This window comes from Rhipicephalus sanguineus, chromosome 7 (genome assembly GCF_013339695.2).
Source record: "Rhipicephalus sanguineus isolate Rsan-2018 chromosome 7, BIME_Rsan_1.4, whole genome shotgun sequence".
NCBI classification, from domain to species: domain Eukaryota; kingdom Metazoa; phylum Arthropoda; class Arachnida; order Ixodida; family Ixodidae; genus Rhipicephalus; species Rhipicephalus sanguineus.
The window spans coordinates 153153269-153225357 of NC_051182.1; the positions used below are offsets into that span (position 1 = coordinate 153153269).

A 72089-nucleotide genomic window follows, 5' to 3' on the forward strand; every position below is an offset into this window, starting at 1 on the left:
AATCATCCTTAAGTCTTATATCGTAACCGTCCTCATCATAATCATCAGCCTATTTAATGTCAACTGTTGGACAAAAGCTTGCCGTAAAATCTTACGGGGCCACTTACGCATTGCTCTTCTCAGTAGATGTAATCAGTCTAGATAATTCTCACATCCCGGGCGCAACACGGGCCCGTCGTATTCTGAGCATATCTTCTTTCGGTTCTGCACAGCTCTAAACACAGTAAAATGACCATTAAAAAGGCAATTTGATGAAATGGTAGCGCGATACTACCAGAGACGCAGAAAGAACAGTCAAGGACAAACGCATGTACAGTCAGCCACAAAAGTTCGCGGACCACGCGAGCTCGTGGCTAAGAGCCTCTTCGCGACATTTCCCCTACTTCAAGGGCGACCGACAGCAGGGCCACACCCAAGACGCATCCATCCCTTAATCAATGGCCTGGCTGTTTTCCTACTGGGCACGAATGTTTTCCAGCGCAGAACACGCAGAAAGGACAGCGCAGAACAAGGACTCATTCGTGTCACGTACAGCCACCCTTTTTTTTAACCTGAACGTGCGAGAATCGAGCCGCGGAGTTCATAAGCGCCATCCAACGGAACGCAGCGGCAAAATGAACACGAATACGCGCATGCGCAATATGAGCAGTCCTGGGCAGCTGTCATCTGCTAGGCTTTTCCGGGAACCGGGCACCACACCCGCTAATTTCGAGCACCGCTCTCGTGATCCTCGTTTTCTTTTCTGAACGCTGCCATCAAGTTCTAAACAAAAGGTAAAGTGGTTGCACTTGAGATGCATGGAGTGTCATTAAGCACGTTTATTATACCACGTGCGTATCAGCATTCTAAGAGCAGTGCTGTTAAAGGCGACCTACAAAACTTTTTCAGCGTGGTCAGAAAGCACTGCCTACCGGTAGTCGAGGCCCCTGCGAACACGCGAGCCAAACATTGAAGCGGAGCACGGGGCCTGCAATTTACAATTAATTCTCGAAGTCAGCTAGAAATCCGGTCCGTCCTTTTTCTACAGATACGTATAACCAAATGACCGCGCCGTATACTCCAATTCATAGCAATTGGCTGATTTGAGCATCGTGCGCTGCATAGTTACTGTAGCCGCCGCTGGAAGCGTCCACGTGCCCGCTCGCGCGCTCGCGATCACACTGGAAGTAAGCCGAGCGTTCGAAGAAAAAAGAAAGAAAAAGTTGGCCGCGTATCTGCGTGCTTCGCTGCAAATGTCGTCTAAAGACGATAGAAGAAGCGCTGCGTAGTCCCGGCGCAGCAGCAGGCGAAGACCGGCGGTGACGAACACGACCGGCGGGGACGCCAGCCAGCCCGAACACGCGGTTTGGCGCGAAGCGCTGAAGCATAAGAAACGTCCGCACTCAACGAGTACTCTCCACACGCACTTTTATTTACACGTCGCCTGGGTGAAAGGAATGCCAGAGCGGCGCCCCATGGCGTTCATACAGTGCAATACAGAACCGAAACCGAAACACAGCAATGAGCTCGTGCAGAGGGTACGGAGGAAGTCAAGTTTAACGCGCAGTCGCATTTTCAGCGCAGCTTAAGAAACTAGGTTTTTTAGAATTACGTATGTATGCATTTTCTATTAAAGGAACACACCACCTAATACTTGCCTAGTGATGTTTCTCCAGGTCGTGACGAGCGCGTGACGCAACCTCTTTCCACCGTGCCACCCCTCTCTGCTTAGCTTCCAGCGCACTCGTCGGGACGAGGGAAGAGAGAGAGTAACTACAGCGTGCTACAAATCTGTAACTCCGCTCGTACGTGATGGATTCGAACATTTTTGTGGCAGTCAATTCGTGAGGCAATAAACTGATCTAATGAAGCTATTCGATGATTAGCGTACATAGAAAAGTGTTGCAGGGCCCCTTTAAGCTTTTCTTTGTGCCGTGCGGAGTCGACAAGAAACGTCATCATTGGCCAGTGTTCCTTTGGCTCTCCGTTTTCTTCTTCATGTTCCTATTCTTCACGCTCAGTCAAGCCAGTGAAGCCAAGCTATGCTAAGATCAAGCTAATTAAGGCACGCTTGTCATAATCACGCTATTTAAAGCCATGATAATTAAGACTTTTATCATTCGGACTTTGTTAATTAAGCCCTTGTTTATTATACCCTTGCTAATCAATATCCTACTAATTAAGCCCTTTCTAGTAAGGAGCATGCACTGTAAGAACTAATTATGTTATGCTAATTAAGTCCTTCCAAATAAGCGATGCCTAATTTTCAGGTCTAGCTTCGCACGATCCTAATTAGCAACGTTTTATTTAGTAAGCTCTTAAAAATAGATAATTAGCATGACCTTACTTGTTATGCCCCTAATTAACATGATTTTATTCATGATGATCTTCATTAGCAAAAGTTTTGTTAGCATACCCTTAGTTAGCAAAGTCGTGATTACAATCACCTGAATTAGCGTTGTCTTAATTAGCTTAATTTTAGCATGGCATGGCTTAATTAGCTTTATCTTTGCATAGCTTGGCTTAGTTTGCTTGACTAGGAATGAGCACTAAGACTATGGAGAGGACGAAGAGAGCCAGAGTGCACGCCCCCCGCTGATGATGACGAAAAGCTTTACAGCTCCGCTGTAAAATTGCTGATACGCACGTAGCAGATGTAATCACATCCCATCCATCTCAAGCACGACCACTTGACCTTTTCTTTATAACTTGATGGCAGTGTTCAGGCACGAAAAGAAAGGATGAGGATAGCGGCGCATGCGTAAGCACTCCAACTTTTTCGCTAAGCAAAGTAGAAATTGAATTCTTAAGTGGCACGTCCCGGCCCTTGCAAAAACGAGCGAGCTGAGGAGCTCTGCGCACATTGCTGTGCGCACCATGTTTGATATCACGTTCGCTACTCTAGTTTGATTTATCACATTTTTAAGTTCACACTTCCACCCCTTCCCTTTTTCTGTGTCCTTCTATCGTGGGGCACGCCCAGGTGGCGCTTCACGAAAGATTTACAGTTGATAGTTTGCGCCCACCTGTTTTAGTTGTGTTTTAAGAGCGGAGCTCCTTATAGCATCACCTGGTCGGTCATCGCTCCGTCCGGCGTGTCCCCGCCGTCGCGTCTCCCGTATCATTCAATAGATGGCGCTGTCCCATAGAGATGCATGCAAACTGCAGTTGGGTGACGATATACTAGATGGCGCTGTCCCATAGAGACAGAAAAAAATAATAAAGATAAAAATAGTATAAAAAATAAAAAAATAAAATAAATAAAAAATAAAAATAAAGAAAAGAAAAGAAAAAAGAAGAAAAAAAAAGGAAAAAAGAAAAATAAACAAAGCGGCGTATCGCTTTGATTACTGCTGGGCGAAACCACTGAACATTTCACAGTGTAACCATGATTGCTTCACGAGCTTCGCACAAGCTCTTGATCATTCACCCGTGAATATGCTGTAATTTTTGTGCCTCCGTTAGTGTCTCCCCTGTTACGCACATGCCGCGCGATATTCCGCAACCTCTATTAAACTTGTACCAACTAACCCAAAGGAGTGCTTTATTGAACGATAGCGGTGCTCATAAGAAGCGGGGGTGGTGTCCGGTTCCCGGAAAAGCCTAGCAGGCGATAGCTATCCAGTACTGCTCATGTATATGGCCGATGCTCACGCGTTCAGGTTAAAAAAAAAATGGGCAGCTGTACCTTCTGCGCGGCCAAAGGAGACGGAAAAGCATTAAACTTTCTAATTGATGAAGCACGAATCAATTGCTGGCTCCGTACGCACCTAATTTGATGGCGACAAACACGACGGAAGCAAGTGTGATGACTGTAAGGATGGCTGATGCTACCATGAGTTCTCTTCTGGCCTCGCGAATTCGCCTGTTCAAAAAAGAAAGGGGTCCACGGTAAGCTAGTATATTGTCACGCCTCATAGTATTGTGTACAGCAAAGCATGTCAGGCCGTTTAAAGGGACACAATAGAGTAAAATCTCAAAAAAGAACTATGGGAAGTTGATGTCTTGTCAAGGCCACAGCGTGTACTGTACACCGAAGCACGCGAAGCTGCTTAAAGTGACAGAAAAGAGCAACACTTGCATGGTTTCCTGCACTTATTCTAATGTAAGGACACTATCGAGAAATACCTTGAGCTGTTTCAGTGAACTGCTATTCTACATCAAAAAAATTCGGCAGATCCCACGAACCGTGGGAGTCGATGTTATGCGAAGCATGCGGGGGGTAGGTGACTGTGGCGTAACTTTTTACTGAGCGACACGTTACAAATTGACGCTAAAGATTTGTATAAATTTGATACGCACACATATATATGTTGAAGAGCCGTATATGTGTTATATAACCAGTTGTTTACGGTTGGGTAACGCTGCCAATGGCAATGTGGGTATTACCAATACCAGAAGCGGTAAGCTGATATGTAGTGCTTATACGTGCCCCGAGAACGCACGCACGTTTCACGAACCCGTGTGCATGTGTGCAAAAAATTCTTGACAGTTCTTGAACAAGGGCATCATCACCGTGATCAGTGAGCACCAGCAGCTGGTCATGACTTGTTATAGGATCCGGTCGTGATCGTGGTGACGAGGGGCCCATGTGTAGCGAAGTATGTTGTATACTAGAGCTGTTGGAATTCGTGGATGCCTCAGTCATTTCGTCGACAAATTCTCTGTCGACATAGCCGGCGACATGTCGGAATCTGTAGCCACCCTTCGCGTTGGTGAGGTATAGGTCGTCGATGCTGGTAGGCCTGGACAGTGCTACGTAGACCAACATCAGTGGATGGCGTTTGTCGTATTTGTAGACTACCTGGGCGTATGTGGCCTACGTAGCCTAGTCTACAAAGCGGCTGTCAATCAATCTGGCATCATCCTCGGTCAGCATGAGGCCATCGCCCAGCCTCGTAAGAAATGAAGAGGACACTGCATCGTTCCGGTGGACGAAGTGCACTTTACGGTGCGGTGATGTGGATATTATATGTAACTTTCGTTAATGTATTCCTCCGGGATCGAGCAATGCTTCAATATAGCTTGCTGAATCATAGGAATACAAACGTGTTTATTAGACTGCTATAAAAGTGGAGCCAACACTGGAACTACAGACGTTAATCTGATATGACGCCTGTGTTGTAGAAGTACACATCGTAGGAGTATCGTGTAGTGTTTATTGCTTTCTTGTAAAATTAGATAGCCAGCACCACAACCACAATGGACGTTGCACCGATATTACGCCTGCGTAGGCTGTTTTTCCAAACCAGGTTATAGACCTGGCGTGGCTCAGTGGTAGAATACCTGATTGCCGCGCAGAATGCTTGGGTTCGATTCCTGTCGAGATCCTAATTTTCATTCTTTCCATTCGTTGAGTCAACGCTGCCGATGTTGGTTTTCCTTAACGCTCTAGCATTTAAATTACCATTGTCGGTTCTCGCCGTTCCTAGGTAGATATAAACTGTCAATCACCTGTGGCGCATACCCGTACACCGCGGCCCGTAGTAAACGGGTATGTGCCACACGTGTCTAGTGGAAAGGGTTTGACGACGTACGCGACAGGATTTTAACGTTATTCATGTCATGACCTGGCAATCATATTCATCAAATCCTCTTACCCTCCCATGCAAATTTTGGTCTACACCATGTTAAGGAGGCGATCATGAGAGCACCCAAACGTAGGCGGCTAGATAGATAGATAGATAGATAGATAGATAGATAGATAGAAACGCTCAAAGTGCCAGAGGTTCGCTAAGAAATGCTTCGCATTTAAAAGCAGCGACTCCCTCTGTGAGCAGTGGCTAAGCACAGTATAGCCCAGTACCACTTAGAAGGCAGTGGCATTGCTACATCAAAGGCGGACGCACACATCTGCGCCAATAAAGGTACACTCGCCAGTCGGGAGCTCCTGCTCCAAACTGGCGAGTGTACCCGCTCCAGACTGGCATCATATTACACATGGCCGGTGAGTCCGCGGTCGCAGAACGCGATAATTGCTGCTATCGCAAGAAAACCTTCGTTGAACCGCGTTCAATCAAATTACCTAGTAATGGCTTTCCAAACAAGGCAATACTAGTGAATGCCGCTACGGAATGCATGACGCACATGAACTTAATACTCACTCTTGGTGGGCCCAGCCTGGAAAGGTGAAAAAAAAGTACTGTAAGACAATAGAAAACACGCAGGAATAAAGTGCATTTATGTGCAGCTTTCACTTGTAATAATGCTTATACACCACAGATATGTTAACCTTTGCAGATAAAGTAATCTCTGTAATATACATGATCTCTTCGAAGCTTGCCTACTTGTTGCTTTATGTACTTTTATGTACTAGGTATTATCTTGAATACTACGTGCAGAAACCGCCATATGATTCTAATGGATGCCGTAGTGGAGGGCTCCTGAAATTTGGACCATCTGTTGTTCTTTAATGTGCAATGACGTAGCACAGTACACGGGCGTCTAGCATTTCGCCTCCATCGAAACGCGACCACCGTGGCCGGCATCGAATCCGCGACTTTCGGGTCATTTGATGTACTAGAAGCGTAGACGTGAGTGCTATTCGATGCATATAAAAAGGTTGAAATGGTTGCGAAACATACGTGGTAGCTGCAGCGAAATTCACGACGCGAGCTCAAGCCTACTAGTGACATCAAAATGAAAGAAACGTATTCGCGTATATCCTGCAAAACCGCTGAGTCAGTTTTACCCTAGGTTGTGATAAAACACAACAGTTACTTCTGAAAAAAAGTCACAGTTTCGCCGCAAGGGCGAAGCAATGAATTCGATAGCAAGAAACTAATGCTATACGAAGTGAGGCTCACCAATGAATACTCTCAGTTTGAACTGCGCTCCTGTTGCAAAGGCGGCCGAAGCAGCGAAGGAAACTAGCGTGCTTCAAGTGTCGAGCTGTGACACTTCATAGTTCGCGCTGATCTTTTGTTTGTTCGCTTAGCGGCGTCCCTTGAGCTCGAATGACCTTCGTACGCTCCGTAACATGAGCGCGGACATCACGGTGAAAGCTTGAAACATCCCTCTTACCCTCACCACGAGAAAACCGCGCGAGCAGACAGCGGAAGGGCAAGGCAGGCTAGGTTCTCCCTGCGCAAATATAAGAAGAAGCGAGCGAGCGAGCTCGCCGACGTGCTCCTCGCGCCATCTCGCCGGTAATGAAGAAACGCTTATAAGCGCCTGCTGTCTCTGAGTCCTGCCATCGGTAAAGGGTGTGCATATAACGCTCGCCGTTAGCTACCTGAAGGATCTGCGCTTTCTGGCGCAGTGGTTAGCGCCACGCGGTGCGGAACGATAGGTCGCTGGTTCGATTCCGCGCTTCGGAAGCATTTTTCTGAATTATTTTTCTTTGGGACTTTGATATATATATTGTTACGGTGAGAGATGTTTATTTTACAAGGCGGGATGATGGATGGTCGCGGAAGACTTAGCCCAGAATCCAACTCCACTTCTTCCTTCTTCTCTTTCACCCTTCGTCGAAAGTCCAGTATCAGTTCCCCCGTTGCAGACGATGCCCACAGGGCGAGTCAATCAGTGTCGCGCGTGATATGGCTTCAAACGGGCGACATGCACGACGTCAGTTCTTCTGGAGCGACGGCCGGTTGATGTGAGCCGTGAGACGACGTACGTAACGTCGCTAAGGCGCGACAAAACCACGAAGGGACCTGTGTAGCGGGCCAGAAACTTTTGATACAAGCCACGCTTGCGGTATGGAGTCCACAGCCACACCATATCTCCTTCACTGTAAGAGACATATCGATGTCGCTTATCGTAGCGGGCCTTCGAACGGTCTTGGGATGCGAAAGTCCGGAGACGTGCGATGCGCCTTGCTTCCTCTGCGTGACAGAGGGTCTCTGCAAGAGGTGGCGTTTCCTGATCCGAAAACGGGAAAATGGTGTCAAGAGTAGTGCGTGGCGGGCGGATGTAGAGAAGGTAAAACGGGCTAAAACCGGTGGTCTCATGCAGCGCAGTGTTGTAAGCGTAAGTCATAAAAGGTAAAATAGCGTCCCAGTTCTTGTGCTTGGAGTCAACGTACATAGCAAGCATGTTAACGAGCGTCCTGTTGACGCGCTCAGTCAGTCCGTTGGTCTGGGGATGGTACGAAGTGGCGTGACGAAACTGGGAAGCAGAGCGGCGGAGGAGCTCTTCTACGACGTCGGCGACGAACTGACGGCCACGGTCACTGATAATTGCGCGAGGCGACCCATGCCGGAGGATGATGTAGCGTAGCATAAAGTCCGAAACGTGATCGGCCGTTGCGGCAGAGATGGCTGCGGTTTCAGCATAACGAGTGAGGTGGTCAACACAGATTATAATCCAGCGGTTCCCAGTGATCGATCGCGGAAAAGGGCCCATCAAGTCAATACCTACGACCTCAAAGGGGAAACACGGAGGCGGTATGGGATGGAAAAGTCCCGGCGGAGCACTAGTTGGACGTTTGTATCGTTGGCAATGCTCACAACTCGCGACGTATTTAGCTGTATCTTGACGCATGCGTGGCCAGTAAAAACGTTCCAGTGTGCGGCGATAGGTCCTGGCAAATCCCATATGTCCGGATGTTGGGTCGTCGTGCATAGCTTGCAGCACGTTGGGTCGCAAATCCTTTGGGACAACCAAAAGTAGGCGGGCCCCCTGTGCAGCAAAATTTCGCTTGTAAAGAATGTCATCCCGTAGAACGAAAGGGGACTGATGTGGCTTATTGGTGGCAGATGAGAGAAAAGGAGCCAGACTATGGTCTTTGCGTTGTTCAGCATGGAAGGTGGCCAAATTTGGAAACGGCGAGTCAAGAGCTGCCAGACAGTCGTCTAAATTGTCGGCGTCACATTCAGTCGTGGGAAGGGGAAGTCGCGACAGGCAGTCAGCGTCCGCGTGACGGCGGCCACTCTTGAAGCACACATCAAAGTCATATTCTTGCAAACGTAAGGCCCAACGTGCAAGACGGCCGGAAGGATCACGGAGATCAGTGAGCCAACAGAGTGAGTGGTGGTCTGTGACGATAGCGAATCGGCGGCCATAGATGTACGGGCGAAACTTGTGCACGGCAAAGACGACCGCCAGACATTCTTGCTCTATAACGGTGTAATTGCGCTCAGCTTTACTCAAACAACGGCTTGCGTAGGCAATGACATGTTCGACAGCTCCGTGACGCTGAATTAAGCCTGCGCCGATACCAATTCCACTGGCGTCACTGTGCACCTCAGTTGGGGCTGATGCGTCAAAATGGCGAAGAATAGGCCCGGAAGTGAGTAGAAACTTCAGCTGAGAAAACGATGACTCGCATTCTTTCGTCCACTGGTAAGGCACGGCTTTGTTGAGCAGATGAGTAAGGGGTTGAGCGACATCAGCGAAGTTAGGAACAAAGCGCCGGAAATATGAACACAGGCCCAAGAAGCTTCGAAGTTCTCGTAGCGAGCGTGGTTGATGGAAGCTGCTGACTGCGGTGACTTTATGGGGATCAGGTCGAACTCCGTGCTTGTCTACGAGATGTCCAAGAACTATAGTCTCACGATCACCAAAATGGCATTTCTTTGAATTCAAGGTAAGTGCTGCTTTCTCAAGGCACGTGAGAACAACGTCAAGTCGACGATTGTGTTCCTCAAACGTGCGGCCAAAAATTACGACATCATCAAGATAACAAAGGCATATTTCCCATTTTAAGCCACGGAGAACTGTGTCCATAAAGCGCTCAAATGTGGCAGGAGCATTACATAAACCAAATGGCATGACATTAAACTCAAATAGACCGTCTGGAGTTGTAAACGCTGTTTTTTCCTTGTCGGCAGAGTGCATGGGAATTTGCCAATATCCAGATCTCAGGTCTACAGAAGAAAAATACGAAGCAGAGTGCAGACAATCGATAACATCGTCAATTCGGGGAAGCGGATATACGTCTTTTTTTGTGACAGAGTTCAGCCGCCGGTAATTACACAAAATCTCCAGGAACCATCCTTCTTCTTTACAAGTATAACAGGCGCCGCCCAGGGGCTAGATGACTCCTGAATCACTTTCTTTGCTAACATTTCTTCCACCTGCTCAGCAATAATTTTACGCTCAGACGGAGATACCCTGTACGGTCTCTGGCGGATGGGATGGGCGGAACCAGTATCAATCACATGGCGAGTGCGTCAAGGTGGTGCAGAAACTCCGTGGCCATTCAGCGCGAAATCAAAGACGGATGCATGGTTGGAGAGAATTCTAACTAACGCTTGTCTCTTCTCTGGCGATAGCGACTTGTTCACCATGCCCATAAATATGTCATCACTGGGGCGGGCCACATGGGATGCATCTTTGTTGTCGTCGCTAATGACCGCGATGTTGACGTTACTTCTTGGGTCTACTTCAAACACAGCCAGCCGCATTCCACTAGGCAGTACAACCGGCTCGAAAGAGGAGTTGATCACCCATAGCGCGGATTTTCCACTGCTCGCAGAAATCACGCAACGCGGTACCAACACATCCTTCTTTGCACAGCTCAGCTGGATCGGTTCAACAACAACATCAATTTTATCCGCTGCGACACCACAAACGTCAACAGGCACTCCAACTATGGACTGCGCCGGCAGAATTATGTCATCAACGACAGCAATTGTCCGTTGGCCGCGCGTGGCCTCCTCAGAAAAAGCAGACAGTAAAACTTCGCCGGCAGCGCAGTCCACGGTGGCTCCGCATTCTTTCAGGAAGTCGATCCCCAGGATAACGTCATGAGTAGAATTCCCAAGAACTGCGAACTCTGCCTGGAACAATTTTGCGCCAAAAGTAACAGTTGCAGTGCACACTCCCACTGGGCGCAATGGTTCCCCACTCACTGCACGAAACGTTGTGTTGGTTCCCCAAGAGAACATCACTTTCTGACCGAGTCGAGTCTTAAAACCGCTGCTCATAACGGAAACAGTTGCTCTCGTGTCGACTAAAGCTGAAGTGGGAACACCATCTATAAGAACACGGACCATATTCTGCAACATGGAAACTGGCGGAGGCATATCTTCGTGCAGTGAAAAATGTCCGGCGACCTCACCTCCATCGGCCGCGGCGCCTAGTTTCCCGGCGGAGGAGAGGTGAGACGCCGACGACCTGGTGATGGTGATCGACGCTGGCGGGAGGTTGGCGGCGTCACACTCCGCACAGAAGCAGGCGAATCGCTGCGGTAGCTCTGTTGGATGCCGTTTCGGTAGTAGCTGTTCGGTGGCCAGCGATAGTCACCACGTGTGCTTGTGCGACGTGAGGATGCAGGGGGTCGTTCATACTGCGGTAGAGGCGCCCGACGTCGCTCCGGGCAGAAGCGGGCTATATGTCCACGAACGCCACAGTGGAAACACACAGGCGCTTCACGCACCACACGCTGCTGAAGGCAGTCAGCGGGATGATCTTGCCACGCTGTGATGTCGGTGGGCGACCTCCTGATGCCGTCGTTTGGCGGCTCATAAATATGAGTATGACGACGCGACTGTACCGGCGTCCTTGCATCGTCGAAGCCCGCAGCATTGATGGATACAGGCAGGGGCCGCACGGCGTGAAAGCACCGCGGACATGTGCTGTCGAAGTAGCAGTAGCGTCCCGTTGATCGAGTTCTTCGCGTACTATTTGTCGTATAGTTGACGCCAGATCACTGGACGGAGGGCCCACGTCGATGCTCGCGACAGTGGTGACGTTGGGGAGTCGACCGAACTTTGCCGAAATACGCCGAGCTTTAAGGGCCTCGAACGTCCGACAGTGTCGGATGATGTCATTCGCCGACTGCAAGTCATCCTTGCCGATGAGGTAGTGATAGATATCCTCAGCAATTCCCTTGAGGAGATGCCCCACCTTATCCTCATCAGTCATGACTGGGTCCACACTTTTGCATAACTTGAGGACTTCCTCTATGTACATGGTACACGTCTCGCCTGGTACATACTTATACATACTTATGCATATACGGCGCATGACGGCGGCGACGGCGACGGCAAAATCCAGCCGAGAATGTCCATATAATTGCTATCGCAATAAAAAAAATCAACAACAATGAACAAGGTTACAGCTTGACGATAAATAAGGAACGGATAACCTTGTTCCTTAATGCTTTTTAGTCGATGCAATGCTCATCATTCATTAACACTATCTATGAGAAATTCATTGACGCAGACCTTCTTTCCGGTATGCGCAATTATTTACGCTGTCAGGCTGAGGCATTCTTTCTATTTTATATGCGAGTCAAGCCTCTGTTGTCTGTGTTCTTGCAGCCACCTCATAGGTTTTGGACTACTTCAACCTTTTGTTTCAACGCCAAATGTCTATAGACAAGTAGTTTTGAGTAAACTTCGAATTTCCCAGCAATGTCTGTCTGCATTTGGTCGAAGTGTACAGTACATGTTTTTAGCTCATTTTGGAACAGGCCGGATATCTAAATTCAACGCTTCCTGCCAAAGCACGAAAGTACAGCTTTTTCTCGTGTCTCGTGATCCGTAAACATTAGACGCTGACTGTGCACAATGTAAGTTGGTTTTGAGGCTACGAAAAATCCTAATCATCTCCATAGGCGTGCATTGGTTTCTCCTTTAAAAGCGATGAAGACGGTGCAGTTTACCCGCAGGCCCTCGCCCCACCCCCATCCTAGTGATGTCCTTATAGTGGTCAGGAGGCAGTGCGAAGCAGAGGTCTTGGGAGCAGCCTCTCCCCCCCCCCCTTTTGTAGGCATGCCTGCGACATAGCTTAATAAAATTCGTTGCGGGGATAGTTGGTTCACAGTTTTAAATACTGGATTGATAGAGTGAAGGAAAGAAGATGACTCTTAAGGGCTCGTGATGTCCTTATAGTGGTCAGGAGGCAGTGCGAAGCAGAGGTCTTGGGAGCAGCCTCCCCCCCCCCTTTTGTAGGCATGCCTGCGACATAGCTTAATAAAATTCGTTGCGGGGATAGTTGGTTTCCTTGGCGTTATTGTCTGTTATTTCTCATTTGGATTGATAGAGGTTTGATAGAGGACAAAGAAGAAAGAACAGTGATGCGCTTTTCCTGTGCATCGATATTCTTTCGTCTTTGTCCCGAGTGAAAATCTGCGCTATCCAGAATTTTTAGACGCCTTTGGTAATCTCACCCGTAGTCTTCCTGTTTCCACTGGTCGTTGAAGTCGTGGATGTCGTGGTCCACGTAGTGAGCGGTTTAGTGATCCAGTCCATGACCACGGTGGACGAACGCCTGCGTCTGGAACTAACGCCCGCCTCTGAAGGACTTGTGAAGACATGGTGCCAATAAATGGCTTAGACTACGCGCAAGGCAAGCCCATGAAATATATTTGTGTCGTGATAACCTTAACGAAACACGGAATAAGGGCAGAGCCAACACAAGAAAACAGCCAGGAGGGCGCGCCGCAGCATTTCGTGCAAGGTGTACTGTAGCCTGGTTAGCAGTGGGCGCACGTGCCCCAATCTAGCAGATGTTTGCCTCCAATTCCAACAGCGTCATAGCTGCCTCGAAAGATGCAGTGGATACACTGCATTCGAGCTTAGAAGTAGACACAGCTCACGTACTGCCCACGAGTACACAACAGGCGGTGACACCCCAATGCTTCAGTGTTGGCTAAAACACGTTGGCGGGCTAGTTCTTCAGCACCTATGAGAGAGTGAGTGAGCGCTACTTGACAAATACGTGTGCATAGAAAGAAAATAGACATGGACACAGCGCTGTGCTTATGTCTGTCTTCTTTCCAAATCCTTGTCAAATCGCACTTACTCACTCTTTCATGGCTCTAGTGTTGTAATTGTCTCTCCTGCGTTTTCGTCTACAAGCGCTAAATACGTTTCTCAAGTCCGAATAAAAACACGCCCACATTTATAAAGCTAGTGCTAGAACGAGGTGATCGTAAGTGGCGCTCGCACTTCGGTTTTTGACTCGGCGGCTGGAGTCACCGCGAAGCGGATATCGCGAGTAGCCACGAACGAAGGTGGATTTGCAAGATAGGGCCGTAAACGTAAAGCCTGTCCGGCGAGTAGTTTACGTTCCGTAAAGGTTCGCGCATGCGCAGATTCCATCCGGTATCCGGTAACACGGTAACATAAAGAAGTATACGATCAAGCTAAAAGTCCCTAATGCCGCCACCGAAATCTCTTAACAAGCTTCGCTTGAAGAGTATGTTATCCAAAATTAGTTGCTCAGCAACGATACCGGCAGCACGCCAGTGTACCCATTCCCACAAACAATGCCAAGCAGGTCGTTATTCTCCGGCTTTTATGCGCATGCTTATCATTAAAAGCATACTTACTGATACTTAGTGACAGTGAAATGGCGCTGTGAGACCAGCTTCGAACAGCTCTTATTCTTCTCCTTAACGATTGGCCCAGACCCACTAGGGAGCATTCACTAATGGTGAGGACAGTTGAGATAATGAAGTGTGAAATTGTTTCGTGAATGAGACCAAACGGCAAACAACATTCTTATCTTTGTTATCATTGAATCGTGTAACCAAAATTTCTGAAAAAAAAAAATGTCGTTTTTGTCCTCTGGGCACGGCACATGCGTCTGGGTCTGCCCGAGTAGTGGGGGAATATTTCCAATATTTTCTGTATTGTGTATTTCCTAGATTTTAATTATTCTACTGATTTGAGTTGCCAATTAACTTGAGAGCAGGATGGATGGATGGATGAATAACTTTATAGAGGTCCTTCGGTGCGCGCGATTAGCCCGCAGCGGGCCGCTCCCACGTCGGGACACAGGGGCTGGAGAAAGCAGGAGAAGTGGCACATTTGACTGGTAGAGCTCAAGTATTACCGTCTAAGAAAACAAAGATAAGAAAACAAGTACTGAAGCAAGATAGACAGAGAGAATTAAACTTTATTGTCTGACCAGGTGCGCGTTCTCTTCGCCCAGAGGTGGGTGACTTTCTTATTCCTGGTAGCCATGGCTTGCAGCTGATGCCAGAGCCCTGTCCACCAGTCAGAGCTGAAGCAAGAAAAAATCTTAAAGTTTGAGCAAGATGATCTCATCGTTCAGTAACTAATTGCTCATCAAGCGTATTTCTGCTATAGCACTAAATTTTTCATTGTTTGCTTTTCCCGTAACCTAAACTGCAATTTGAAATCAATATTAATGAGAACGCACTATTGTGCCAAGGAAAGTATAGGGGATTTTTTTTATATTAAATATTTCATAAAGTTATTCTCTCTCTCTCTCTCTCTCAATTATGATATAAATGTGAAGAAATTAAAGTGGACGAAAAGATAACTTGCCGCCAGCAGGGACAGAACCTGCGACCTTCGAATAACGCGTCCGATGCTCTACCACTGAGCTACAGCGGCGGTCATCCCCCCGTCCACTTTATAGGGTATATATGTGCATTTAAACCTAGGAGTGTTAGTCAGCGCCGCTATAGTAGCCATGGCGGCGAGTGTGGAACACTCTTTTTTCTGCCTGTTAGCGTCACGTAGCAAGTGATCTCCTTGAGAGCTGGCAGTTGACCAATAATCCCTCGCATACTACCTGAAGGCATCAAGTCTGCCACAACGAGACAGACCCTCGTTATGAATGAAGGAAGGAAGATGACATTTAAGGGCTCGCTTTTCTTTGTTAGACGCAATATTAATGAGAACTAACAGACAAGAAAGCCAAGGAAAGTATAGGGGATGTTATTTGTAGTAATTATGATATAAATGTGAAGAAAGTAAAGCGGACAAAAAGATAGCTTGCCGCTCAGTGGTAGAGCATCGGACGCTTTACTCGAAGGTAGCAGGTTCGGTCCCTGCCGGCGGCAAGTTATCTTTTCGTCTACTTTGAATTCTTCACATTTATATCATATTTACTACAAATACCATCCTCTATACTTTCCTTGGCTTTCTTGTCTTTTAGTTCTCATTATTATTGCGTCTAACAAAGAAAAACGAGCCCTTAAATGTCATCTTCTTTCCTTGAATTTGTAATCAAGATATAGGCCGACTTATGGTAACACACTCTGTCGGCAAGAATTGATTGGGCCGAATTGATCGGTATAAGGTATAAGGTGCCTAACGTAGACTAGCCGATGGTTCGATTGGTGAATCCACCTTAATCAAAGACGAACTTGTCAACCTTGTCATGTCGCTAAGAAAGTTTAAGAAAGCCAATACGCCAAGTCTGCCCCTGAAAAAATACATCCACTTATCGAAACGCCAGCGAGCATGTAAGACACGCCGCAGCATGGTTCATCAAATCAAAATAGGTTTGTACCGCGATCGAGGTGTAAAATTGTAGACATGGAGCTAAGAAAATTAAGACATCGGGAAAGAAGGGCGTACGTCAGCCAGTCACCTTTCGCAAGGCAATCTTCTGTGCCACTGATGTCTGACCGGAGGCTGAAACTTGACTGGTAACACTTTTCAATCGAATCCCCGTTTTCTGTGAAGAAAGAACTCTTTGGAAGGATGTGGCAATTTCTGTGCCTAATCACACAAAACGAAAAGCAGATGCAATCAAGGGATGTGCTCTCATGCACGCGGTGTGAAACAGTCATTTGCAGTCCCACGCGAAGCGGCGCAGGGTTCACTGACTTCTACTGGCCTGCTCTACCACGCCAGAGTTGCACCACGTGGTCAAGCACCACCACACCTTGCTGCGCAAAAGATAACCTACTTTCCCTTTCGGTTGTAATCCAATCGAAACAGAAGTTCAGGGGAAGATAGCGGCTGTAAGTTGCGATAAGTCGTTGAACATAGAATACCGCTGGAGCCAACGATTGGACTTAGAGGAGGACGCCTTCGTCAGGGCAGCAGTTGCTCTCATTGGCGAAGCCAGGCGGGAAGGGGGGGGGGGGTGTTGAATTTTTTCCTGAGCTTCTTTAAGTTCGCATGTGTATATACGCGCACACATGGAAACGCACGCATGAACAACATAAATGGCGGTTGGGACGACCCCCCCCCCTCTCCCCGCCTCTCCGAAAGTAATATCTGGCTACGCTCCTGGTTGCTGCCCTCTTATTTTGTCGACAAGGAATCCTGTCAGAACGTTGGCTCCTGTGGCAGTCCCTGCTGAACGATTTTTCATCCCTCCAACGTAAAGGTGGCAGCCGACCGACGGAAACACAATTTGCAATAAAGGTCGGATAAACCGAGCTGAAGTGTGTTCCAGTGGCTCGCCGATGCTCACAAGCGCGAAATGAGTTGCTCGCCCCCTTTTAGAGTGTTCCCTTGGAAATGCCAGATACCGTCAATGACACTCCGTGAGGTCATCTACTAACTCTCTAAAAACATCTCGCGAGGATGACGAAACGCCTTCTAAAAGAGATAGGTCGACCTCTCGAAACATCGGTCAGCCATTCGAAGCACCTCGCCTCTGTTTATCCAACTTTAAACACTACAGAGAGGAGGGGGAGAATTCATCGAGGGTTCTTTTTTTGTTAGTTGTTAGACACAACCTACTGAAACCAAAGGACAATGGAGCTAAGGAAGATATGGCAGACATTACTCGAACTTATTATGATTAGTAATATTGACATTGTAATCACAATTGCTATACTACAGGGAACACATTCAAGCAATGTCCCCTATAGCTTGCTTAGCTTCATTGTTGGGTTTGTTAGGTTGTGTTTACGCACTACTAAGTTGTGTGGACGCATAGGCGTGCGCAGGGTTGTCCATTAAGGAGGCCAAGTTTCACGTAGAACACCCCCCCCCCCCCCACCCTCCCGTTGCTGGCCGAGTCCGAAGGAGGAAACAACCTCTGCGATGAATGCAAAAATGTAAATGAATATATGACGTGATTCTCAAAACGTCATGCTATTGGTTCCCGGTTTTCCGGGGGAAATGTGGGAAGTAAGCAGTCATATGAATGCAACGTAAAGGGTTCTCGGCTGCCATTATCGTCAAAAAAAAAAAAAATTGCGCGGCCATAAACTGCATCACGTGATGCTCACGTGATGCGGGGTTACCACGAATCACGTGATGCGTATTGCGGCCATAACTCCGCATCAAGTGCAGCATCATGTGAGAGGTTCAACTGAGTAAAGACGTAGGGCAGAATTGGGACCGCCTGTAAATGACTGGGGAGGGGGCTTTCTCTTCCATGCGCACGCCTATGTACGGACGCTTCTTGTTTCTGCGGGCATCTTGGCTTTCAAGCTGACTCCCAGTTTGCACGGTGGAGAAAGAAATTTTTAATATACTCCTATAAGTTTAATACATCGTCTTGCGAAAGTCCTGCGTTCGCACGCACACGCACACACACCTATGGTGGAAGAAGAATCACCGCGGCAACAGATGAGAGGTAAAAACGCAGGCTCCGGGGCTCGCTCACTCAACACAACTCGCACGCTATCTGTGTGTGCTCCCATTTTTATGTGACCTTCGTTTTTGCCTTCGGCTTCTTGTCTTCGTCTTCGAATGTTGTCTTCGACTTCCACGCGGTTGGCCGACGAACTAAACCCACATAGCTTTTTTTTTTTTTTGGAGTCTCACCAACCGACAGCACTCAACGCAGGAAACAGAAGACAAGAGAAAAAGAGGAAGCACCAAGGGTCAACATGGAGAACCCTGAGGGGGTAGGTGCCAATCATCGCAGGAGCATCATCATCGTCATCATCAACTTCTAGAAGAAAACAAAAACAAGTTGCACAAATCGGCCTACTCATTCCTTTCTAGCCAATAAACCACAGTCTTTTCAACAAAACCGGTTCGTAGGCATTGCGACTGACGGTCACTTGTTGCCAGTACTATCAACAGCTATCAAGATTCTGGCTTAAATATAGCAGTATGTGGGGCTGGGCTAGTTGGTCGTCTTCGCATTGAATTAATAATAAAAAAATACGTTTATTTTGGCATGTGGGCATAACAATAATACATGCAAACAATATGAGGCAAAATGAAACAGACATAACTGTTATTAGGGATAACGTAAAAGGACGTAAAGGAGGACACTATCCTAATTCTAACTTCATGACCTACAGATAGGCAATACCTCCATGTCCTTCTCATTTATGCTTTTTTAGCTGTCTTAAGCTATTAGCCAACAAGCTAGTCCAAATAGTCTTAACCGACTAGCCGGATTGGATTTGCTGGTTGGCTGTGTTAGAGGACCCAAATAGCCAGCCGCACAGACAAGCCAACCTTCAGCATACACATCAATCATATTAATCTGTCTGTTTTTCAGTCAGACAAGACTTTGGCTGAATACTGTTCGCACACGCTAACGCCGCCTCGATCCACATAGGCATATTTTTTCACGTTGATAACGCAGTAAGTTCAGATTTATAGACACGAAGTAAACTGCTTGAATTTACGCTTATAAAATTATTTAAATACTGCGATTAGGTAATATCCCGACCATAGGCACATTGGAAGAAGAGAAAGCGAAATACAAATAAACAAAGTTTTTTGACTTTCGAACCTGGACACCACCCACAGCACGTGTATGCGACGTCATAGACAATTGATGTGTTTTTGAAACTCAGGCAATTGGGCCTTAAGAAAAGTTTTCGAAGCTTCCATGGCTCGATGGCTGTCTTACAATGCAATGCACCACAATTTTTCACCAATAAATGCAGTTTAACCAGGCCCACGGAGACGCTGTGAAAAATCTGTGATGCCACGGCTAAATGATGCTGGAACCTAAAGGTGACGTCACCACAAGCCTATTGTGCTTACGTAGTCCCGGCCTTAGTAAGCCTTCCACGTGATAACAATGGGGCTTCTTTTCTTCATATTGTATCAATTTAGTTGACTAGTACACAGAAGGAGCCATTTTTGCTATTAATGTCCCCATCGTCGCGTTTATAAAGGACGCCAGTGTCAACTAGCATATGGTTAAGCTTCAGGAAGGTAATACATAATCGAAAACCACGTTCTCTGACGTCATCCGAAGGCGAGAAACTTTAACTGAGCACATCGAGAGAGCTTAGCGTTAGGTCGTCCCTCAGCGTGCTATACAGGCAACAAACACGACTTTGCAAGACACTGCCTTTTTTTTTTCTCTATATCACATCTCTCACTACGCTGCACCCCCAAGCCGCGCCCTCTAAAACCACGAAGCAAGCAAGAATAAACATCTTTCCTATATTTCTCTTAAACACACTCCGTTTATATAATCAAAGAAAAATAGACACCGGCGACATATTTTTTTTCTTTGTCTTAACAGACGCAATATACGCGAGAGTCTCGCCCTTTCCTGTCTACCCGAGAAATCTCGAGATTCACTTCTCGAGATAGGAGGATGAGTTGAACGAGAAAAACTGCGCGACGTGAAGCTATACAAGGGTTAATCGTCTGTAACATGCGTGTCTGTCTGTGTTTGTACGTGTCTGTGTTCGTGTAAGTGGATGTGTTTTTTGCGAGAAATAAAAATAAAAAGACATTACGCCTTTTCGCGGTTAAGCAATTTTTTTCAACTGCTATAATCCTATAGAGTACCTAGAAAATATCACATGACCTCTCATACTGTTTCCTTTCTTTGTATTTTTTTTTGTCTCGTCTGGACACAAGGTCATTGGCCTAAGAAGGGTGCCTCAACGTTCTCAACTAGATGGGACCTATTTTTTTTTACGTGTTGGCGACATTAAGCGATTGCCTATTCGATTCCACTTGTCGACTTCAAAGTGTGGCCGTTACAAAGGTCGTGTCGAGCTGGGACTTTTATGCGTTTGACTTCGGCAGCGCGAGTTTTTTGTGGCGAAGCCTAAATGGTAAGACAGAATACCGTCATCATGAAGACGTCTGACGGCTACAAAAAGAAAACGTGACCCTACACGGTCTAAAAAGGTCACAAAAACGCCAATCACCAAAAACGAAACGTGCTTATGTCTGGACAAAAGAGAGCTAATTGTAACATGCGAGCTGTGGTGTAACTATTTCGAGCTACATCGCAGTGTGTTCTACGAGCATCACAAGGAAGCTTGGAAATGGATCTGAGATGCCAGCTAGCCATTGCTGATTTGCCGATTCACAGCTCTCGACCTGGAGTCGGATTCACGGCGCTCTCCTTTCGTAAGGGATGCTCGCCATTGGCCAATAGCTTACGCTAATAATGTGTACAGCATCAGGATTGGCTGAAGCCTTCTCTTACGAGGAATCCTGGCGGGCGCGCCGTCAATGAAGTCGGTACCTGCGTGTTGTCGTGTCGTTTGAAACTTCTTAGGCTGAGAACTCGCATATCTGAGGACCGTGACAACACCTGAATATATATCGGGGAACCTACGTGCAAATTTCTCCACTTACCCTTCCTAAGCTACATTAGACTGCATCATGGGGACGTGTCTAGAGCGTGATCGCTTGTAGAACAAGCTACGTCATTTGCCACGTCAAGCTGGCGAGCATTCCCCCACACAAACTGGGAGCAACGCTCCTATCCACGGATTAAGACGCCAAGTCGAGAGACGTTGTAGTTCGCATGCATGATTAAATGCGTAGCTGAACCACAGCTCCTGTGTTCCAATTAGTTTTGTCCACACCTGCACCTAGTAAAGAATCAAATTAGCCTAAAACGGCTTAGCCATCCAACAAAAAATGCAGCATCATGCCTGTAACTGCACATTCTTTACCGATAGTAACAATTCATGCCTAACTATGGAAGTCGCTACATCGCCCACTTGTTCCTCAACTATCGCCAGCCTTTGGGAAGTCCAGAAATTTCCGAAAGGCGGAAAGGGACCACACCTTCGTAACTTAATTACTACGTCGAGGTTCGGGAAGCCACGAATTTGCTACTGCATGTCCAAGAAATACGTCACCGTAGTACCAAGGTTGGCGAGCGGGAGCTGCGCGGTACTGTTTTCAAATTCTGCTGCGCCATACATACGACCCGTACTGTACACCGAAAACTGAAAAGACCGCACATCACTCAGGAACCTGCGAAATATAGGCAACTAGCCGAATACTATACAAACTACTGCGCCCTCTCCCCCCTTTTTGTGTGTGTGTGGTTACGCGCTTTCAATGTCCCGTGGTGACCAAGTTAGCGAACTCATTCGTCCCTGAACACTGATTGCTGGACGTGGCCTTGCGTAAAACGAAAGTACTACGCTTTGTGTGAGTCATTAACAGCGTGCCTTGTCTATACAAACAACTGCCCCGACGCATGCTTACGTAACATTCAAAGCTCCCCTACACCCATTAGTAGAGCCCGTTGTAAGCAAAACACACCGCACTACAGCTCGGTACAGTACGCAACGCTAGCGCCGCCTACATCTGGCCGACACATATATTATACTTTCTATATTATGGTGATAGAGGAGACGTCTACGAGGCGCGAAGACGTTGCTTGAGTCTGAGCTGGTGTGCTATCTCCGCCCGGGCGTGGTCGCATTGCCCAGAGAAGAAGATTGCGTGTACACCTCAGATCTGCTGGATCCACGTCGGAGTGACTGGCAGGATGGAAGTTTTGAGACGCAACTTTAAAGGTACGCCCACCCTCCGCCAAAAGTTCTCGAGCCAACTAGTTCCCACGCCTATCACATCTTTGTTTGAAGAGGCTGCTCCTGCTTCGTCATCGCGCATTTCGCTCTAATATGGCAGCTTACGTACGTCCGCAAGAATTACGTCCGCAGTGTATCGAAGTCACCAAGTGAAAAAAAAATGGTGGCGACCCTAATCCTGGACTTAGGTGTCTGGCTGTGGTACCAGTACCTTCGGTGTTCGTATGGCCAAGTGTACTCCTCGACTTCACAGCGTTTTCGTCGCGCTGCCGAAGCGGATTTCGGAGGCCATATAGAAAGAGCCGCGTAGTTGAGATAGGCTCCTCCGGGTGCTGCAAAGTTCCTAGGGGCTCAAAAGAAAACCGTCTGCTCTGTCAACAAACCTATTCGTCTAATTTTCATTAATTATCTTGTCAGCTAACTGACCTTTGAGTAAACTGATGCTTCTATATCATATGTACCCAGTATAACTTTTAACTTGAACCACCGATTTGATACCAGCTTTAATTTTTAGAAGATTTTTTTCTGAATATTTGGAAAACCGGAAAGAACTGCTCGACCGCAAGTTCTTGGAAGAGAAACTAGAGTTTCACTGTGCTCTTGCCTTTAGTGATGCTTAGTGGTGTGACATTCACTCTATACAGCGCGACAGAGTGAGGTAATGCGTATTGTTTTCGATCCATTTTGCACTTAAACGACTATTTAGGCACTGGAGCTAATCAGCGAGACGCTACACTGAAAGAAATGGCGTATCAGCAACGAACCTGCTCGCCATCTCATATATAATTTGCATCAAATGACTGCGTTCATGTGCATGTACAGGTTTGTTAACGTGTTAACAAAAGCTTACAGCATATACTAAGCGAATGGTGCGCCGTAAAACCGGCACGCAGGCGTCAATTGACTTCTTGGCACATTGCGTATCAGTGATACAGACCCGCGATTCGGAACATGACTACCCCACTTTTCGGAGTCTGCACCGTTGGAAGTGTGGGCTACCTTGGTTACCTAAGTGCAACGGGCCTAGTTCGGACCTGAAATAACACCGTAGTTGGCTCCGGAACTTTCGGCAGCGAGTGCACTTTTTATTTCTTTTACCCTCCGTAGGAGCTGCTACTCCCTGTTGGCAGGAAGACTCGAAAGCTTTGAAAGGAACTTTGCGAGGTTTGGCGTTTGGGTATATCAGTCACCGCGAAAGAGAGTGCAATTTTTTTGTATATGTGCGCGTTAGCGGCCCGAAAGGATGGCACGAACTGTTTTAAAACCCGTATGCGAGGTTATCGTGGACATGTTGCACTTTTTGTAGCCTCCGTAAAAGAGTTCTTCGAACCCGAAAATTCTGATGAAGTGTGACGGTATGTAAAGAGATTCCTTCTTTGGAACTCAACAGAAGGACCGTAAGATAACGCAAGGCCTCAAAGTGAACGTCTGAATCAATAAGGCGGGGCCGAATGTGATAGAAAAAATAATAAAAAAATGCGCTAAATAACGAAAAATCGGAAACCTCATCGGATAGGAATGGTAACGTGGAGAGACAGTTGGCGGTGTGCTGTCATTCTCTAAAAAGAAAAAAAAATGTATAACCTCTGCGCAATCGACAGTTCTTGAGAAATCTGCCATCGATCGAGCGAAAGACAACAGTGTACACTGAAAGAGCTCAGCGCAAAATCACAACGAAACTCTGCTTCTACTACAACTTTGAATTCTCGTCAGGTCTCAGTGTGTGTGTGTGTCTTTTTCTTGCTGCCCTTCGCGCTAGCGTCACTCCAACAATAACGTCGAGCCCTCCACCACAGAAACAAGGCGTTCGTTTTACTCGACGATAATAATTATTGAAGTCGCGGCGCCAATCATCATTTTACCTCCATTCCGCCATAATCTTGCTTTAAGAATCGAGTGTTTCTCGCTATAATCTTCACCTTCAACAATGTTCCTGTGTTTGCGATCAACAAAGAGTTCACGGTGAAGTTCGAAGCGTCCAGATTATTTGTCTCGCGAAAATTCCGCAGCTGCTTCTCGCTACCGCTGTACGGCGCTGGCATAGCGATCGGGAAAATCTCTTAAGTTGCTTTGAGTTATTCCGCTACGTACGGATCTGTACGGGTGCATTGAACAACTCAGCATACTGATCCTGACCAGGAAACAAGGTCCACCTATCAGTGAACTCTCTATATATGTATATATTCTATAATTCACTTAAAGCTTCTTTCTTCACTGAACCTAGTCGTCCATTATCGATCTATCTCTTATCTCCTTCGTTAGGCAGGCAAATCTAAAAGCGCTCCAAATTCACGTGCAGCGCAATGAAGATAAGAGCCACATTGAAGCACCCTATAAAGCAACAGACAGGAATGAAAAAAAAAAGAAGATAAAAAAATCGAGAACACCACTATAACAGTTTTTGTCACATTTAAGGAGGACATGTCGCCCGCACGCCGTCCTCCTCAACATCGTCATCGTCAACAGCGTCGAAACGCAGTGCCAGCGTCGTCGAAACAAAAACGTCTCGAGTGACGTCACTAGTCCAAACGAACACGTTACGGCACACAGCGGTGGCAGCGAAGAATGGGAAACAGCAGTCTCGATGACCGGAGGATGTGTCCCTGGCTCCTCGTATGGACACTGCCGCCAAGATAGTTCCGGCTGTTTCGTATTCGTGCCTTTGGTTTTTGCCCCCTTTCCTGGCTCTCGCTGGGGTACGTTCTTTCACGGCTGGGTTGGCGTCGTTGTCGGCGTCGTCGGCGGCGGCGGCGACTGCTGCTGAGCCGCCGAAGTCGTTTCCTGGACGTCGTCCATTCGGAGGGACGACCGATCCCAGCTGTCCATCTGCAGGCCCAACTGGGGTAGGAGAGCCTCTGGATCGCTGGCACGGTGGCTCCAGCGCGGAACCTTCAGGGTGCTCGAATCAGCGTCCTCCTCCATCGGTTCCCGAGAACCCCATGAAAACCTGCGCGGGAGACGATAATTTCAGTGTTCGTTCTGTGGAAGTTCTAGCAGAAGTATAACCGTTGGTCGAGTTCGTGCATGGCTTAACGAAAGATTAGGGGCGCAAAATGAGCAAGAGAAAAAAAAACTATAGAAGACAGGGTAGGGCACGACAGGATAGGACAGTAGAAGTTTGGTCACCAACCATCAGCGTTATTAGAAGCTTGTTTCATGCATAAAGTATGTCGAAGGCCTCTCCCACTGTCCCGATGAACCATTTTTTGTGCGAGCTGATTCCACTTTATCCCTGCGAACTTCGTAATTTTGACGCTCCATCCAACTCGCTGCTGTGTTGAGCTGCGTTTCCCATCCCATCCCTTGATAAACATTTCATTGCCCTAACTATTACTATCATTGATTTAGCTGTTACTGACCACCGGTTGTCTGTCCTACAAGTTACGCGGCTGGCCCATGTCTCTTTCTTTCGCTTAATACAACTAGAATCTTCGATGCCGCTGTTTATTTTTCTCTGAACTATTCCAATGTCTTTCCATCTTTTAAGGATAAGCCTATGCTTCTTCAATTCACTTTGATGTTTGGCGACGTTTACTAAACTCGAATGCACAGTACCGCAAATTCAGGGTACAGTGTCAATTTATATCTTTATCTTTAATGATATCCAAGTAGCAGTGATCGAGAATAGAACCTCCGTTGTCATAGCAACAAACAATGTATGTGTATCTACCTTCGGTTATACGCCTTTGTTTCATGGCACTGCTTTTTCAATGAGATAATAAAAGAAATGCATGTTGTCAGCAAAGCTTATGAAGAACTTGTCGATCGTTGAGTGCTGGTGTATGTTTACGAACGTGTTGGACGATCCCATGTGCAGTGATACTTAGACAGCCCACCTCCGTTTCAAAGACCTCCAACACATTAAGCATATGACCGGAGCTTCCATGCGGCCACAGAGTCCATGCTGCTACTGTTTCATACTACCTCTATTCTACTCATGCTCCCGTGCAGTCGACGCAATTCCGGGCCCGTTTCTATGAAGTTTAGCCAAATCCACGATATACAGTCAGTGCATGAGCGTCACTTATGGGGAAGCGGAGCAGGGCTGTTCTCGTTTTCCCCTCCCCGAACATGTCCATGAGGAAGCGAATTCCCCTTTTCGGGCCACAAGGAATAGGCAACCACAATTACAGATTGCATTTTGTTTTGTACACGCGGCGCTTTACGTGCCAAAACCACGGTATGATTATGAGGCCTGTCATTGTGGAGAGCTCCGGAAACTTCGACTATCCGGTGTGCTTTAACCTGGACTGACACCGCATCGTACACGAGCACCTAGCATTTCGCCTCCATCGAAATGCGACCGCCACGGCTGGAATCGAACCCGCGACCTTCGGAACTGCTGTTTGAGCCCTGTAACCGCTGTGCCACGGCGGCGGACCTTCTGGACATGTAGTACACGGCTGCAAGTAAGCACGCGTAATTAATCTTCCAAATTTTGATTAGCACAATGAACTCTATGTGCGTCCTACGATGGCCTGTTAGTGCGGTTAACGAAAAAGCTTAGACATCTTAACAAGCGCAAGGGAACCCGCACATGAAAGATACACGTAGACACGACGGGCGCTAGTGGAAGTCACATCCTGCGCCGCAAGATAGGGAAATATTCGAGTATTTCAGTATTAGAATGGAACCTGATAAATGCGTCAGTACTCCTTCCTTGGTCTTGCATGCCAAAGAAAAAGCGTACCTGAAGTGATACTGTGATCTTTTGTGTTAACAGCGCCGTCTGCTCCTCATTTCGTAGGTTTCTGCGCATATATGTGTGTTGCGATTGTTTTCATCAGTAAATCATCAGCTAATGTCCAGCCCCCGTCCTGTCTATGTGTGTGAATATGCTTGTGTGAACATGGGCGTCGGCTGGACTTTTTCATGGGAGGAGCAAACCCGTGTTGCATCGAGCTGGAGAGGGTACAAAGCGCTGGTGCTGCTGGGGTGGGTTGGCAAGTGCTGATGTGGCTTGGGGGTGGAGGGGTGGAGTGCTTATTTGCACCCCCCTGCCGACGCCCATGTGCTATCGCGATGGAGAGAAGCACGAACAGCGGAAAGCGTGGCTCTCGGCCCAGTCGAACTCCAACACGCCTTGACTGTCGTTAGTCTGATCTAAGTTTTCAGCCGTACGTGCTTATAATCAGCCAATCATGCCTGGGACTGTGAACACACGCGCGGTACGATATCGCCAGCCAGACCAAAGTTCTAGGTAGGCGTCGCTGATATAACCATAAGGGACGCGCTCCCGTGTTCAAACTACGCATGCTTACATGCTTACGACTGTACAGGTGCTCACAGAAGAATTCGGAACACCGGAAAGGTGGCTGCTCGCCGGCCGAGCACGCCGGCGGCACAACACAGCCATGGTCAGCGCACGTGCGTCCTCCCTAGCGAGCAAGCATCGCTCCCTGGTGCATCTAGAATGCCATTGTTTTGCGCCAAAAAGCTTGCGCTAGGTGCATCCTAGCGTTGTGACAGAAGGGCTAGGCGGATGAGGCAGATTAGGTCTGTGACATTCGGCGTGGGCGTGCGTGTTCGTGTGCTTGATCGCCTTTTATTTTTTGTTACTTTGGGTGTCACTTAACTTTTAGACACCACTTACCTGATTGTCCAGTATATTTACGGTACGTGGCTATGACTAGCACTGGCAAAGCCCAACGCTTGATTAGCGTTAAGACGCACTTAACGTTTTCCTTTCGGCGAAAGGCGACGCCATTATAGATGCCCTAAGGATGCCGCACACGCGCAGACCACGGCAAGCACTATTTTCTCTACCGCCGCGCTTCGTCCGCCAGTAGTCGCCTGTCCGGCGTCCCGAATTATTCGGTGAGCACCCGTAGCGCTAGTCTTCTAAGCAAGCGGCCGCCTGCCCGTTCAGAGGCCTTGCATGTTCCAAGCGTTGACCGCATTCTGGGGCTCTTCCTTCGTCCCTGCAGTATGTGTTCGCGCGCCTCTACGCAACGCCTCCTGTAGAAAGATGCCTGCGACGTCACTCGCTTTCCCATTGGGTCGGGAGGTTCCCCGTAGTTCAGTGTAGCCTCCGAAAGGAGCGCTCGCTGCCGACACTACTTCTGGTAGCGTCGGAAGTGACGCCATCACAGTTATTGGCACGACATCTAAGGCCCACGCTGCCTTCGGGACTACAGAGGACGTTGTCCTCTAATCTCGGAGGCAGAGTGGTTTGGAACGGCTACTACAAGGACCGTTCGCAGCCGCCACTATTCGGAGTGCCGGAGTAGGAAAGATCAGGAGAGTGCTGAGAACCTGCTTCTCGGCTCACGTCGCAGGTATCTAGTCTAGGAGGCATTGCTCTGCGCATACGCATGGCCGCCATCGCCGCCAGGGCAAGCTCCGTGCAGCCACGCGTACCAGGCGGCCAGGACGTGTGTGTGTCTCTGTCGCAGAGGCCGCCGCCCTTTCACCTGGCCACGACGTGTCCGTGCGGCGAGCAAGACGAGGGGGCCTCCAGCTTGTGCAAGTCACTGGTCGAGTGCGAGTGGCGACCGCTGAAGCCGCCCGCAGCGCCGCCGACGGCGACCGCCACTTCGTCGCGCCGCTCGGAGGTGTTGCGCAGGTCCACCGTGCTGCCGGACAGGGGGCGACCCGAAGGTCTCGTGGCCGTCGGAGAAGTCGCCGAAGTCGTGATGCCGGAGACCATCATGGAGCCCGTCACGCCGCCCGGAACGCCGGCGACCCCCGCGGCGCTCGTGGAAGCGCCCACGTTGACCAGAGAGTTGCCGGTCAGGCTGGCGCCGCCGGCGAAATTTGTCGGTAGCGTGCCGACTAGCGGTCCGCACACGGATGTCTTTTTCTTGGTGCTCGAACCGAAGTGGAAGAATCTGCGTACGGTAAGTTTGGTCACTCACAAAGTAGGTACCACATTATTCTTAGATTTGTACGACATACGTAAATGCATTGTTCGCTTGGGCCAGAGAAGTGATATAGGAAAGGCGGGGAAGATGACAGGCTGATCACACTTGGCTGCCATACAATAAAAAAGGTATACCCAATGATAGAAAAGAGCAAAACTTGCAGTAAATGCGGACACCCACAAAAAAAAATTACACCATCTCCCGCTAAAGGGGACCATGAGGCGATCCGAAGCCGGAGCACTTGCACGATCGCGTTCCGTGGGCGTTCGTTGGGCATGCTACCGACCTCGCGTCGTGGAACGCGAAGAGGGACGCTACGCGCGTCGTATCTTCCATCTAGCCTGGCCGTTAATTCTCAAAGGCCAGCGGGGAACGCGGTCGACAGGCGGGCGAGAGGGGGCAGCGTAGAAGAGGAGAGAGAAGGGGAGGGGATGCGCATGCGTTCGAGCTCATCGCGGCGTTGCGCAGGAGAGATTTTCGGCATGTCTAGCCCGCGTTTCAGAGGAAGAGTGGAAAGGGGGAGGGGAGAGGGAAAGAGGAGAGGGAAAGTGGGGAGGGATAGTGGAGATGGGAAGGGGAGAGGGTGAGTGGAGAGGAGGTGTGTGGAGAGGGTATGCGCATGCGCAGTAAGGGTGGCCACGCCGCACACCACCACCACCACCGGATTGAGCTCCGCCTTAAGATACTTCGCATCTAAAAAACCCTTATTATTAAGTTCGCCCTAGGCAGTCATTTGGGCTTCTGCATCTCAGCAAAGGCGCCATAGTAATTTTGTGGGTTTTCGCGCCGCGAACACGCGAGGTTGGGGGTGCACGATTTGCTCTGATGTGAGAAGATTGTTACTGAATTGGGGTACTTCAAGATGGGTAGGCCCCTGACTGTAACCCTACGTCACCCTACGAAGAGAAGACACGACACACACAAGCGCTTGTGTGTGTCGTGTTATCTCTTATTAGGGCGTGGGGCGTCATCTGTGTTCGCGCTGTAACGTTAACCTCAATTACAATAATTAGTTCGTTCGCTGTGATACTAAATAAATGAAGTAGTGATAAAACGCGACTCTTAGAACACAACTGATGCTGCGCAACATTCACAACCCGCGTGCAAGGCCGCGGCGGCCGCATTTTCATTGGAGGCGAAAATCCTTGAGGACCGTGTACTTAGATTGGGTGCGCGTTCAAAAACCCCAGGCGGTCGAAATTTCCGGAGCCCTCCACAACACCGTCCCTCATAATAATATCGCGGTTTCAGGATGTTAAAACCCAACAATTATTATTACAGCGCGTGCATAAATGCAGAGTAACACCACCGGGTGGAAATCGTAATGAGGCAATGCTTCTGAAGGTGCTGTACTTCCGTGTTTCGTGGCGCCGTGACTAGGGAGAAACGAAGCTCGAGAATCCATGGTTCGAACGCGGACCGCGAAGTCCGGTGGGAAACAACCGGTCAAGTGTACTTTATATGCGGCAGAAGAAGTTGCCGAGTCACCTTTTTCGCTGCCCCTGCGCCTGCTGCAGCGCCTGCGCCTTTGCCATGAGCCGGCGGAAGTGTTCGGAGCGCGTGAAACGCGTGTACGTGTCCTTCTTCATCAGGGCGAACACGTGGTGCTGCGCGGCGTCCAGGCTGAATCGTGTGGGCCGCTCGTGCACCTCTTGCTGCGTGCGCTCCAGTGTCTCGCTGTCCAGGTTCACCTCGCACGGAGAGCCCCGGCACAGGAACTCTCTGCGAAAGAAAAGGGCAGTCGTGCATGGTGATATTAGTTGATTAGTGGCACAAGCAACGAGTGACAATCTTTTTCCCTCTTCCAAGCACTTCCGGTCGAGCACTTCCGGTTTTCCGAGTATTCAGCAAAAGTGTTCGAAAAATAAGAAGGGTAAGAAATAGATAGTTCTGGTTTAAGTTAAGAGTTCTGTTAAGATACATAATACATTGGAGCATAAGTCGACTTTAGAGAAGGGCCTATTAACTTTCAGGATCATCAATGAAAATTAATTGATCGAGTTCGCTGAAAGATTGTGAGCAACTCGAATCGTTGCGCCACCTGGCGTAGCAGGTTTCAACCATGCACTTCTTTCTACGTGGCTCCCAAGATCCGCTTCGGAAGTGTGACAAAACAAAAAGTCAACTCAAGGAATCCGCCAGAGAGCACGAACGCTGATGTGCAAATGCCACTACCAGAAGCTTAAGTCAAGGATTCGGGTTGCCTCCAATCTTTTATTTATTTATTGACAAATACCTTACAGGCCCAGAGTAAGGAGGGATGCAATAAAATGACATGTACACTCGTTAGAAAGAGAGTTCCCATGTAAGTGAACAATAAAAACGACGAAGAACACAACGCAACAAAATTAACAATACAGCACGCGAGCGAAACAAGGAAAGAGCGCAACAATTCGTAAAAATAAAGAAACCTTGAAACTTCAATAATGAAAGCAGCTTACGACGCTATTGTAAGAAAGTGCACGTTTTTGTGGAAACAAGTTCAGGTAGCTATCCTTAAAGCAACCATGAAAGGGACCTTGAAACCAGGAACGAACTATTTTGGTCACTTTCGTTGCGACCTAAGTACTCACGTTGTGAACTTGGTTATTACTTCATCAGAACATTTACCTGAATAAGCGTTGGGGGGGGGGGGGAGGGGGGAGGAGATACCGAGGATGAGAGGCTCCGCCTTTATTTAAATTTTTGTATCATGGTCTTCGTCGCCCCCCCCTTCACCCCGTGGATCGCCAACAACTAACCCTGCACCTACACCCAACAGGGGCATCCCTGACTTCGTGACGAACCTCGGCTATTGCAGGTGTCTCGCCAGAAGAGAAATCATGGCACCAGCACCTGCATTGTTACACGTTTTGACACTTTACGGCGCTTTAGAAAAGACCAACGTTGAAATATAGAACATCGCTGGTTATTCGTCCATGATGAGAGTCAATTGAGTGCACATACGAATGACGCTTGTCTAGAGTGGCTCAGTGGCCGGATGCGCTATGGCGGCTGCAGAGTTCGAGATCAGTTTGTTCCACACCACATGGACCAAGCGTAGGCTAAAACGAGGACAAATGCTTGTTGGTATACGGGCCTGTTAGGTTGTGTTAACATAGGGTGACCAAGCAGACCTATTGACCACACTGGTCAATCAAGATTGGCTCGCATCGTCTGGTCGCACAACATGGAAGAACATACAATTCAAAAATTGTTGTTGGATAAACTCGTAACGCTGGCAATGTCCCGATATATAAACTTCAGCAGCATGTAGGTCACGTTGCGAAATTTACGAATTACGCAACCGCGGCCCCAACAGTAGCCAACAGCGCAACAGAATGTCGACGAAGCTAATGATGATGATAGTGCTGTGCTCGTACATTGTTACATGATGTTACATGTTACATGATTACATGATGTTACATGAGTAAAATAGACGATTATTCCCATGATCAATGATGAACAATGTTGTCGCAAAGATATTTTCCCTGAACTCTTCGTGCGTCAGCGGGACACAAACGTCCCACTTTCTCTTCTACACAAAACTTTTTCTCCCACAACACCTGTTGCAATTAGCGCAACACTAAGCGGCTGCTATCTTACCGAAGTCTATGTAAGCACGAGAAAAAATTGTTTTACCGCAGTTTCGGAAGGTGGCAGTGGTGCCACAATGCCGTTCAAATTTGTTCCATTTTTGGCCAGATATTCAGGGACAACATCAGTACCCGTTCATTTCGACAGCTGAAGAAGGGACAACAAAATATGCAAAAAATGGTTCGTGTATGCGATGACGCAAGCTTTACAAGAACAGACAACAGGCCTAAGAAGGCTTGTAAGGCCAATGTGCAGGTGCTGTTCTGCTGCTGGAAATGCCACGCGCCCATCGTTCCTCTGCACAACTTGAGAATTAAGTGCTCCTCTGCGCCACTTGTTTCGGCCGTTTCATCCCAAACACCCGGTAATGTGATCGCATGATGGTACCTTCATGAGTCAGTGGGACATGTGTCCCACTTTTTTCCAACCAAGTACTGGCTTGATCTTGATTATTTGTTTCATACTATTTCATTGTAGTTTATATGTACAGCCGGTTTTTATGACATCGTGTCCAAAAAATAGGCGAACCTGCAAAGGCTTAAAGGAAGGCAGTTCAGGTGATTCATGGGAACATATAAACAGACAGCAGAGAGCAAAACAAAAAATCAGGATCCCCTTCTCTACCGGCAAAATGGGAGCAAGCGAAGCTTGCCGTGCGCGTGCGTGATCTCACTTTTTTCTTTGTTTCTTTCTTTCTTTCCTTCTTTCTTTCTTTCTTTCTTTCTTTCTTTCTTTCTTTCTTTCTTTCTTTCTTTCTTTCTTTCTTTCGCATTACACAATGCTCCCTCCTAACTGTTTTCTTCCTCTATGCCGGAAATCGGACCTTTATCCACGTGCTTAGCAGCGTAACAATTCAGTTGCTGGAGGCAACAACGGCAATCATGCGTTCATATTCAGGGAACAATGAAATGCGGCAACATGAAATGACAAGAGATCTCGATAAAAGATCAGAAAGCCGTATCAGAAATGGCTGATCGCCGACAAGCCCATGGTCGAGAGAGTATCGGCTATTGGAAGTACGAAGACAAATGTAACCGGCGCACCTTTGTGGGCCACATCTCTGAACGTTCGCCGTTTTTCGCGTACAACACCGCTTCCTCCGCCACCGAAATATGTATCTCATAACAAGCATCACTCGAATAGGCACTCACTCGTAGATGGCGGCCACCTTTCGTGGCATGTCCTGCTGCGAGCCGTGTCGCAGGTCCTGGACGGCCTTCCAGAAGAGTATGTTCTCGTGACTGTACTCGGTGCGCAAATACTGTTCGAACTCGTGCGCTCCCATTGGGTCCGCCAGGAGCTCCTCCAGAGACAAGTTCCACCGCTGCAGGCGCCGTTCCGTGGGCACCTCTGCCCTGCAGGTGTGCGAGAAAAGATTGCGTGTCTACATAGCCGTCCGCTTTTAGGGCGCGTACCTTATTAGTGAACTTCAGCAGAGTGTAAAACTGGGCCAGTGTGGCTGACATTCATTGTAACAAGCAGAGAAAAAGAGAAGCCAACTCAAGACAGAGAAGTACACACTTTAGGCTCTAAACTACAAACTTACTAGTTTGCTAGTTCAGCACCTGCGCACCTCTACATTATGCTGTCGTTCCATTTTCACTGCTCGTTACAATGATCCTCATCGGGGCTCATGCTAAGCTGACTCACATTACAACCATTACGTTTAGCATAGCGCTTGGACATACCCCGACCAGGTTCATCCTTTTTTTTTTCTTCCTTTCCTGTCCCCTTCTCTTGAGGCCCTTCTGTCCTCAATCTCCTTCACCTACCAGAGTACTACGCAGGCGCCTTATATACCTCGCCAGAAATATCTAGACTTGAATAAGGAGCTATCTTTCTCTCCTCTCTGTGGCATAACTACAACTTTTCTTCTAGATCACGTAGAAAAATGTGCGTTACTCGCAGAACCGTTTTATGCTGGTTTTACCATAACGCAGAACGAACACGACCAAGTCTTCTGCAGACAGAGTACCGAGCTTCTATTTCGGTCGACTTACGTGCTGCTCTCGAGGGCCCATAGCGTGGGGTCGTCCGTGATCCAAGGGTTCCCGGGGTACGGCGGGACGATGAAGCTATCGAAGCACTGGTACTGCTCACACCTAGAGAGCAATCGTCACGGTCGTCAGTACTATGCAGCAGCCCACAGGAGCGAGGCGGCGTCGGGAAACCGTCAAAGGCATGCTCACTCATGTTAAGCAGAACACGCTCAATAGTTCACATTCTATTAGACCAATTGAGGCTTGATCATTAAACTTTAATAATGAGGACATAACAAGTACGCGAGGTGTGCCACTTACGAGGTACACGTTTGGGAACTCTGTGCGCATCTGACTTATTTGTCCAAAACTGAGTCATTTGCAAATAGGTTCTGGGCCGACCCGCCTGGTGACAGAAGGGTTGAAAAAAGGAAATTGACAACACTCGTATGTAGCACTAAGCCACAAGGAAAGTAATACGGATTCCTCAGAAAAATGCTTCTTAGTTGCCGAAAAATTCTACCTAGTCCGGGGATCGAACCCGTCACGAACACCCCTCCGGGGCGGTCGCTCTATCAATTGAGCTAACCAGGACGCTGGCAATTCTCAGCGCTAGGGCGACATAATCGATAACTCAAAGCGCATGGACACAGAATATCGCAAATAAGCTCTCCCGAAACTCGCAAGGTGGCAAAATGGTTAAAAAAAGCGCAATCGACAACCATTCTTTTGTAGCGCGAAGCCACGAGAAATTTTTTACAGATTCCTCAAAAACAAAGAGTCAGCTGCTTAGTGGTTGCCAATTTTCCTTTCTTAACTGAGTCATTTTAAGGTAGGTTTTGCCGGTATCAGAATTACAGAGAGCCCTCGGGAAGAGGTCTTTGGGACTTCTGTTTGTTAATTCAACTTCACATAATTTTTTTTCAGTAGAATATTGTCTAGTCATTCAGAAAATGTGAAATGTCCGCGAAAGCGCTTACAAACGCTGAAACAATGTGCTGAAACAACAATGTGCTGAAACAACGCTGAAACAACGCTGAAAACAACGCAATTTCTATATATTCGGATGGAAGTAATGGGGAAGTACTAGCCAGAGCTGACTGCCCTATAAGTCTTGTTGTGGATTATAATGGCTGGGGCTAAATTAGGATGGCATATTTGTTGCAAACATACCTCGTGAGGATCTGTGACACTTTAGTCCGCGACCGAGCAAGGTTCCTCTTGAGAATTTCAATCTGCAAGAAATAAGTGTTGCATACCTTCAAAAACAATCTTTTGACGAATAGGGTGCCCATAAATAGCAAATTGTTAGCTACGGTTGTGTACGAACGGTTCATACGTTGCATTTGATACAAGCGTCTGAACAGTGCCTCCTAACAGAATGCTTCTGTAAGCAGCTAATCAGTCATCAATTAGAGCTATCCATGGCGAGTCGGTAATCTCAAGAACAGCCTGCACAATAAAAGTAACAACTTTATTTAAGCGAGAACTTAACTGGCAGTAATTTGTTATATTGGTCTGATTTACGCAAGCCGGCTATCTAATCTCCTTGCATGTCGGTGCTCGATTTTCTTGTTTTCCCTTTATTTTTGTTGGACTCATGAATCTCGTAAATGTTATGTGTAAGTTTAATAAATTAAGCGAAACTAGGTCTCATCATTTTGACAATGAATGAGCTGCTTCAAGCGCGTTTCCTTTATTATATTTTGGAATAGTATTATTGTTTCACCTTCTATGATGCCTGCAAAGCTATACCCTTTTCAACAGATTGATGAAAAGCACAGTTTGTACTGGTCATTTCGACATGATGTGGGCTGGTGTCGAAAGACACAGGCTAAATGCGGGCATTACCTCTCGTTTCAAATCGTCTTTCGTCTTCTTCTTCGGCGGGCCTCTCTTGTTAGGCACAGGGCTCTTCTCTAGGCAGCTCGTACATCCGGGCTGCAGAAAGCAGCAATACAACAAAGTACAATGTAGCGTGAATTACGGATGTCGCTAAAAAAGAAAGTAACCGTCAGTGGATATATTTTCTCCTTAGTCGGCGTTCTTCGATGTTTTCACCAAAATAAACGAACGTTAATAAATCTAGCTTGGACTCGAATATTTTGTTGCGCCCACTTATTAAGCTTCTCGGCCACGTATTTTTGCTATTCAAAAGGTTTCTGTATGATCGTTTTTTTTAGCAAGAGGTCACTTACGAAGCCTGGGGCCCGTATATCTTCGAACATGAACGTATATGTTTTCAAACATGAACGTTGATAATAATATATGGGGTTTTACGTCCATCAAAGATGAACCTTAACCAACTGGCCCAACTTGCCATCTTCCCGTATATACGCAGCCCTTTACGAGTGAACATGGGCAGTTTCACACTGTCACGACGTTTTCAAGATAAAAAGAGTTAACTCTAACTAAACTTGAAATGGCCGGATACCTTTTTCAGTATCGGAATAATAATTATGAGAAAAATGAGTAGTTAATGCCTCGCAAGGAATCTGCGAAGGTATACCGGCAGAGCGTTGCATACGCACTTACCCGGCGTGGTAATTTTTAGTTTAGTTATATATCATCTAGACATAGTCACGTGCCCAAGCGTGACGTTACCCGGTGCATATACGTGATAGAAAAACGAAAGTGGAGTATCACCGCTCGTATCTCACTTTCACATCATTGTCAACAATGCTACCAGGCCTATGTAATACCTAAAATTCGACCTCTTGTCATTCGAGCTGTAAATTTCAAGCAGTGCGGCTTTATCTCTTGCTCCTAGCGTTCTAGAAGGCGCGAACAAGAGAACAGTGAGATTACCGGCGGCCGGTGAATTCTCCAGTAGGCCCGTTCTTGACTTTGTAAGATCAGCTTGTCCGTTTTCTTCCGCTCTTTAGCCAAGCTGCGTAGAAGAGAAGGTGCAGTGGGTAAATCGTTTCTTATCATGGGCACATCCATTTAAGAAATATTTCGGGACTTTCCCATACTGTTACGTCAGAGCAACACTGGGCTGGGTTGGCTCTGTCATGCTTCTCGACAGCCAGAAAAGGTGAGGGGTAGGGCTTGTGTTAGTAGTAGCCTGTCAGCACAATGTATTCGACCACCTCCCCTCCTCTCTCTCTCTCTCTCTCACACACACACACACACACACACACACACACACACACACACACACACACACACACACACACACACACATACACACACACTGCACCAGTGGCGTAGCCAGGGAGAGGAACGCCGGACCCGTGCCCCCCTCCGAAATTTTTTTCCCATGGGATACAGAGCACAAGAGGACACTCGACCCCACTTATCTGCCCAGACCCAATGTCGGATCAAGGAGGTGCCCTGTTGTCGACAACACGACAATATGTTGTCGTGTGTCGTGTTGAACACAACACGTTCTTGTATTCCTCTGTTGTCGTTGTCCACTCAAGCGATTCGCATTGTCACTACGTCACACCAGCAAGTTCGAACCTCTGCATTGACGAAAACAAGGATTTGAAATCTGTGGTGTCACACTCACGCTCCGGCGCCAAGGTTCCGGTGTAAAATTCAGGAATGAAACTTGCGCTCATAGTTATGAACCTGTGATGGCGAAATTAACGAAAATAGAGTTCTCAAACAAGTTCGTTATCAGTCGTAGCTCATTTAAACTCTTACTTTATTTACCAACGCTTACGTTCGGCCTTGTTGGTGTGACATAGTAACATCAAAGCGCTTGAAAGGACAAGGACAAAGGAAATAACAGCGCTTGTGTTGTGGTCTTCATGTTTTCCTTGTCCTTTCAAGCGCTTTTATGTACTATCTAACTTTCTTCCCCGTTCAAGGCTCGCGTTCTCATTGCACACATGAAAGAGTGAATACTCACGCCGCCTGTTCTTGGGCTTGCATGCAGATGAACTCCCACTTGTGGTAAAGCAGCTTCTTGAGCCTCTGCAGGGCCTCCTAAAAGAACACGGATCAGATAAATAAGCGGAATAGGAGATTTGTGCATAATCAGGACGCAGTATGCAAGGGACTAGAGGGCAGATGAAAGAATGTAACGACGTGACCAAATGTGTTGTCTCAACCGCCTTAACACTTTGCGCTTAAGGGACCTAAAGGGCTTAGGCCACTTCTTTTCACCGCATCCGCGCAGGATCAAGGCAGACACCATCATGGAGGTACGAAATAAAACTTTATCATCTTAATATTAGTGATTATTGATTGTGTTCTTACTGCACTAGTGATTATGTTCTGGTGGATTGACTGTGTTCTAGTTAAATTGTGACTTTCAAATCCGCTGTCTTTTCTGCCCCAGCGAGATAAGGCTTAGTCACGAGGTTTAAGCCCTCCGTTTGCCTTACTTCACGGGCAAACCCTGTATGTGTTATGCCCAAATAAATTTGTTCATTTATTCAAATGCCCGTGGTGACATTTAACATTACCTACGAGGATGTTCAGAATTGGACACACATCGTATAATATCAAGGTATACTAAAACCCACGATGACCTTACACTAGAGTGCAAGTGACATTTTAGTTCCGGCGAGGACACTGAATATTTAGGAGAGAGGTGCTTCGGCTCATCCGGTAAGGTTCTTATGTTATAATGGCTTGGATTGTGAATGGTGAACAGTTTGGGTTGATGCACTTTGGATGACGCGCGACGAGTTGCTACTCATTGTAATGAGCGCTGCTGCATTTCGTAGGTGCCGCTCGCTCGGATCAGTTGCCAGCAATCCTTGCAAGGCTAGATCCACCTGCTGCAAACAACGCTCCTCCTGTCTCTTCCCCTCTTCAACTGCCACTTAATAGGCGCGCACGAAACACCGAGTGTTGGATCTAGTACCATCTCTTATGGTTCTTATAATTTCCCGTTCTCTTGTTCTTATCATATCTTGTTCTCTTGTTCTTATAATTTCTCTTGTTTGTCTTAATTATCCATTTTGGTCACTTTATTCACCTCCGCAGACCAGGTTAGCAAATCGAATGCTTCTCAGCTTAACTTTATCTTAGTTTCTTATGTACTATGATGTCGTATAACGATGCACATGGTTATAAACAATGACACAATTATTTTTGTGGCGTTTATGATACCGTAAGTCACGAAGGGACACCGCAATCTCAGAAATGTCGACGCAAAACAAAATGCCCATTGCATGCTCACCTGTTCGTACTCCTCGAGGGCATACTTGGGCTTGTTTTTGAGCGCCCGTTTACACAGGTAGATAGCTGTACAAAATAGAGGAACAGTTTAGCAGTTGTATGCAACATCAGTACTCACGCATATGGTCATTGCGATGATATATAATAAATAAACAAAATCTGACGGCAACGAAATATACAAACTGGAATAGAATGCAGTCGCTCACTGAAAAGCTGTTATTGGGTATCTGTAGCATTACAGATTTTAATTAGAATAAGAACGTTCTGATATAACCTAATGTGTCCTAAAGCTTCCTGTAGCGCCGTATTTATTTTGAAGCCATGTTCATGCAACATAAGAGCCGAAAGTAAATTTATTGAAGCCCGCCCATTACTACAGGTAAAACGCGACACATCGAACGTGCAGTGTCGGTACTTACCGTAATCGGTGTTGTCGGGCTGGTATCGGGAAGGCCAGAAGTAAGGAGTCTGTAGCAAATAGAGCGGTGTCCAAAACTGTAGGCATGGTCATCCGTGAGCGCAGCACGCGTTGCACAAATAATGGCGACAGCGTCATTTCAGAGATTTATCTATAGGTCATCATCTGAAGGAAACACATACGTCCCCTCAGGTTTAACTGCTAAGCGGGAGCAATGCTAACAAAACCAGCAGAGGCGGTGTCAAGAGGTGGCAAAGGGGGCATTGGTGGGGCAGGCCCTCCTCATTTCTCGCCTGTCTCCTCCCCCCCCTTGCCACTTAATGGGTGAGTTACCCCCAGTAAAAGAACTCTTGGCAACGCCATTGAGGACCAGATGTATGTAATATGAAATATGTAAATGTGAACATGACCAGCATCTAGCAGCAATTGCTGTCAGAATGCCCCCGTCGCCAGTTGTGATAAAGCTTTCACCAGTTCCCTCTAACCCTCTCTGTGATGCCTATATACCTCGTTTCATTCACCAGGTGCAACGCTGTCGAAGCTATGAAAGGAGTTCAGTCATCAATACGTGTAAGTGCGTGCCTCTCGCGCTTGGATTGCGTCGTTGTAAACGGGGCCTCCGTGATTGGTTCCGGCTGCGCGCTATCGGAACTAGTCGTGGAGGCCATGGTAAGAAAAGTGATGGACGTTAAGCTATCCAGAACAACCTATTGGAAACCGTATAGATAACTTGGTTTGTTTTAATTCTAAGGCACAAGGCGTCTTCGTTTATTACTAAGTCTAAACACGAAGAAATGAATCACATAATAGGTGGTACAATCATTTAAGTATTTCTTGGTGTAAACGCATCTACTGCAATAAATCTCGCTTGCTTTCATAGCGGTGTACCCGATGTATGGAACGGAGTAATAGGTACTCGCAGCACGGGAAGCAAACATGCAAACTGACCTGGAACCTGTACAGAGTGCTGTCATCCCTGATGGCGAACGTCTTGGCGTTGTCGCTGACCGGAAAGAAGTAGCCGTACTGGCACAGCAGGTTGGCCAGGTGAAGGGCCTCGGCTGCCACGGGATCTGCGTATACGTGCAGCTTTTCTCTCCTTTTTTTACTTCATTACGCGCGTGTAGGCCGAAAGGAAGATGCAATAGCTGGCTCCATGCAACAAACCAGAAAAGCAAGAGCTTGGCGTTTCTTTCTTTAGCTTCTTTCTTTAGCTTCTTTCTCCGCATTCTTCCTCTCCTCTGCGCCTTAGGGAACGTGCATCGAGGCGTCGTACCCTTGCCGATACGTAACCGCCACCTTTCTCGTTCTTAAGCAGCGCTATAGTTTCAGCTAGTTGGTCACACGCACTTATGCAAACAACTATAGGTGCGAAGCAGATGAGGACAACGAATAGTGCAGACAGTGTTCTCGTTGTTCCTTCATTTTACTTACATCAGTCAGCGACGCCGCGTAAGTCTCATAACAATATTCTCCGCCTTTTAGAAGCGTTGCGCTTGATTTAAGCTTATTCCGCAGCATTTGAGAGCAACAGCCTCATCAATCCCAGTATCGCTGTCGACGGCTTGGTAGTCGCCATTAGAAAGCGGCTAAGGTCACCCGAAGTGTGGATAGCGTTTCTTTTTTTGTTTTGTTTTTGTTTTCGATTGTGCAAGGAGAAAATATGAAAGAGAGGCGCTTGACGCCGAGTCCCTTACTCTGGTCCTCAATGTCCAGGTTATCCGTGAGCCATTCGACAACGTCATAGCCTGCAAGAAAAGGAATGGTCAGTCAGCGGACGAGTGAGTTGTAGGGCCAGTGAGAGAGTCACTATATGTGGGACGGAGTTAGTGAATGCGAAAAGCCTGAGTAAATGAGCGAGTGAGCCAATGAAATAGGGACATAAAATTTGAGCAAACGTGAGCATGTAGCCGAGAGGAATAATTGTGTGATTGAGTGAGCCCACGAATGAGAGACAATAATCGTGTTTTAGCTAATGGGAATGAGCGGGCGAGTGAATATTTGTGCCGGTGATCGAGTCGACGGATAAGTGAAGAAATGAGTCATTCCCGGTGAGGGATCGGAAGCATAGGTGAGGTAATGAGTCATCTTGACAGAACGCCTTTGAGAGGGTGAGTGAATTGCTAAGTCGAAGCCCTTGTACGTCTCATGAGACGAAAAAACCGGCATCCAGCGTGACAACACGAGCGGCGCCGAAATTGCGCCACATGACGTCATCAGAGACGTAATGAATGAAGCTATCACAGCACATCATTGCGTGGTCGAAGGTGGGCCGGTCTTGGAGGCAATAAAACGCCACGTTAAGTGCAGAAAGCTTAAATAGGTGTGGAGGGGGAAGGGGTGGGGGCAATGCGATTGGCTGAGAATGCCAAAACATTTATTGTATTGACGCTCTTTCCTGTCCTGCTTGTTTCTTAACCTTGCGTTCACTTGTCAACATTTTCCACAGTATGAGCCAACTAGCCCAACAACACGTTTTGATTCATTTAATGACTGTCTCGTGAAGGCACAGGTGTTTTCGCCCGTGCTGTCGTTAGCGTTGCCTAAACGGGCTATGTCTTTTTTAAGAGTAGTTGGGCCAGTGAGTTAGTGCAGTGTAGTGTAGCGTAGCGTGATGTGGAGTGGTGTGTGGTGTAGTGCATTGCAGAGTTGTGCAGCGTTGAGGCGTCGAGCAGTGTAGTGTAGTGTAGTGTAGTGTAGTGAGTTATTGGAGTGGGGTGTGAAAGGGGATGCGTACCGAGGAACGCGCTGGGTATGGAGGTGAGGAAGAGCTTTTGGCTTCGCACGGGCACGCCCGTGTCCGGGTGCTGCATCTCTCGCACGAGTGCCTCCATCTTGGCCAGCACGGGCTCCTTGCAGCTGTCGTCCGGCGGCGTCTCCTTGCCCTCCATGGGCGCTCAGACACGCAGGCGGCGGCGACGATGGCTAGGGACAGCCCGCCGCGCAGCGCGGCCGCTGCTGCCCATGCCCCCCTGCTGTGCTGCGGCAGCCCACCAGGCCTGCAAATGACCACCGAGCAAATGGTGAACGTTAGCAGTGGAAGAAAAAAAAACTAGAAAGTTTCTGGGAAGAGCACCCCTTTACAATATCCAAGAATTATCGGACCGCCGTCCTCAAGTCATGTCTAGGAAAACGCAATGTTCCTAGACGCTGTTTCACCCAGCGGTACTGCATATGCTACCTTAGGTTGCGTATCTGCCTTCCCGACGCCACTATCGACAATGCGTAGCGGAGAAGTTGACGTTTGGGCCAATTCTTGTATTTATCGAAGACGCCGCTGCAGCGAACTCGATTGACACTAGCCATCGACAGTCAAGTTAATCAGCGGTCTTCGACACGCCGACCATATCTATCGGCGACACGCTATCCATGTCACCCGCGAAAATGGAGTGCTGCTTCGCCGCATACCTGTGGTTGCTAGCCAGACCTAGGCGCAACTGTGCAACCTAAAGGTAGCATATATAGTAAATATAGTTTCACATTAAGCGATTGCACCGAAATTTTAGTTCCGTTCTCTCAACTTGCTCTGTTCGCAACCGCTGCTAATGGCGGCATCGTTTCACGTGGGCTGCGATTTTCGCTCTGCGACTGTCGCGGCGCGTAAGGTTGCCAGCTCCCATTCTTTGCGGCAGACATTCCATAATTTTTTATTCAAGTGCAATGTAAAAGTCCTCGCGTTGTGATATTAGGTTTCCATGAACGGCGGCGAAGAGCACGCGTATTTTGTCATTTAAGAACATTTTCCAATATAAATTCATTTAGAAGTGCCCAGCAGCAGCAATAACCAAAACAAACTCTTCGAAGCAATCTGGACGGCTCGACCGGCTCGGCCGGCTCGGCGCAGTTTCGACGGGTCCAGACTAAATGATCGCTCCTTCGCATGAACCGAACGAAAAAAATTTCCGACATGGTGGTCGCTCGCCGCTGACCCTTAGGGCAAGAGCGATCGGCCGTTTTTTCGCTAGGAGCGGATTCGCAGTCTGAAAATCGCTTTGTTTTACGTCATGTGAAATGGTCTTAAGACGGTTGTTACTGGACGCATAGTTAAATGGCTTTTATGACGAGTGGCCTTGCTGTTGCCAGAAGGGGTTTTAAAGGCTTCAGTATTCTCTGCCGCCCCCCCCCCCGGCCCCACAAGAAATGTTTTCACATTTTTATGTGCATTTACGTACGCGCACATACAAACACAAGCGCGAAAATTCACCAGGAAGAGTAAGCAGTAAGTACGAACCAATCACGTTTAATGTTATTCTAAAAGTATAGCCACAGGGCTGACGAAATTGCGAGATCTGTCTCCTGGCTCGTTGTTATTGAAAAGTGTACGAGGACATTATTGTTTCTAATGAAATTTTGTATTCAAATTCAACTTTGTTCAGTATTTTCCTTACAGAAATTGCGGAAAGAAAATGCAAGGAGAAGTGCAAAACATTGATATATTAGCAGCTTGAAGAGGCTCCTACCCTTTTCCGAAATTTGCAGAGCACAGACGCGAAAACATTTCGAAATCGATCTGCAAACTTCAGAAAGTCAGGAAAAGACAGCGTAGATACCCTCTAGTAAGGTTTGTAGGTCATGCTATACATTGTTCTGATTTTCTTGGGAAATTTCATTTGGAAACTGCAGCGTCAATTATTTATCTCAAATATACAGACTCGGACGCATGCAGTGTGTGTGAACTTTCACGATCTTTGTAGGGAGCGCAAGACTGAACACCGACATACACAAGAAGGACGACACACAGAGTGTTTGTCGATGTTTAGGTTTGCGCTTTCTGCAAAAGATGGTTCTTTACCAAGTAGCCCGATCTAATTGTTTATTAAATTGAAATTTCTCGTACCACTCTTGAAGACACAGGGGAGGGAGCTATGCAGGTGTCATAAGTGCTAAGTAAAGCAGTAGCTTCTCTGACGAAGGTAAAGCTTCTGGTCGAAGCATTGGTCCATCCGCATTTATAGCTCATTCACCATTGCTAAATACACCAGGCATCAAGTTTTTTGCGAATCTCTGCTATGCTTGCAGTCCCTGACGCGATGTTCTGCTATTTTCTAAGCAATATGTTACATACTTTAGGACAATGCTTTGATAAAAATCAAGTGGCCGAGGAAGACTTACGAAAAAGAAAAACTGGACACTGGCTTTCGCCAGATTTTCGATTAAAATCACATAGAGAAAGAGAATTGCTGCTTCGATTCTGCAGATACCGTCAAAAATTCTCCTTATTTTTCCTTGATGCCAGAACATCTGGTGGGAAATTTCGTTATCTCAAGACAGATTTTTTGCAGGCTTTTCCTGAGTCACTTCGACCAAAACAATACAATCCAAACAAATTACAACAGGCCACTAGCTGAGAGCTAGTAGAATCACTCCAAATAAAGTCATTTCTCGCGCTAATTATTTTTGTTCAGCCTGCCTTTGTATACAGCAAAGCACGGTGGAATGGACACAAACCCATACTTGTTTGCGAAGAAGCGTAGGAGCATCGAGTAGCTTTAAAGCTTACAATGGAGACGTCGCGCTAAACCTTACTGGCCTACGAACTTGACCTGGTTGAGATGCTCCTCAACACGCTAAACATTCATCCACAGTCGTGCGTAATATGAAATGGAACTTTGAAATTAGCTTCAAGATGCCATAGGAACGAAACGCTGTTGCCAAGCACAGATGTGGTCATGACACTAAATATTCCAACGGAAATGTACTTCAGCTTATGCGCCTCAGCACCGTCAGTACTCATGTGCATATAAGTACGTCAATGCGTACTCAGTATGTCAGTCCGTCAGCTTCGTTGACGTACGGCAAATGCAGTTCATATGTATCAGCATATCACTAGTACATCAAACGTACCTCATATCCTAACCGCACATCACGAGTATCCACGCAGTACGTGCTTCGTATCCGCACATTGCCCGTAATTATTGCTTTAACGCGAACTGGGTGTTCTCTTTGATATTGCTCACGACCGCGCACACACATTCACCGATGTAACACACGCTCAAATAGTGCACCTGTGTCGGTAAAAACAACCTCTGTATTCCTTTTCTCCAATTTTCGCACAGAATAAAAGCTCACGGAAGTTATTTTCTTTAGATGACATGTTACTAGTACTCGAGCCAAAAGCAAGGAGTACATGCAAGCGTCTATAAATACCATCAACACGTGCGCCGAGAGCAATACCGCGGGATGATAGGACACTAGTCGCTTCATGTTTTTAAGCATAACTTGCACTGCATATCTTCAAGAAACAATGTATCCGGTAATCCATACACTAATGAAAAGACCATCGCTGCAAGTTAGTGAACATCCATAGAAATAATGAATAACGCAGTCGCAAGCAAGAGTTCAGAGACCACAAAGGGCTCGAGGAAGAACTACTATTTTTGCATGCACGATGAAATTGGTAGGAGCATCTTCATGACTAACGCAATGCATTAAGATTTTTTTTAATTTTTGCTGGTGTTATATCTTCTTTTAGCACTTGCTCAGGACGACTGTGCATCGACTTTTTAACTAGGTATCAAGTAGAAGCTAAGCAGCACTTTCTAATGCGTTTTGTGGTTCAGTTGTGCTGCTTGTTATTCGAACATCTCTATATTTCAGTGAGTTTTTGAGCTGACTTCTCCAGCTCCTTAATGCAATTTCAAGGCAGGCAAATAATGTCGACACTTGTCATTATGTGTGCGGCTTTCACCCTGGCGGTTTCGGGGTGGTATCATTAGCCATAGGTGGTTACTTTTGAAATTGTTGCAGTTTTGCCTGTAATATTCTGAAAATATTACAACGATATACAGGATAATTTCGTGTAGTCTAAAGAAAGGCCGGAAAAAATTGAAGGAGCAGTTAGCTTAGCATAGACGAAATAACACAACGCTGCCAAGCAAACGTTACAGCTTTCCTATTCAATGTTTTTTGTTAGTTTTTATTTTAAAGGCTGATTAATTAGGCACCCCGCTTATCGTTTTGGCAGTTATCTTAGCATGGATGAAAAATTGCCACACTTCAGAAGAAGTGCTACAACTTTTTTGCTTAATATTTCTCACTAGAGCTACTAATAAAAAGTTCATTAGGCAAACTTTGTTAATTACCGAGCTTGGAGGACCGGGAAAAATATCCTGACGTGCTGCGTACGGCTCAGACCAGTGTTGGGCTAATTTGACACGCGTAGCGCAGATGCTTTCTTCTTTAACACTAGGCGCAAGTTAGCTAAAGCACCATGAGTACAATATAGTGGAACTTGAAGTGATTGCTACAATGTAGAAATTTTTTTGTGATGGTGTTAGGCTAGGACGTGCAGGTACAAGTAAAACCAGTGCACAATCACGACGGAGGCAAGAAACGTGGTGTCCTTTCTTTTTCGTCTGCGTCGTGATTCTGCGATGTTTTTTTGACAAGTGCTCAGCCTGTATCATGTTACAGATATAGAGCTTATGTCTTTGATAACTGTATGCAGTGATATCCCCTTCGATGAATTTGCTGTTATTAAAATTAAATAATTATTGCACTCACCTAACAGTAATCTGTGATGTAAACCATGTATGAATCTGTGTAACTAAAATAAGCTTTCATGTGCTGTCCCTGCTATAATCTCTAACGAGATTGGCAGCACTTTCAAATAAATAAATAAATAAATAAATAAATAAATAAATAAATAAATAAATAAATAAATAAATAAATAAATGTATAAATGTATAAATAAATAAATAAATTATTGGTGCATATTTTAGCACGTGCACTCTCTTCCGAATCGCTCCTGAAGTTAAACAAGTTCGTACGCAACATAACTGAGATAATTTTAGCATACTCCAGACAATACCATGTAGCTGTGAAGCCCCTTTGTCAGGTAATGTCCCACTTTAACTGAAAACAGACACGCACGGATGCACATTGTGTACAGGTACAAACCAATTGTTTGGGAAATTCTGCCAATACCACAACTAGGTAAGGAATGGGAGTTCGCTATGCTGCTATCACGTCAAACGTAGATTACTCTTGCTTAAGATTTAGGCCCGTATTTAAAGACTTAAAATTTGGGTCCGTATTTAAAAAACCCCGTACGGTAGAATGGCTCGCAAGAGCTGGCACCGGCCAATCTGGATGGTTAATGTATATGTGTATAAGTGCACCAAATGAGAAGCAGTTCTCAAAAGGTTCCTGTATGGTCAGAAACAGACGCATATATTCGGGCGGCTCGTCACACACCGATTCCGGCGACTCGTACACTGCCGAAATGAACGCGATAAGTTGGTAGATGAAAGCTAAGTGAAAATAGACTAGCCGGCACTTCTTACAGGGAGCACTTCAGAGCCTACGCAAATGCCCATAAAAAAAGCCGATACATTCACACGATGTAGCTTTCATTTGCCATCTGATCCACGAAACCAAGTTTCAGTACAATTTAACGCTCACACCGGCCTTCATCAGAACTGTCAGCGCTATAAGTGTCAATTCACCGCAAGGATGCGCTTGAAGATGACCCTAAAGACACTTGAAATACGAGCGCATAACCACACAGGGACACAAGTATAAATTCCAAGCATCACGAATCACCAAGTAGTCCAATCAGCCATTCCGGCCCTAAAGGCTTGAAAGTGTGCAGCGGTCTAGCACCGCCATTCAACAAAAGTGTCGCGGACCTCCTGACTTCGCAGTCAACAACGACTGCCTGTAATCACAACCACCGAACAAAAGCTATCTCTCGCAAAACTAAAAAAAAAAGACAGACGTTCGGAATCCAATGCCACTCCGAGCGACTGAACCATCAATCCGTTTGTCGGCACAGCTAACACTAGACGGCATTCATTGCTAAGGCAACAGGCCGCCTTCACTTGCCTTGAAGTCCCTTCGAATCAGCTGCGAGTGGCTCGAGTGTGTCGTCTTCGCTGTCGAGCGCATTAGCAGAAAAACGAGTGTCCGGGTTCTTCCCTTGTCACTTTTCACCGAATCACTGACGCCGTAAATCTCGACGCAACAACCAGATTTGGCTCGCGACTCACGGGTGACCTATAACGGGCTCCGCTTTTTCGCTGCGCCTGTCGAGCCACCACCGGTGGCGCTGGGGCAGTGAAGCCGCGTGCGACATCACAAACAATGTCCTCTCGAACCAAAAAATCTCACGACTCGCTTCGCTTGTTATGTGACAAGCACGTCTTTGATTAAACACTCCTTGACGATCCAGCAAGCAAACCCTCGGTCACAGCGACGGGCCGCTGCTCCGTCGTTCACACAACAGGACGACACACTTGGCAAAAAGTCTTCCCGATTTAAGAGCGTTCCGCTCGCCTCGTCAACAACTGAGACCGCGTTGATTCAGGTCTAAGGCTTTCTAGCGACATTTCAAAAGTCGAACTAGTCTTTCCCGGGCAGCTAGTGCGGCGGCGGAACGGGGGTGAAACGAAGTCACAGAACTCCACAAGTAAGAACGTTTCGGGTAGAACCCCCAACGGAGGCCTCGATAAAAAAGAAGACCCCGAGGTTCCGGGCCGTGAAGCTGATTTGGTGGGACCCGCACCACAACTCGAACCTTCTTCCCTCTCTGTTCTTTTTTGTTTCTCAGGGGGCGGCGAGGGGTGGGAGGCTAGATGCTCCCCCGTGTCCCCGGCTTACAATCACTCACCGTGGTGGCGGGGTTGAGCGGATCTGCAGCGTCGTTGATGGTGGTAACCCTGCTGCGCCAACATCGATTGAAGGCGACGACGCCGTGAGCGGCACCCTCTCGCCAACATGGCGTCGTTCCCTTATCGATCCCGTCTCGGGAGCGGAGGAGGAGGAGGGTGTCCCTAGGAAATCCCCCTCTCTCGTCGCGCTACCCTTTCTGCCCTTGCCTGTCTGCTGCGCCGGTCCGGCCGCGTCATGCGTCGTCGCCATCATTGATCGGCATAAAGGTATGGACGCCGTCGCGCAGCGCCATCGCGCGATCACGTAGAGAACTTGGATGCCCGAGTCGTCTGCTCGTGAAAGCGTTGGCGCCATTTACGATTTTTCAGAAAGAGAGAAAGAGATATAGAGAAACAGACATGAAAAGAGATAGAAGAAACAACGAGCAAGACAGGAAGAGGTAGGAGGAGAAACGAAGAAAGAGAAGGAAGCAGAGAGGGAGAGAAAGAAAGGGAAGAAAGAGACACAAAGATAGAAAGAGCGTGAAAGAGAAAGAAAGAGATAGAGAGATAAAGAAAAAGAAATAAAGAAATAGAAAGAAACATAAAAAGATACTAAAACAGGAAGAAAGAAAGAGAAGAAATAAAGAAAAAATAAAGAGAAACAAAGAAGGCCAACTAGCTGCGCTCTTCGTTCAGGCTTGGCACCACTAGTGGGAAGCTGCCTTTTTTTTTGTCGCGGTGACTTATCATTTCACGTCGCCACGTTTCATTGTTGACCGCATGATTGTCGTTGTTGCCTGTAGCAAATGAATTGTTACGCTGCTGAGCACGTGGATGAAGGTCCGATTTCTGGCGTGGAGGAACGGAAAAGTTAGGAGGGAGCATTGCACAATGCGAGATAGAAAGAAGAAAAGAAAGAAAAAGAGAATGAAAGAAAAAGAGAAAGAAACGAAAGGAGAAAGAAAGAAGATAGAAAGCAAGAGAGAAGGAGAGAGAGAGAGGGAAAAAGAAAAAGGATGAGAGAAAGAAAGAAAGAAAGAAAGAAAGAAAGAAAGAAAGAAAGAAAGAAAGAAAGAAGGAAAGAAATAAAGAAAGAAAGGAAGAAAGGTACTGTGTTAGACACGCACGCACGAAGCTTCGCTTGCGCCCATTTTCTCGATAGGTCAAGGGCTGCTATTTTTGTGAACCAATGGTGAATGACCTTCTAAACAACAAAAAAAAAAAAAAAAAAACGTGCGGCTATGCACTTCAACCTCGAATATGCTACTCCTATGTGACAAAATAGGTTTCGTCCGAAAGAAATCATCGCTGTGGACGAAACGCTTGTCAAATTCATAGGCCAATCTAACAGTTCTGAAATAAAACCCATTCAGTGTTCTAGGCGAAACAAAAACAACATCGTACTTCCATTCGTAAGAGCAACAGAACAGTTACAGTTGGAACTTACGGCTTGTTATTGAGTCCCGCTGCCACCTGGGCGCTCTGTATAGATTATTCGCTGAACACAAATTGACTGTGTGTGGGCCCTCTGTAAGGTGAGATATCGCAGTGTTGCGAACACGGTTCAGGAAGAACAAACTTTATTCAGTAGAGCAACCTGTCTTTATAAACTGGAGGTAAAGAATAGATAAAAATTCTCTATAAAATTCTCCCAAGATCCTTACCAATGTAGGTGTGAATGAGCGGTCAAATTAGAATGAAATTGCTTGTATATATTCGGAACTAAGGCATATTCTCAAAACTTATTCAAATAATGCATTTCCCCGGAGCCCGCGCAAACCTAACCCTTCCCACCTTGGGGAAACAACGGGCCTTCTTACGATGATCACTTAGGATCACCATTGTAAGCAGGCCTGGTGTTTGCCTTGGGATTATTCAGAGGAAGAAGAAGAGAAAGACGAGGGTAAGCAACCAGTCGTTCTCGCTGCATCTTCAACTAACTTCACGTAGAACGTTCCATGCATTTCTGACTAGCAACGCAGCTTTTAGCTCGACGTAGTCATACTCGTCGCCTTCTGATGTCAGACCCACAGCTCCCACGGCAGCTTTGCATGCGCTCAGTTAGGACGTCTTGTACTTCTAATAGGTGAACACGAATGAGACAATCTTGCATTATGCTGCTACGGGTGCTGACCGTTGTACAAGCATCACTAAGGTGAAAGCCTTACACGCCTCATCAAAGGAGAAATTCGACCACCGGCGTCGACGTCCGGGACGAGTGATGCGAAAAATCGGCTGAGGACGTCACCATATGACGTCACGATGACATCGCAGATCGCCAAATTGTGTGACGCTAATGTGACGCAATCATGGCGTCACTGATGTCTTGTGAAGCAACGTCACATGATGACGCCAGCACACATCGTAGCTTGGTCAAAGGTGTTCCGATCACGAAGGCAATTCAAAACCAGGTGAGGTGCCTCCGATTTTAGAGGCAGTGCAAAACCACGTTAGGTGTAGAAAGCTTTCGAAGAGTGGTGGGGAAGCATCAATACATCGATTGAGAACAAAAAGATGACGGCTTTCGCCTGCGAGTTGTCTCAAGTGAAAGCATAAGGGACCCTGTGAGTTTTTTTGGCGTTTTTGTTTTCGTGTGTGTCCATGTCACACAAAAATCCCACGGTCCTTACGTCATTCGGCGTTTTGATTGTTTACTTGCGTTTTCCTATGTTGCGTTATTGATTGATTGATTGATTGATTGATTGATTGATTGATTGATTGATTGATTGATTGATTGATTGATTGATTGATTGATTGATTGATTGTTTGATCGATCGATCGATCGATCGATCGATCGATCGATTGCTCGATCAGTCAATCGCTCGAGGGATATTCTAACAATAGACGCGCCTATTTTCGGTGTGTTGTAGAAGGGTAAATCACAAATACGCTTCGAGCGTAATCAGCGCATTTCTGTCATCACTAAGCGCTTATTTATACTTGCATAGAGAAGTACAGGCTAGGCGGTCATTCTGTGCAAACTGTATTTAAGCCTTACAAAAACAACTAATGATGCAATACATTGAATCGCATCACGATATGACGTCTCGCAAGGGTAACCGGTCTCACTCGAAACGCACTACAAGCCCTCTAGCACGTCCTTTGTAACTGTTCTTTCGTTCTATTTTACATTCACAGCCCTAAACCAAACAAGCGCCCGATTCCTAAGCGGGAAAGACAAGCATATTGGAAATGAAGGTCCAGAGGCTGAGACTGCCGCTATTGTCGGTGATGCAAACGGACCGGACATTGGTGACCACCCGTCTCACGAGCCGTGAGTCGCACATGTGTTATTTTCATCGTCTAAGTTTACATTCTCTCGGAATGAAATAATATTAAAGGCGACTTCTTGGAGTTTATCTATCTATCTATCTATCTATCTATCTATCTATCTATCTATCTATCTATCTATCTATCTATCTATCTATCTATCTATCTATCTATCTATCTATCTATCTATCTATCTATCTATCTATCTATCTATCTATCTATCTATCTATCTATCTATCTGTCTGTCTGTCTGTCTGTCTGTCTGTCTGTCTGTCTGTCTGTCTGTCTGTCTGTCTGTCTGTCTGTCTGTCTGTCTATCTATCTATCTATCTATCTATCTATCTATCTATCTATCTATCTATCTATCTATCTATCTATCTATCTATCTATCTATCTATCTATCTATCTATCTATCTATCTATGCCTGCGTACGTACGTGCCTGTCCCCACACATGATGTGATGTTTCCCACTTGTACCACGACCTGAAATTATGGTCATCATGCTCATTGCGTTCTTCCTTATATGAATACAGCTCAGCGCGTGGCATGATACATTGATTGATTGATTGATTGATTGATTGATTGATTGATTGATTGATTGATTGATTGATTGATTGATTGATTGATTGATTGATTGATTGATTGATTGATTGATTGACGGCTTGAGTCCTACAGTAATTCCTTCAATCGTTCATGCGTCCCGGCAACCATTTCTGGAGTGAGTGAGTGAGTGAGTGAGTGAGTGAGTGAGTGAGTGAGTGAGTGAGTGAGTGAGTGAGTGAGTGAGTGAGTGAGTGAGTGAGTGAGTGAGTGAGTGAGTGAGTGAGTGAGTGAGCGAGCGAGCGAGCGAGCGAGCTCTCAGTGTTATGATGCAACAGCAGTCATAGAAAAGCACAAGCATTTGAAACTAGGGTGTCATTGTGCGATGGAAGTGAGGTTTTATAACCTCTATATCTTTATAGAACGCAACAGTCCGTATTTTTCATCTGCACTATTAAGGTAGTAAGTGTCACGGTGCTGTCGTGGGACACCGATTTCACTCAAATGTTATTCGGGATAAACAACGTTATATTTCTTGCAGATCTTCATCGAAAGACGTAAGTAAAACAAGCCTTAAGGTTCGTGCCCACACTCCGCAGATATGTGTTTTTGAGTGTGCATGTGTGTTTGTACGCAGATATTCATCGATTGATTGATGACTAATATTAGCATAACCCACTCTCGTGTTCAATCATTATTTTTTCGACGCTGAGAATCGTTCAGGAATCCAGTGAACAAACTTGAGAAATTATTCCTACAATTCCCAGAATATAAGAATATCTAAAGTATTCAACTTTTATGTTCTTCCTCGAACATTCTGGAAAAGAAAAAAAATATAGTGCACCATATCATGGCTATTTAAGTGCATTAGCACGGATAATTTCGCTAGTTGGTACTTGTTCATAGTTGAAATAATATAGCGCGCACACGAACACGGAGACAGGAAAAGGACACAACACAGCGCATCTGTCGTTCCTTCATTTCTTGTGTCCTTGTTTCCATGTTCTGTCAACTATGATTCAAGTGCATGACAACCTTCACCAACGTTGTGAACAGCAAAAGACAGCAGTGAACAAATTGGAAATATTTTTTTTATCATTCTACCTATCTAAACGTTCATGCAGTTAATTTTCTATCGCTGTCTCTCCGCACGAAAATTGTGTTCTATATCTCAAATCTCTTTTCGCATATTCTACGTTTTTTTATATAGACAAGCTTCTCTTGGTTTATCTGTTCAGCTGTCGATCTCTGTTTATCTGTGGATATCTGTGCTCTCTCTCTCTTATCAGGCAACTTGATTGGGCAAGGCTGCAGCTAATGGCTGCCGGTGTCATTGTGACCTTCGTCACCTTCTCCGCCCTGCTTCTCGTGATATTGAAACTAAGTATGTACGCTTTTCTTGTTTCTCATTGCTTACTGCAGCTTGAGTTGTATGCTATGAAATAAATGTGCATCGTAGTGCATGCACTAGAAACCGGGATCAGAGACAATGTTTCTAGTTCGTTCAGATAAGGAGCATGTTTTTCTTTTCTAAATATATATATTTGTGTACACACCAGGTAATGCTAGATTATTCTTCTTGGTTTTGACTATAGCAATGACGAAAGTTGTCGAAGGTGAACGCATTGCCTGGTTATGATATTGTAGTCCGGCTGTTCTGAAGACTGCGAGAATTGCAGCGAGACGCGTCAGGTGGCTGTCGAAGGTGGAAGAAAAGACAATCACATCGTCAAGGTAACAATATTTTCCAAGCGCTAGCTAGTCATGATGAATGCTACAAGGGCCTGCGAAAAGTTTATTCTAAATCGTTTGCTTACTGTACTCGATGGAAACCTAAGGACTCAGACAAGCGCCAGCCCCAAAGCCTCGTTGAACCCACCCTTCATCTCCGTGAGAAAGCCATGCCAACTGGAGTTCTTTTTTCCGTTCATGTGTTCGTCATCTGCTACTGTACACGCTTAGCTTATCGGAAATTAAATGTCGATTGTTTTAAGCTAAGATATACACACTGGCATCAGCACCTCCTATACAATTTGCAAGGACGTTCAAGATACAGCGATTTCTGAGCAAGGCAGATGCATTGGGGAACTAGTTGGTACGATAGTGAAACTACTGCGTCGAGGACGGTACACAAATAGGAGTAGACATGACAAGCGCCAGTCCTGTCTACTTCTTCTACTCCTTTTCCTTGCTCCGCGCTGTTTATAACTCGCAAGGCTGAATATTTGGCCTTGTTGGTGCGACATATTCATATTTTTAAGCGCGGAACTGAAACCACAGGTATGGGGACAGGGAGTAAGTAGCACACACACAAGTGCTAACTTTCAACAATCTTTCAAATTTCAACAGTTGTTGGAAGTTAGCGCCTGCGTGTGTGTTACTCCCTGACCTGTCCCCGTCGTTTCAGTTCCGTGCTTAAAAATATGAATTTTAATTCGATTTCTCATCATTTCAAGTCTTCCTCTTCCCCTAAACTTCTCTGTCGTATGAACATAAAACCAGCGACACAAGGGTAGATATTATTACGGAGCAATACGCACATGGGGCAGTGCCATGTTCTCAGAAGCGATGCAGACGGCGAGTGTGTGTAAAACGTTTGTGCGCGGGCTCTTCAGCCATCTTGTCTCTCTGCCGACATACCCTCATAAATCTACATTTTATCTACCTCTCTTCCCCGTCACAATATGTAAGGGGATATTAATGGGGTTAACTACGCAAAAGCTGATGGCGTCATGAAAATGAGAGAACCTAGTTGGTTGTACCTCATTTTAATGTCTTGGGTTGTCGCTGACTGCGGGAGGAGTCTATTTGTAAATCTTGGATTGCCTACCGATATCAGCTCGTAAATATACATGTCATCTACCTCTCTTTTCTTTCACAGTATGTAGGGGATATTTACAGTGTTAAGTCTGCAAAAAAATAATTGACATCACGAAAATCAGAGAATGTAATTGGCTGTATCTCAGTGCAAAGTATATATGGTTCTCACTGACTGCGGGACTCACTCAAGAAATATATTTCGCGCTTAAGGCTCATCGAACTCAGTCTCTACAAAATTTCCGTCAACAGGATTTACTCGGACTTAGACGCATGGACATTTTTCTCGACTGGACTCACTTGGACTCCAACTCACTGAACTATTAGTCTCAGACTCAGGTCGAGTCGTGAGACTTTACTTTACTTTGATTTTTTACTTTAAAGTGGAGTTGGGCGAAAGTAAATGAAATATAAATTTAAAAAAAACTATGCCCTGCCTGCACCACCTAAGTATCGCAGGCCAAAATCGATAAATTAGATAAAAGAACAAAATGTACTAAAATTTCTATTAAAAGAAAAAATAGAGAATAAGACTGAGTGAGTGGACTCATGTGAGATTTCTGTGGGCGTGCGCAGGGTTCCCCGTTAGGGGGCAAAGTTCTATCGCACCCCCCCCCCCTCTCTCCCGTTGGTCGAGACCAAAGGACAACATGCTTCACAATAGATGAAAAGGAAATGAAGCGATTAGATGCTTCTCACAATGGCCTAGCTTTAGTCTCTGGTTTTCCTGAAGTAAAGATTAGAAGTAAACAGTTATTAGAATGCAACATCAGAGGTCTTTGGTCGCCATTATTGTGAAAAGCCTGCGTGGCCATAACCCTGATCTTTAAACAATGACAGGACAGGTCCGACTGATTAAACGTATGGGGCAGAGTTTGCACCTTCCTAGGGTGACAAAGGGGAAAGGGGGCGGCCGCCCCCCCCCTGCCCCATCGTGCACACACTATGTTCTTTTACCTATGGCTACAGGTAGGCCCAATTTCTTGAACCCTTCCTGGCGTTGCTCCACAAAAATTTTTGTCTACCGGACTCACTCGGACTCAAACTCAACGAACTGTTACTCACTTAGACTCACGACTCGATATGAGTCTGTGTGAGATTGCCGACCTGTGGATAGATATGAGGGCGGCAAGTTGGGCTTGTGGGTGTTGCATGGTTATTGATGGTAGCGCAGGCTAAGGACGAGGACAAAGGCAAGGCAGTCTCGACGAAACACAGCGCTAGGTTGTGACACAACACGACACGGCACAACACAACGTAGCACTGTGTTATGTCGAATGTGCCTTACTTTCGGCCTTGTTCTTAGCCTGCGCTACCGTCAGTCACTGTGGGTACAGATAGGCCCAACTTCTTCAAACCTTCCTGGCGTTCCTCGAAAACTCCGGCGCAGAGTCGGATGCCTCTGGCGACACCACGGCCGCGACCGATCTCACTTACGGGCTGCCGAATGCGGGTTCCACAATTGTAACGGCCCCGAAGGATGAGGACACGGGTACAGCAGCCGACAGCACCGGCACGACGGCCACAGCTTCGACAAGTGAGAATACTACGCGTCGCGTAGCTTAATCATGACAGTCATGAATCGCAAGATTCGAGGTTATCTTTATTTGTCTCCTTTCTGTTTGTAAATGACGGCGACTTGAAGTTCTCTTGCATTGTCTGTTTCAACATGCCACAAGCAATATTTCGACATAGCGTTTGTTGTTTGCCTATACATGTTATTTCATCCTTTCTTCTGATACAATGCGTACCAAAAGACAATCAAGCCAAGGAAAGTATAGGAGACGTTATTTGTAGTAATTATGACGAAATTAAAGGGGACGGAAAGACATCTTGGATCTCATTAAGGTTCTCACTAAGGTTGTGTCTAACGAGGAAAAAACGAGTCCTTCATTCCCCCTTTCGTTAATGCGTACCGAAGTTGTTCTAAGGCTTTTTCTTCCATTGAAGAGAATAAGTGCGGCGTGGGCCAAAACGGAGGCAGGAAAGGAGCAGCGAAATATCTACGGGCGTTGATTCTGTGTTGCCTTGTTGTCGCCATTTTGGTTCGCACTGAACTTAGATACTCTGTTCAATAAATACACCAGCTTGCCTGTGAGCGCATTCTTCTGGATGTTCTTCCCGCTTACACGGAATATCTTTTTGTATTCTCCCGAGAGTGCATATGATTCGAGCTTACGAAGGAGGAAGAAATTGTGACGAATCGGTGAATTTCTGCTAGGCATCTTTCCTGGTCACACCGTAATTCTTTCTGTACTACTTTGTGCTACCGTTCGCAAAAGCATTACCCACGGCGAACTATCGTAGTGTGCGGAGTATTCGAGGTAGTGTAGCAGAAGCATGGAAGAACACGTTGAAGATATGTTCTCTCATATGCAAGACAACGATTGATCCTGTTTTTAAGTTCACGCCACACTTACCGGGAAGTACGAGAGAAGGGGAACTGATCGAGGGTCTCGTCTCTTTGTTACACACAACCAAATGAAACCAACAGACAAGCCAGGCCAGTCATAAAAGACATTGCTTGTTTTTTTTTTCGCTGTAGCGTAATGATTATCACATAAATTGAAAGGAATTAAAGTGCAGAAACAAAGCACCCTTTTCCTCAGTGGGATCTGAACCCACAACCTTAGAATTATGCGTCCGATACTCTACCAATTGAGCTGCGACGGAGGACGCTCCTTCGTCCAGTTTCTTGAGTATTCATGTCAGTTTAATCCCTGGGAGCCTTGGGCAGCGCCCCTCGTAGCCACAGCGGCGAGTGTGGAACGTTCTTTTTGCCGGAGGACGTCATTTGACACGTCATCTTTGCACGAGGTGGCACCTGACCTCACATATTTGAAATGGCAGAAGTGCAGAAATAGTGTTACAAGCTGCCCACCTTGGCTACCAGTGGAGCTTGCTAACACTCCCGGGTATTAAACACGCATAAATACCCAAGCAAGTGGACAGGGGAGAGCCCTCTATCGTAGCTCAATTGGCGCGTAAAACGCCTGCCTTGTGTTAAAAGAAAATAGGAACACCTTACTCAATTACTACTTAGAGCGTCGGACACGTAATTCGAAGGTTGTGGGTTCGGGTACCACCGGCGCAAAGGATGCTTTTTAGTCCACTTTATTTACCTTCAACTGATGTCATAATCAGTACAGCACAGTTTTTAAATTCGAAACTTTGTCTGGTGGTACACATAACTACCTATATAAATGGAGGCCTGTTTCGGCGATATACATCAACAGTACCTTATGCTTGGGCCCGTAGCACCACGAATCACAGTCCGGAAGTCTCGTTCAATGAAGGCCCACTGTTTTCAGGTAGCGCCGTCGTATCTGGTTCAGCCCAGGGCGTGAGCATAACAAGTGCTTGGTAGTAGCTGCGGATGTTTCAGTTGTACAATATTAAGTATCCCCAAATGCTCCATGGAGATGCTGTGGCCAGGCATATTTGACCGATGAAGTGTGTGCCGCCCCCAAACAATGTCTCCGCAACAGCACCTCCTCCTGGCGGTCAGGGCCGCCTGAGAGGTTTAAACCACACGGTGGCAATAAAAATTACACCATTTCCTGATAAAGGGGACCATGAGACGATGCGAAGTCGGAGCACTTGCCCGATCGCATTCCGTTGGCGTTCGTTGGGCATGCTACCGACCTCGTGTCGTGGAACGCAGAGAGGAACGCTACGCGCGTCGTGTCTTCCGTCTAGCCTGGCCGTTAATTCTCACAGGGCGAGCGGGGAACACGGTGGACAGGCGCGCAAGGGGAGGAACATAGGAGTGGAGAGAGAGGTGGAGGGAACGCGCATGCGCTGGCGTTCATCGCGGCGTTCCGCAGGAGAGGGGGAGGGGAAGTACAGAGGAGGAGCGGGAGTGGGGAGGAGGTGTGTGGAGAGGAGGTGTGGAGAGGCTTTGCGAATGCCCAGTAAGCGTGGTCACGCCGCACACCACCACCACCACCACCACCACCGTATTGAACTCCGCCATAAGACGCTTCGTTATCTAATATCTTCTGGTGCGGCGGAGAATCTCCTCGCGGTGGAGGAAATCACCTGGAGGTCACTTGGCAAAGGTGCTTCCTGAGTGGGTGGCAGCTCACTGTGGGTGGCGGTGTGAGTTTGTATGTGAGCAGAAATAGTGTCCTGTGGAATCTACTGTATGCGAATTGCAATACAGTTAAAAACAACAAATAATGTTCCTTACATATGCTTTGCTTAATTAGCCTAATTGTGTGTTGGTTTCATTGGTTACATTTGCAGGGAAGATATTGGATCCCCAGACTCTGCTCTGCACCTACGGTACGCGAACGAGCCAGAGCACGCTGTTCCCCGATGACGGTCTGTGCGACCTCATATTCTTCGATTCGGTCTACAAGGATAACCAGAACCGGCTGTGGCGCACGGAGACTTTCAGCGGCAATCTGCGCAGAATGCTGGATGTCACCTCGAGTTATCGGTTGACCGAGTTTGGCGTGGCTTTCGCGTACGAGTAAGTATATATTTGCCCTTTCACTCGTTCAGGCAGTAAATGGAAACATCGATACATCGAGCGGTCGCTCATTTATTTTAGATAGAGCATGAGCCGTAAAACTCGAACCGCGGAGCTTGGAGCACCACTGGACTAACCTGTTTACTCGCAAGAAGCCTTCGAACGAAACTTGTAGGAAGGGGAAGGGTGCATAACTTTTCTTCCTGTTCGGTTTTCGGGTGTTTTCACATGCCGAAGGAGTCTAATTCTGTCTTAGAAGGAATAGGGGTAAGCTATCTCCACCTACGAAATGGCATTGAAAGTATATCTTGCATTAAAGGCTGTGGCGCGGTCAAGCGACCGATACTCCGTTTCATACATTATGGGCAACGCTGTAGAAGCTAGCGAGACTTCTTGCAGTAGATGCGTTCGCACCCAGAAATAGTTCAATGATTGTACCACCTATTATGTGATTTCTTTCTTCGTGTTTAGACACAGTAATAAATGAAGACGCTTTGTGCCTTAGAATGAAAACAAACGTAGTTATTTATACGGTTTCCAATAGGATGTTTTGGATCGCTTAGCGTCTTTTTGTTTTCGTATTGTGGCCTCCGCGATTAGTTCAGGTAGCACGCAGCGCGAGCGAGTCGCGGAGGCTACGTTTGCGACCACGAGATCCAAGTACGAGACGCGCGGACTTACCCATTTTGCCTACCGAACTTAATTCGTGCATAGCTCCAACAGCCATGGAACCGGTGTATGAAACGTAGTATAAGCAGGAAGGCCACATATGACGCCCTACTATCGCAGTACGATTTGAATGAGACAACGTTCTGCCGGGGGTTTCATAAGCATCGTTATTTTGCCAGTGTAAATGGTTGGCCGCAGTGTAAATGGCTGGGTGGGGGGGGGGGGGGGAGGCAAGAATCAACTACCAGTGCAATACAAGCACGTGAATTTTATTTTACGCATCGAGTTAGAACAATGAAAATAGCGAGGGGGCACATGCCACTCAGTAGATATCTGTTAATGATGGCTTTTGAATGGATTGACGCAGCAATGGTATTTCACCAAAACGGTATCTTTTTTACACATACAGCTGAAATTGTTTTTCTTGAAACTTGGATTATTTGCTCTCATTGAAATCAAACTGGTCACGAAGGAAGGTAAGGCGTGGAGGTGTTTGTGGTGTCTGTATCTCTAGTCTTGTGTTTTCACGATTCCCTGCCAACTAGCGCATCTTCTTGTCCTTCTAAACTAGCTATTTCTAGACGACGCTATTTTTATTTTGTTTTGCGGCTTTTGTTCAGGAACCGTTCCGCTTTGCGTCACGTGTTGAACATATCTGGCAACAACCCGCTGCACGTGTTCTGGAGCCGAAACGTCCCGCATTTCGGCATGGTCGACGTGCCGGCCTCCGGCGTCAGCTACGAACAAATCAGTGAGGTGTACAAAGCACTCAGGGTGAGACAACGCGCGATTCTATTCACAGAGTAACGTGACGTGAACGTCACGAATTCTACGACAGAGGCTTTAAACGCATGCCTATCAAAGCGGGCTTTCATTTTTGTACCACAACTTATAGATCTTCAACTTCTTCTTACTCCGTGTCTTCACATATTGCTCGCCTTCCATGTGGCTTCACTTAGGATACACCTAAGATGTATTCACTTATGCTGTGCCTAGGCTAAACTGGCCTGTTCTTTCACTTAGGCTATACCTAAACTGTGTCTTAGGCTATACTTATGCAAAGTCGGCCTGTGCCTTATAGGCAATACCTAGGCTAAGCCTACACTTAGGCTGCGACTACGCTAAGTCGGCCTATGCCTTCACTTAGGCTAAAGCTTCACTGGCTAGGTCCTGACATAGACTATGCTTAGGCTAAGTCGGCCAGTGCCCTCACTTATGCTATGCTTAGGTTAAGTCGGCCTGTGCTTTCACTTACGCTATACCTAGGCTATGTCTTCACTTATACTATGCTTAGGTTAAGTCGGCCTCTTCTTACTGGCTAAGCCTTCACTTAAGCTGTTGTCTCAGTGGCTAAATCTTCACTTAGGCTATGCTTAGGCTAGGTCGGCCTGTGCCTTATGATTAAGCTTCGCTGGCTAACTCCTCACGCAGGCCAAGTCGGCCTGTGCGTTTACATATGAGTCTGCCTGCATAGCTACTTTTTCTTCATTCTTCAAGGAGTTAAGCAAGGATGCCAACAAGAAGCCGGACTTGCACAAGCCTCCACACATTGTCCTTGGCGCAGCACCAATAAAGCACGAAAACTTTTACGGAACCAAAATGAGGCAAGTGCCATGTTTATTTCATCGGGGAAAGCATTCGATACGCAATCGCTCATGAGCTTTACTGAGGAATAATTGCTGGTATTTCACGTGCTAAAACTACGATACCATTATGAGCCACGCTGTCGTGGGAGCTCAGGATTAATTTTGACGGGTGTTCTTGCACCTCGCCACCATCGAAATGCGGCCACCGCAGCTGGGAATCGAACCCGCGCCTTCGACCTGAGCATCACGACATCCTTCCTGCTAAGCTAACCACGGCGAGTAGCTTTTGAGGGGGTAATTTCATCGTAGAAGAATGCCAATGAGCATGTTATCCCAGTTGTCCTCTGTACAAATCTCATCTGCCACCTATTAAACATTCAGTTGTGAGTCTGAGCACGTCCACTTATCCACCTCCTGCTTTGCCCGTGATTGTTAGAGCAGTTAAGAAAACCTTTTATATCCTGCTTAAGGATTGGAGGCTTACGATAATGAATTTTCATTCAACCTAAGTTACAGCAGAGTCTACGTTTACCGAGTGCCCCATAAGAACAGTGACAGTATTGATGATAAGCAGTTTATCATCAGTATGAACAACCAATTAGCCAATTCAGCTACTTTACTGAGTGAAAGTATTCACAAACTGGTTTTTAGGTATATAGTACTCATGTTTATTCATTCATACCTCAAGTGTCTAAAAGGGTTATTACATGAAGGGTGCGCAAGCAAACAAAATGCAGCAGTTCACAGTTACAAGTCATGTACAAATTGGCCCAAGCTCTCGCAATTAGCTTTCAAGCATCTTAACGTTATCCCAACACTCGCCGCGGTAGAGCAGCACATCGCTAAACACGCAGGGGTCGATTCCCACTTAAATCTATCCTCAAACTTGCCCGGTTCATGTGCAGGGACGTCTTCGCTCCCACGCTGTTCATATCCCTCGGCCACTACACCTTCGGAGATAGCGAGATGTCCGACTGCAGAGTTCTGCCACCCACAGTCTTGCAGAAGCCAGCCCACTCTTCCGGATACTTGTACGACCTGGTGAGCACCTTGCAGGGTAAAACAAGTAGCGACGACATAGACAACGCATACCTCAAAGCTCGTAGATAGTGTTAAAATGCACGCACCCACAAAGGCTCTCTCTAAATTACTGCACGAATCTCAAGGGCTGTACTCTTGCTGAATGCAAATGCAAAGACCGGGAGCAATTCGAAAGCAGCAAACACGTTCGTAAGCATCATGTTTTAGACGCCTCCTTGCTTACACGAGCAGCTTATGTGGTGTCAGGAGAGATCAGTAACTCAGTAACTATGTGAGTAAGGTATGTCTATGCGGCTATAGCCAGGGGGTGGCACACCGGACCCATCTCCCCTCCCCCCAACCCGAAATTTTTTTCTGTCATGGAATGGAGAGCACAAAATGGCATTCGACCACGCTTACATGCCCGGAATCCACGTCATTTCAAGGGCGTGGATCAAGGAATCAAGGGCGTCCTCTATTGGCTGTAACGGCTTCGATGCTTTGGCGTACCGTGGCCATGTGTGATGCCCTGCAGACGTGACAATGGAATGTGAGAGAAGCCTGCCACGGGCTATTTGCCAATATCGCCCACATAGACGAGATAGTCTGCCGACGTGAAAAGTTGTAGGAACTGGGCAGCCAGGTTGCTCTGGTTACGCCTTTCTAAAGTGTTTATAAGTAAGACCAGTTTGATCTCATCTGTCTGGTAGTCATGGGTGCCTTTTCGGAGCCTTTTCTGACGAACTGTGAGTGAAGATTTTCAGACTCGCGATATGTAGGCTACATTTCAAGCTTCCACGATAGCTTGCATATGGTCGTCAGGGGAACCTTCGGAGCCGACGCCATTCTTGATTCGTGTATGTTTCCTTAAAGGGCCCCTAAATCAATGGGAGTTGAAAGACGAGAGCTTGGTTTCGTGCTCATCTTCTCTACTGTTGCTACAGGCGCCACGACTCCTGGTCACTTCTTTCTTCATGAAACACGCGGTAAATGTCAGCACTAAGCGTGCAGCCTATCAGGATTTCAATTATTTTTTTCTACACGATGCTATCTCCACTTGCGCAGTCGAAATCGCGCAAAACGAAGTGACATCAGCTGATCGCGCACAATATAGTCATGCGAGACACGGCAGTGGAACGGGCATGAGACTGCGTCGTAAAGCTGGGCAGGAGACAGTTCGCAACTGATATCCCTTCGTATACGGACCAATTGAGATCATATTTTCTCATGACGTCACGTGAACATATGCTGGAGCCAGCAATCATAACCGAAAAGACAGGAAACGCCAGAATAACGCACTCGTTCTTTCTATTTCGGGGTTTTTTTAGAGCCCTTCTAAAGCCGTGACATTGGTTATCGAGTTGGACCTTTTCCACAAAAGATTTTGCGTCGACGGCAAGTTTGCGCGTTTCCCGAACGATCTCGCACCGGTATTCAAACTCGCGGCACTGTTTTATGATGTGTATCGACCCAGAGCGAGGCGACAAAGGCACTGCGGAAGGTTCAGATCGCCGGCGGTTCTTCCGATTGGCTAATCTCGGTCGGCATGAAGGGGCGCTGGTCAACTGCCGTTGACGCCGCGACCAAGCTGAGCATTGGGTCCCGATGCAAGCACGATGTTCTTGCTTTCCCCTTCGGCAACTACGTTCAGGTAATCCGTCACTTTACTGCGTCCTCGATTGCAATGGTAGCTGATAAGAACAGCTTCTTCACTAGAAATGGAGCAACCAAAATCATCACCGTGAGACACTGATTTTGGTTACTCAATTTCTAGTCAAGAATCTCTTCTTATCAGCTACCGGTTGCTCCATTTGGTTTGGTTATTCTATTTGGTTTATTTACTCCTTTCGATTTGGTTACTCCACTTGGTTTGGTTACTCCTTTTCGCTATGGCACCAGCCGCTGTTGTGTCGTAGCCATAGAGTTAAAAGGAGTAACCAAACCAAACGAAGCAAACCAATTGGAGTAACCAAACCAATTGGAGCAACCAATGATTTCGGTTACTTAATTTGGTTTGGTTACTCCGTTTGGTTTGGTTACTCCTTTTGACTGTACCACCAGCCGCACCTGTGGCGTAGCCGTCGAGTCCGTAAGGAAATGCTGGGCCGAAAGAGCGCCGACCACAAGAACACCACCATTACACTACCATTGTCATTGTTGCCTTCGCAATTATTGACAGATCGGCCAAAAATAGCGCTATGCAATGTAAGTAATACTGGCACTATAAATCAAACACGGCCATTTTGGCAATATATAAAAGTGCGGACGGCACAGAAAGGTGCGTTTGCAGGCACTTTTGTTAGATGGCGCCACCATATCCACTTGAGTTCGAGATCGCGGCCGACTGCACGTCCAGTAACTGAGTTGGCAGTCGCAGTGCGTCGTCGTCTGCGCTTTTCTGTTGGCACGCACTTATCTTACAACTCTCGTTGATGTGAGCTCACTTTCATTAATTACAATGAAAACTCAATACCACCGCTAAGTGTAGCACTCGCCTGAGGGGCTGGTAACGCTCGCACGGTAGTGTAATGGCGGCAATGGCAACGTCATTGGGGTTGCAGATTATAATGAATGAGCCCTATGGGGAGTTTTTCCTCTAGAGTCTGTATTAACGCTATGGGCGTAGCTAAGCTAAGCAGTGATGCCGGAGCCAGGGAGCCAAAATACGGAGAACCGCGAAGCAGCAAGGCCTCAGTTAGTGGCGGCCCAGTGACATAGACTAAACGCTGATGCTGGCAAGGTAGCGACACTTATGCCAATTGTCGCACGTATAACCACTTCATGTGTCCACGCACTCCGTAGTGCATGCAACGTTGTTTTTAACATTTCAACGAGCGCTTAAATGCGAGCGATTGCTGTTGATCGGTTAGTTTCGATGTCACGACGCTGCAGCCAACCATGCAGCATTTAACGATAGTGAGTTATTGCGGCTGCAGCATTGAGGTAGCCAGCCAAAGGGGTAGGGGGGTTTGAACCTCCCACTCCACCCCTGATATATATTTTTTTAATTTCGCATGTTCATACGTACGCGCAGACATTCAAGCGCAAGGACGAACGTACATAAGGGTTGTTCCCCGAAAAAAAAAAACTCTGGTTACGTCTCTGGACTGCAGGTCTGCCGTGACGCCTCCCTCAGACCTCGACTACAGTACAATGACCACTACGACGCCATGGAAACCAGCGACGTGAGGAAGCACCGCATGTTTGTATACGACAACGAAGAGGGCCTCTGTAAGAAGGCAAGTGCCGTCAGAGCCTGAATAGCCTCGTGCTCGCTGTACCGCAGCCCATTTTTCAACCCGGCAGACAAACTATTGCAGTATGCAATATCGACTCATTGGCCACCTTAAGTGCGTTTACTCTCAGTAGTCTATGTACGCCATCACGAAAGCAACTATGAAAAGTCCTTGGAAAACGGGTTGTCGCTGAAGCGAACGTTTCGACAAGCAGTCTCGTCTTCTTCAAGGCACAGCTTGCTCTGAAAAAAAGTTGCTGGCTTGTAGTTGAAAGGTCAATTTATTCGACTGAAAAGAAAAAGGAGAGAAAGAACGGCTTTCGCATTCCATGGGCCTTAGGTTAAGCCATAGGGGAAGACGTGACTTTCTTATCCATCCATTGGGCGAACGTACAAGTAAGCGCTCATTGCTGTTTCTTTCATTTGTCCGCAGCTCTGCTACATAAAGTCTCAGAACCTCCAGCTCCGCTTCGGCGTGGCAGTGTACGACCTCGACTATGAGGACTACAACGACGCCTGCGCCGACCTGAACGTGTTCGGCGCCTTCAGCCGTCTCAAGATGGTCCGCAGGGTTGTCGATTACTACGGGTCCCTTCCCTCCGATGCGTCCGACTGCGAGAAGGCAATACCGTGCGTCGCGTGAACAGACTTCATTATGAACGCCGATAGACACGTGATCTTTTTACGCCGCATAATGAGTAGCGTCTAACATATTTGTTGTTTATTGTCCTGTTATAAAGGCAGTGTAGTGGTGAAAGTTGGAACACGGTGTGGTAGTGTTTCGTTCTCAGCAGCCAAGGCAGCGGTGTCTCGTCTTTTCCTCCTTAGCTTCTCTTTCTCCTTTTTGTGCTGTTTATATGTCCTAACGAAGGTCAACGCAAACATAATTACATTTAGTACTGTCTCACTTCATTTCTGGTATCACGAGTACTTAGTGACACGCTTGTTTATTAATAATATTAACTGTTGGGGTTTAACGTCCCAAGACCACGACATGATCGCGAGGGACGCCGTAGTGGAGGGCTCCGGAAATTTCGACCACTTGAGGTTCCTTAACGTGTTCCTAAATCTAAGTACACATGCCTCAAACGTTTTTGCCTCCATCTAAAATGCGGCCGCCGCGGCCGGGATTCGATCCCGCGACCTTCGCGTCTTGCAGTCGAGTACCGCAATCACTAGACTACCGTGGCGGCCACACTCTTATTTCTCTGCCAAGTACTTTTTTCTAGATTTCTTAATATTCTTAAGAAGTATTAAAAAGAAACTGATACAAAATCGATGGTTGTTGTTCAAGTTAAGAATTATATTGGATACATACAATACCGGAGCGCAAGTTTACTTAAGGTAAGCGCAAGTTAGAGGTCAGAATAATTAATAAAATTTAATTGAAATAGTTAATTGAAAGAGCAGACGGTAGTCTTGTCAGCAGCTGTACCGCTGCGGCCCCTGGCGGAGCAGATCTTAACTCAGCCACGCTCACATTTGTGGCCTCTGAGATCAGCTTCGGAAGCGCGACGAAACAGAAGGTTAAACCAAGCAATATGCGAGGACATACGAACGCTAACGTGCGAGCGCCACTACCGGAAATTGGACGAACCTCACTATACCCACCACTTATCCCCTAAAAATGTGTCCGTGGGCAAATACGCATGCGCCACAGAAGTCGGGCAAACTCCACTACTCACCCGTAGTCCACTAAAGTGTCACGAAACGTAAGAATGCCGCGAAAACTTGGAGGACGCTTGAGCTTCACCTTCAAGAACGACCCTTGCGCTTCGCCTTCTCAATCGCTAGCCTGACTTTGGTTCTGGGTGCATGCCTCAACCGTGCCGCAAGGAACCGAACGCCTGTGCGCGAAACATTGGCCGTTTCAAAGTATCATAGAATGCCTACTGCAAGTACAGTTGTTAAGTGCCCACTACGCCATAATTGTTCCTTTTGCGAATCAGCGAAGGGCCCACTAAGCGTCCGTAAGGCAACACGCGAACCTACGCAGTTCACTTTGTTGATGCTTTCGCTGAATGATCATCATTAAATATGCCTGAGCGCTTTGTAATGGGTGGGCCTTTAACACCCCCACTTGTTGCGCAATTCAGATGTCTTGACGCTTGATGTGATTCTGCGCTTTCTGCCACGGAATATTACATGCGGTAAGGAGACTCCTCGCACTGCATGACGTTCATAGCAGTTTTTTTTTTTTCAAAGCAGGTTTAAGCAATTGCGTGACTTTGTGGTAGAACACGTGTTTTTCACGCCGAGGGCCTGGGTTCGATTCTCACTCAACCCCGAAGATTTTTATTGTTTATTTTATTTGCATCTTTCTCGATTTTTCGGTCACCGACAAGATAAATTTTCGCTCACAACCAATGACACCATCGCCGACACCGGAATTTCCGCGAAACGATACCTTCAACGTTATCGCATAAAAATAAAGAGAAGCAAGGAAGGCTGCCCAGCTCCGCCCTTCCTTCAAGCTTGGGACTATAGTGAACTAGACTTGGAACCACTAGTGCGAAGCTGCCGTGACTCTTTTTGCTTTAATGTTTTTAACACTAATTCATTTCGATATCACACAGCACTTTCTGCAGGAACGCCATCACACAAGCCGTTCTGCGACGGACCGGAAGAGGCATATTATAAGTGACGTATTATCGAGAAGACCTGAGGCTTACGTTGGTAGTGATGTCTAGCGGTAGAGGGAAGCATGCAGTTTCAAAATAGAACACTAGAGAGAAGTCTGACGCTAGTGTCTATGAGAGCTGCAACGCACGGCGCTTCAGCCAGCATGGGAATGATGGGTAGTACGCGAATTTGCCTAAGCTTCGTTCTTTCGGCTCCGTTTGGCTCCGTGTGGCCTGCAGCCGCTTTGAGGCAAGACGAAGTTCAATAAAAATTTGCCGTCTCAGTTAGCCCCTATTAACCCGTTTAGGTTCACCATTTCAAATGAGCTCATGAGATTTACAATGAGCCAATATTTTATCCGGAACGAAAGCAAAATGCAACCATAAGCAAAGCCACAAGTGCGTTCGAAGCCGCAAGCTCGAAGACTAGGCAAATCCATATACAATCCATCATTCCCATGGTGACTGAATGGTCGCAGCGCCGCAGTTCCATCCAGTGACTATTGTAGGAAACTATGTTGAGCGAAATACGGCACCTCCCCACTTGTGACGCAACAGTTAACGCTAACTTTATTAGGCCCCAAAGGCACGGTGAAGCGACCACGCCCGAGGCACAGATGACAATCAAGCAGCGTTCCCACCACCGATGAAGACGACGAACACCCATGATGATGAACATGTACGAAGTGGGTAGATGTGTCTAATGAACGCCCACACTGTATACAATATTGTTTTCATTCAATATCCATCCAACGACCGAGTTGTGTAGCGAAGTATATGTCAGTTTCAATGTACCGCCAGCGTCTTAGCCAATAGACCGTAGCCTCTGTGCGTCTCATCCGAGATCAATGCCGCGCGTGCTTTCAAATCTCGGAGGCCGTGCCTTGCGTCCTGAGCTTTCAAGACGGAACGAGTGCTTATTTTATCGAGCCAGAACAGTTTCAACATATGAAAACCTGAGTACAGAATCCCTCGCTAAAAATTTCCGGTACCGTCTCGCCGAGGTGCGCCCGCGATCAAGAAAGAGCGACCGACCCTCACACGTGACGGTTCAGACAGTTGATAGAAGACGAAGATGAAGACCGATTCCAAAGGAAGGTCCAGCTCTGGAAACATGAGGTAAGTTCATCTCAACCCGTTATTACCACTTTGTACGACGCGTAACCGCCTAATCGGAGATGCGCCTTAACTTGAAGCCGCGATCTTCACTCGAACAACTGGCGTTATTGTAAAATCTGTCGCGAATGCATAAAAAAAAAAACCTGGTAATCGTATTAACACGACAACGCTAAAGAGCTCGGTTCGCGGAAATTCTGGCGTCGAAGTCGTTGGATGTGAGCGAAAAATCAGCGTTGCCCGTGAGCGAAAATTCGAGATTAATGCAAAAGAAGCAAAATTTCGCTTTAAGTGGGAATCGAACCCACGACTTATGCGTGGCAAGCGGGAGTTCTACTACAAAGCCATGCCCGTGGTCGAAATTGCTTCCGAAAAAAACGCCGTATGAATGTTAAGTAGTGCGAGGACTGTCATTAACACATGTAATATTGCGTAGCAGAAGTGTAGAATCACGTCAGGCGTTAAAACATGAATTGCGCAACGAGTGATTGGTTTAAAGGACCATCATTTACAAAGTACGCAGGCATTATTGATTATCATTATCAACAACAGCATCAACGACGCGTGCAGCTGTTCTCGTTGCCTTCAATCAATCAATCAATCAATCAATCAATCAATCAATCAATCAATCAATCAATCAATCAATCAATCAATCAATCAATCAATCAATCAATCAATCAATCAATCAATCAAATGAAATCTTTATTTTGCATAGTATGGTTACACCGTTAAGGATATACAAAAGGGGGTCCCAAGGTCAGAAAACCGTACCGGGACCCTCTGTACGTGGTCATTAGATAAAAATTACTCTCACAAGGAACAATTTTGTTCTAGTGGGCTCATCGTAACTGTACTTAC

General features: G+C 46.8%; 1 protein-coding gene across 2 annotated transcripts; it reads right to left on the reverse strand.

The window, feature by feature from the left end:
- Positions 1-19219: 19219 nt before the first annotated feature.
- On the reverse strand, positions 19220-50105 carry LOC119400281 (regulator of G-protein signaling 7). Of its 2 annotated transcripts, none has more exons than XM_037667303.2 (15): positions 49898-50105; positions 43025-43286; positions 41985-42035; positions 41236-41360; positions 40289-40337; positions 39871-39935; positions 38590-38666; positions 37539-37620; positions 36582-36671; positions 35904-35965; positions 34752-34853; positions 33903-34106; positions 30664-30897; positions 28726-29142; positions 19220-25259 (listed from the first exon to the last, which is right to left on the reverse strand). In XM_037667303.2, the coding sequence occupies exons 2-15, from the start codon at positions 43176-43178 to the stop codon at positions 25019-25021; spliced, it is 1953 nt and encodes a 650-aa protein (XP_037523231.1). In that variant the 5' UTR covers positions 43179-43286; positions 49898-50105; the 3' UTR covers positions 19220-25018. The 2 variants fall into 2 exon arrangements, with proteins under 2 accessions (XP_037523231.1, XP_037523232.1); XM_037667304.2 differs by having other exon boundaries at positions 25064-25259; positions 28673-29142; positions 49898-50103.
- Between the last annotated feature and the right edge of the window lie 21984 nt (positions 50106-72089).

What these genes read in the sequence shown, in the direction of transcription:
- LOC119400281 (XM_037667303.2), bottom strand. Translation starts at nt 43,178, where the DNA reads ATGGAGGGCAAGGAGACGCCGCCGGACGACAGCTGCAAGGAGCCCGTG. An exon ending in GCACTCTGTACAGGTTCCAG is followed by an intron (nt 40,338 to 41,235) that starts GTCAGTTTGCAT and finishes TATTTGCTACAG; the next exon opens with ACTCCTTACTTCTGGCCTTC. An exon ending in GCCCGACAACACCGATTACG is followed by an intron (nt 39,936 to 40,288) that starts GTAAGTACCGAC and finishes TATTTTGTACAG; the next exon opens with CTATCTACCTGTGTAAACGG.